This window comes from Cornus florida, unplaced genomic scaffold (genome assembly GCF_030987335.1).
Source record: "Cornus florida cultivar Cherokee Brave unplaced genomic scaffold, ASM3098733v1 CherokeeBrave_3.0.0_Hap2_Chr05, whole genome shotgun sequence".
NCBI classification, from domain to species: domain Eukaryota; kingdom Viridiplantae; phylum Streptophyta; class Magnoliopsida; order Cornales; family Cornaceae; genus Cornus; species Cornus florida.
This window is the reverse complement of record NW_026775575.1, coordinates 12,644,530-12,716,618: the sequence shown is the minus strand read 5'-3', so window position 1 is coordinate 12,716,618 and position 72,089 is coordinate 12,644,530. Positions and strand designations below refer to the sequence as shown.

General features: G+C 37.5%; 1 protein-coding gene across 1 annotated transcript; it reads right to left on the bottom strand.

Annotated features, from left to right (window-relative positions):
• Positions 1 to 16,970: 16,970 nt before the first annotated feature.
• LOC132306116 (AP-2 complex subunit alpha-1-like) lies at positions 16,971 to 61,029 on the bottom strand. Its single transcript, XM_059803357.1, has 27 exons — positions 60,586 to 61,029; positions 48,768 to 48,899; positions 44,211 to 44,336; positions 42,829 to 42,891; positions 42,656 to 42,753; positions 42,354 to 42,561; positions 40,902 to 40,973; positions 40,730 to 40,822; positions 39,069 to 39,170; positions 38,799 to 38,896; positions 38,156 to 38,237; positions 37,929 to 38,017; positions 30,938 to 31,043; positions 30,775 to 30,840; positions 29,982 to 30,088; positions 29,785 to 29,889; positions 29,559 to 29,679; positions 29,287 to 29,466; positions 28,935 to 29,177; positions 28,169 to 28,249; positions 27,859 to 28,023; positions 27,643 to 27,726; positions 27,415 to 27,540; positions 19,248 to 19,328; positions 19,096 to 19,167; positions 17,770 to 17,849; positions 16,971 to 17,687 (listed from the first exon to the last, which is right to left on the bottom strand). Exons 1-27 carry the CDS (start codon positions 60,715 to 60,717, stop codon positions 17,546 to 17,548), a joined length of 3,054 nt encoding a protein of 1,017 aa, XP_059659340.1. The 5' UTR covers positions 60,718 to 61,029; the 3' UTR covers positions 16,971 to 17,545.
• Positions 61,030 to 72,089: the final 11,060 nt, after the last annotated feature.

The following is a 72,089-nucleotide window of genomic DNA, read 5'->3' as shown; positions in this document are numbered from 1 at the left end:
TTTTCTTACCAAATATAGAAAGTTTTCTCTCTAGAACAAGGGTTTTAGGCAGAAAGTAAGGAAGAAGATGACGATGCCAACCTCCAAGCTAGCCCTTGAGGGTTCCATGACCACTATAATGAGTGGCTAAATCCTTCTCTTGGGGCTAGAGATAGCCCATAGGCTTGCTTCCTAAACCTAGCTTTTGTGTATTTTTGGGGATTTTAGTTGTAATTGATGTTTTGATCATAAATAAATATAGATCTTGTAATTTTTACATGATTTGTATGGATTAATACTTTCAATTGATCATTTAATTGTATCTATATGTCTATGTATGCTAGAATGAATGTTCATGTGTTTTTCTCTAGATTTAATGAAATTGATGCATGTCCATGTGTGTTGATTGGTGTGTCTCTAGTCATGTCGACCAACTAAAGTTGCAATAAAAGTGTGGCTAAGTTTAAATTTATAAAGTGCCACTACTACCTCTAACTACAAATATAGCTAGGGTGAGTAGGGATCGTCCCAAGGGATTGGGGGCTATGTTAATATGGAAACAAAGTCAGATTAGTAGGTCGAGTGATCAAAAGATTGTTTGTTGGTTAATTAAAATACGATGTGAATGAATTCAATACTAAACAACTAAAGTAAATAAAAAGGGTAGAGCAAGAGAGAGAGGTCTTGGGATCTAGAGGTCACCACTAAACATCACCATTCTAGACATTCAATGCGTAAACAATAAGGGGAAACATGTGTTGCAATTCAAAGAGGTGTAATTAATTGAATCAACATGCACGGATTGACTAATTAAGCATACATTGTCTAGACAACCTAGTGAATAGCACAATATATCAAACTAAGCCATTAATTCTTCCTTTAAGCTCACAATCAACAAACTAACAAGTTAGAGAATTATACTACTTGCATTCATAAGTATGGAACATAAAGCAACAAGCATGGATTGTCCTCACATCTAAGAAAGTAAAATAACTACACTACTTCTAAGCTAAGGAAATGAAAATTAAACTAATTAAACTAAGGTAGAGGCGCAATCCATTAAAAAATGAGTATGAACCATCAAACGAACCACAAGAGTATTCTATTTAAGCACTATGCCTTGACAATCTCTAGATTTATAGCATCAATACACATAAACATGCATCAATATCACAAAACCAAGAGATAAACACATGAACATTTACTCTAGCATACATAGACATATGGATAGAATAAAATGATCAATTGGAAGTATTAATTAACACAAATCATTGTAAGAACAAGATTTATATATAAATCAAGTGTCAAGACAACATTACAACACAAATCCCCTCAAAATACAAAGCATTAAGGTCTAGAAGGCATGCTTAGGGCTAACTCTAACCCCAAGAAGATGTTTAGCCACTTATTGATGTAGTTATCCAACCCTCAAGGGCCATCTCCATGGTAAAAATGCTCTTCTCTTTGATGAAAACCCTAGAAGAATGGAAGAACTCCCAAAATAGTATATGTCTCCCTAAGCTCTAGCCTCATCTCCAAGATATATGATTCTAAGTTATGTTCTATCAAGATATGAAGATATGATGTAAAAATGGTTCAAAATCCTTCTATAGGTAGCTCAAGTGTGACACCCAATGGTAAGGTCTCGTGCGCTGGGGTCCCTTCAATGATTGCACCACGTGCCATCTTTTAATGAGCTAGACTCTGTTTAATTCGGACTTGAGGAGGTTCGATCGATCGAGTTCAGATGAGATTGATCGAACTGTGGCCAGATCCATCGAAGTTAGGCTAGATCAATCAATCCTTAACGGCTCCTTTTTGGAATAAGACAAATCTCTGAGATATTTTGGGAAAAAGACAAAAGTGGTAGGTGGGGATAAAATCAAGGAAGTTCAATCGATCTGAAGAAAGTTGGATCGATTTCTTTGAGGGTAAGGACAATGGGTCTGATCCATCTTGGTGAGGTGAGATCGATCGAAAGTATTCCTGATCGATCGAAGATTGCTGATTTCCACCACTTTGCTTCTACTTTGCTCCATTCTTCTATTCAGCTTGAGATTGCTTCTTTTATGCTCTAATTTGGCTGAATTGACTTATTTTGGGGATAAGCACCTGAAAAGGGCAATAACATGAAATTAGTCTAAAACGAAAAAGTAAGATAGATAAAAGTCCTAGAATACTCGAGCTTAAGGGGTTTAAATGTGCATTTTTCAGCGCTCATCACACCCCCAAACTTAAATATTGCTAGTCCCTAGCAATGAACTACAAAATAAAGGAGTGAAATGAATAACTAATTAAGTATGAACTAGAAAACAATAAATAGATAACGCCATTTTCATAGGGAACGCGATTGCATCTAGCATATGCAACAAGCTTTTTAAACCCCTAGGTTACCCCTAGTGGACGAGTGAAGTCTCGTGAGGGTTTCCAGAAATAATACCCATAAACATTAAGCTCATTCTCACAAAAGAGGCACCAATATTGCAAACAAGATTTGGGAGAAAACTACCTTAAGTATGCTTTCAACCTTTTCCAAGCAATCTCCCAAAATCTCAATATCAAGTAAGCAAGTATGGTCCTCCACACATCAACAAAATGCTCATGCAAATCAAAACAAATCTGAAATTCTTTTTAAGTGAATCGGCATCAAGTATGTTGCTATCTAAGCCAACTAAAGAAATGATTACATCCTTACCCTCAAACTAGCACACAAATCTAATACCGATCATCAAAACAAAGAGTGAACCTTTTATTAAAGCTTTATTGATCTAGGTGCGCTTATTCTTTTCATTCATTTTTTTTTCCCCTAATCCTAAGGATCAAAGATGGAAGCATAGTGCAATGTGTTGATTTATTAAGCTTTCTTGCGATCCATGAGGTCGAGCGTTAAGTCAATGACTCCCAAACCAGACGGCTTTAGGGCATTAGGTGTTAAAACACCCCTAAGGACTTACAAGCTCAAATCAACTAGGCTACAAATCAAAACAATCTCTATCTAATCATTTTTCACTTCTCACCTTTTGGGAGAAGTCCTCACTTTTTATTGTTTTTATAACTTTTTTTTTTTTTTTTTTTTTTAGCATTTAATTATTAACCTAGAGTTTGGGCCCTCCACCTTTCGGCGCGAGAAATTCAGTGCTTGATGAGGCTAGAATCCCGGCTACTCAATGAAAAGGGTTTGTTATCCACCTTTATAAAAAATGAAAGCTTTTAATGCACTACTAGCTCAATTAGGATATAACCAATTCAATAATCAAAAAGCATGTACCCATAAATGAATGCTAGCGTACGCCTGTGCTAGTGTAGAATCCTAGAGTGAATTTCAAAACAATCACAAAATTAGGATGATGTGGACCATAAGTGCAAGCATGATATCAATCTTTCGAAAAATTTACTCCTAAATAGCATCCACAAAGCATACAAGGAGTATTAGACTCTCAAGTCAAACAATTTTTAAATTTTAAGCAATATAGTCCTTAAAAGATCAAAATCATAGCTAGTCATGGACCAATCATAGAAAATGCCTCAAATACATAAGTCATGCTCAAAATTTTGAATTGAAAGCAAACACTGCAAAGAACACCCATTACCCCCAAACTGAAACGGCACAGTATCCTCAATGTGCAAAGAGAACAAATGAAAGAGTATACCAGTGCAGCTAAGGCAAAGAAAGGCCGGCACACAAATATCCGAAGTGGGTGATATAACTCCCTCAAACTTGGAATTGACTGCGGTCCTGAAAAGTTGGCACTGGATAAAAGCTGATCAGATAACAAAGGGGATAATAACAGTGCACAGTGGACATGCAAGTGTAAATGGGATAATAACTGAACTAAGGAGAGAGGAAAAATGATGGTCTTGAAAAATTTTGGGCAGCACTCTCTCACTGAAGTCACTGGAATGCATCTGATAATGGAATAAAAAACAAATAGATCTATCAATATAAGAATCCGACATCCAAACATAGCATGCATAGAAAGAGAAAAATAATGTACAGTAGTACATCATAGTATCAGGGCCAACAGACTGGCTACAAAAATAGCAGTATCAAAATAACAGTAATGTATCACAGATATATAAAATGATGAGAGTAAAGAAATAGAGATCAGGAAGAGAAAGTCGGGCGAGCGGGGCGTGATCCCTAGATATCTCTGGATAAATCCTACAGTGCAGCCAAGACATCTGAGCGGAGAGTAGTCACGTCAGTGCTGAGAGAGGCCACATCTGACTGAAGAGAGATAACCGCGTCCTCCAAGGTCTGTATACTCTCTCCTAGGCTAGGTGTAGTAACTGGAGCGTCAGGGATAACTGGATCATGAACTGAAGGTATACCCTGACCCTGCTCTTGAGAATGCAATGGCGACCCTGCAGGAGAGTGACATGGTGACTGTGCTGGAGGCTCTCGCTCTAAATCTATGTTCATATGCATGTCCACAGCCGCCAGTGGGTCTGTTGGATCATGTTTTGCTGCTGCTGCTGCCTCTGCCTCCTCCAACTCTGCTGCCTCCTCAGCTGCCAAAATAGCCTCCTGCTCTAAGCTTCTGATGAGAGCATTATAACTCTTATTCCAATCCTTCTTGCCATATTAGCAAGCCCCTGACTCAGGATGCTCCTCTGGATGGAAAGGATAGTGCTGATCTCGGAGGATCTAAGTAATAAGATGTCCAAAGGGGAGGAAAGTGGCTCGCTTAGGCTTGGCCTTACTGATGTAGCTCACATATAATCTCATCATGACACTCCAGATGAGTGTAGGAACAGAGAACCAGTGTCCTGTATTGAAGGCGTAGAGGGTAGCCAAAAAGTCTGAACGCCGCTGGATCTTATGGCCCGCCATAAACACGTTTTGGTACAAGACTAAATCGAAGAACCAAAGATCATCGAGCAGATAAGTCCTCGTGGCGAATGTCTCGCCATCACTGTAGTGGCCAGTCAGAGCAATGGCCATATCTGCATCAGATAGTCTCTGAAGAATAGGATAATGAAGGTCGAGAGGGCAGATATACGGGCATCAAGAAGAAGTGGCCAATGACTCAACAGTGATGCAGATGAGGTGGCCATCAATAGTAGTCCGCAGCTCCGATAGGTCACTCGGGGCTGGCCGGAGGTTCTGGAAGAACAACCGGACGAGCCTTGGGTAAACTGGATAAGTGACTGGAGCAAAAATGGCTGATATGCCCCACCTGTCAATATCATCGAATGCCGTCTGGGTCAGAACCGACCGGGAAAAGAAGGCAATGTTGAATACTGACTCATGTGCCACCTGAAGGCGTGTATATCTCCTGCTAGGCCTGTCTCAGATCTGGCCTGGCAGTGCTGGTGGTGGTGAAGGAGGTGGTACATGTTCAGTCTTGTCAAAAGAAGATGATGCGGAAGCAGAAGACTGTAATCTGGTATCGGCTGATGAAGACTGAGCTGGAGCTGGGTTCTGAGCATAGGAAGGCTCTACGGGCTCCTCCATCCACCGTCTCACTCTGCCCTCATACTGCCTACGGGCGACAGTCTTTACTCGAGCCATGGCCTGCAAAAAGAAAAGAAAACTTGTAGATGAAGTCAATATAGGAATATATAGAAACATGTATGTCAAGTAAGATAGACAACTCAGAATGAATCAACATGAATCTGTGCAAGTGGTAATGCAGCCAGGCATGGATAGTGAATGAGTAAAACATGATAAATATGACAGAATAAAATGCACCCAATGTGGAAAACACAGGCATTGAGCAAATATAAGATAGCATGGAACACAAAAGATGGCATTTGAAGTGGATATGCAAATCTGTGATGTTCAATCAATCATGAAAAGATGAGATCGATCCAAGATGGATTGATCAGGAATTGAGTGAGATCGATCTTTCTCTGATTGATCAGAGAAGAACGTGATCGATCGAACTCTGCAAAAATACGAAAAGTCATAAATCTGTGACATGGACAACACGGGGGGCACCCAAGCAAGCTTGTGGGTCCCTCTACACTTTAACAAATCACAAATAGTCACTTATATAGGCACGTGACCCTCAAAATTGAAATCGGGCAAAATATATACATAGATATATACATATACATATACACATGCTTCAAAGATCAAAATCGGCAACAATGGAACATGGAAATCCTAGATCTAACATGGCATCATCAAGAATCATAAAGATTGAAGCTCAAAAATGGAAATAAAACTCAAAACTTACCAAAATGAAACAAAAGAAGTGGAAACCAAGAGAGAGAAGTGAAATCGGGGGCGAGAGATGGAGTTCGAAGGCTTGGGATGGTCGTCAGAGACTCGCCGGAGGTGGGAGAGATGATGAACAGCGATGGAAGAGAGTTGGGGGTCTTGGATCGATCTTTGGAATTGATCTAAAATAACCATTAGGTTCTATTTTTAAAAACTGTTTCCGACGAGTTCAATCGATCACTAAGAAATTAAATCGATCGAACAAAGATCGATCTGGAAAGGACTCAGATCGATCGAATCCACAAAACAACACAGTTTTTTGAAATTTTTTGAATTTTTGTAAATTTAAAAGAAAAATATTTTTGGAGTTTTTGGAAATTAAAACAAAATGTGTTTTGGATTTTTGGAAAATGAATAAATAAATAAAAATAAAAATAAAGAAATATATATATATATATATATATATATATTATTTTTTTATTTTTTTTTTAGAATGAAATGCAAAATTCAAAAAACAGTCAAAGTAAACAAAAGGGAACATGGATCAATCGATCAAAGATTGATCTGGAAGGAACTTCGATCGATCTAACAGGTGAAAACCTGCATATAAGTTCGAACGATGCACAGAGAGCCCTTTTTCTTGGGTTCCAAATTTTTTTTTTAAGTATGGACTGAAGATCGATTTGAGAAAATCTCGATCGATCTTGGAACACTCCAATTGATCGGAAATGAAGTTCGCACGATACATAGAGAGCTGAAGTATGCAGGAAAATTACGCTTGATGGGACAGAGAGATGATTGGATACAGGGATGACAGTTCAATCGATTGAACCTCTTTTGAGATCGATCGAACAGGCACAAAATGCCTAATTTGTAAAAGACAATGCCATTCCTAACCAAAGTCCTTATCAATGTGTATGAAAATATATCTAGACGACGCAAGAAATGAAAGTTAAAATAGAAATGAGGGAGGAATAGGGGTGGGTCTCACGGACCATGATAACAACTTTTAACATTATATATATACACACACACACACACACACACACATATTAAACATTTTACAACCACATAAATAAACATATAACCTTGCAAATGAGCACAAAATAATAATGTATGAAATGTAACAGTTCTAAAAAATAATCCTCGTGGCCAACAACTCCGGTGGCGGTTCCTACCTGGGAAGTCCCAGCCCGAAAAACAAAAAAAATACCAAAATAGCAACCAATGCATTTCCAAGAGTCCTAAACTCAAGGAAATGCCCCAACCAACTCTTGGGACCCATCCAGCACACCCCACGGTGTCTGGCACGCAAAACAAGGCAAAATGGAAATAACCCAGAAAAATAAAAAAAATAAAAATCCCAGAAAATGAAAAATAATAAAAATCGGAAACATTACAAACCACTTCTATATAGGGCCTAAATGTAAACTTTCATTCTGAGTCATTACATTGCATAAATGCACCCTTCACAATTGACCAGACCAGCGCCCACCCTTGGCCACACGTAGGATATCTGGTGTGTTTCTTTCTCAAGGTTGTATCAACACCCAAAGTTGCAATAAAAGTGTGGCCAAGTTTAAATTTATAAAGAGCCACTACTACCTCTAACTACTAATATAGCTAGGGTGAGTAGGGATCCTCCCAAGGGATTGGGGGCTATGTTGATATGGAAACAAGATCAGATTAGTAGGTCGAATGATCAAAAGGTGTTTTGTTGGTTAATTAAACTATAATGTAAATGAATTCAATACTAAACAACTAAAGTAAATAAAAGGGTAAGGAACAAGAGAGAGAGGTCTTGGGATCTAGAGGTTACCACTAAACATTACCATTCTAGATATTTAATGTGTAATGAATTAGGGAAAACATGTGTTGCAATACAAAGAGGTGTGATTGATTGAATCAACAAGCATGGATTGACTAATTAAGTATACATTGTCTAGACAACCTAGTGAATAGTACAATATATCAAACTAAGCCATTAATCCTTCTTTTAAGCTAAAAAAAAAAAAAAAAAAAAAAAAAAAAAAAAAAAACAATCAACACACTAACAAGTTAGAGAATTATACTACTTGCATTCATAAGTATGGAATATCAAACAACAAGCATGGATTGTTCTCACATCTAAGAAAGTAAAGCAACTACACTACTTCTAAGCTAAGGACATGAAAATTAAACTAATTAAACTAAGGTAGAGGCATAATCCATCAAGAAATGAGTATGAACCATTAAACAAACCACAAGAGTATTCTTTTTAAGCACTATGCCTTGATAATCTCTAAATTCATAGCATCAATACACATAAACATGCATCAATATCACAAAATCAAGAGATAATCACATAAACATCTACTCTAGCATACATAGATATATGGATAGAATGAAATGATAAATTGGAAGTATTAATCAACACAAATCATTGTAAGAACAAGATTTATATATAAATCAAGTGTCAAGACAACATTACAACACAAATCCCCTTAAAATACAAAGCATTATGGTCTAGAAGGCATGCTTAGGGCTAACTCTAGCCCCAAAAAGATGTTTAGTCACTCATTGATGTAGTCATCCAACCCTCAAGAGCCATCTCCATGGTAGAAATGCTCTTCTCTTTGATGGAAACCCTAGAAGAATGGAAGAACTCCCAAAATAGTGTATTTCTCCCTAAGCTCTAGCCTCCTCTCCAAGATATGTGATTCTAAGTTATGTTCTATCAAGATATGAAAATATGATGTAAAAATGGCTCAAAATCCTTTTATAGGTAGCTCAAGTATGACACCCAATGGTCAGGTCTCGTGCACTAGGGTCCCTTCAATGATTGCACCACGAGTCATCTTTTAATGAGCTGGACTCTGTTTTAATTCGGACTTAAGGAGGTTCGATCAATCGAGTTCAGATGAGATCGATCAAATTGTGGCCAGATCCATCGAAGTTAGGCCAGATCGATCAATCCTTGGCAGCGCTTTTTTGGAATAAGACAAATCTCTGAGATATTTTGGGAAAAAGACAAAAGTGGTAGGTGGGGATAAGATCAAAGAAGTTCGATCGATCTGAAGAAAGTTGGATCGATCGAAGATAAAAATTCTTTAAGGGTAAGGGCAAGGGGTCTGATCCATCTTGGTGAGGTGAGATCGATCAATATAAGATCGATCGAAAGTATTCCTGATCGATCGAAGATTGCTGATTTCCACCACTTTGCTTTTACTTTGCTCCATTCTTCCATTCAGCTTGAGATTGCTTCTTTTATGCTCTAATTTGGCTGAATTGACTTATTTTGGGGATAGGCACCTGAAAAGGGCAATAACATGAAATTAGTCTAAAACGGGAAAGTAAGATAGATAAAAGTCCTAGAATACTCAAGCTTAAGGGGTTTAAATGTGCACTTTTCAGCGTTCATCATTGATGTTGTTAATCTAGTGATGGTCAAGGCATGGTACTTAATTGATTATTCTTGTGATTTATTTGATGGTTTATACTTATTTCTTTATCGATTGTGCCACATCCTTAGTTTAATTAGCTTAATTTTCATGTCATTAGCTTAGTTGTAGTGTAATTGCTTTAATTTCTTAGGTAGGTGGACTATCCATTCTTGTTGTTTGATGTTCCACACTTATGTATGCAAGGAGTATATTTCTCTAGATATTTGTGTGTGCACTAATTATAGTTTAATTGAATGGTTAATGGTCTCATTTGATAGTTTTGCTACTCACTATATTGATTAGACAATCTATGTTTATTTGCCATCAATGTTTAGTTTTAAATTGGTGACACACACACTCACAAGTTACAACTTGAATTTCTCCATTAATTTACAATTGTTAGTGTTTGGTGAAGTGAATCTTAGTGGTGAACTCTAAGCCCCAATACCTTTCTCTCATATATCTTTCTCTAATTCTAGATTGTCATTTAATTTCATTACTTTAAGTGAATCATTAGTTTAATCAAATCAAACCATCTTTTGATCATTCGAACTGCTAATCCATCATTGATTCCAAAAAAATACCGCTCCTTTCCCTTGGGACGATCCCTACTCACTCAAGCTACATTAATAGTTAGTAGTGGTAGTAGCATTCTATAAATTCAAACTTGGCCACATTTCACACACCACACTTTTGTGCAACTAGGTCCGACGACACACCAGCTATGTTATGTAGACATGTTTAATGATCTATTTTTTTTATATATTCAGGCTGTCTGTTGGATACACTTTTTTTTTTTTTTTTTTTTTTTTTTTTTGTGTGATTGTCTGAGATGTGGATTCTATTGTTTCATGCTAGGACATGATTTGATCATTTATATATTCATCTCTGTGTCGGTTTATCAGGTCACCAGTCTTACCCATTCTTTCAGATTGTGATACTCCAGGGATTTTCTCTCTATCATTTTCCCTCTCATATGTTGTCAGTATCGTGCCTTTTGTTTTGATCATTGCTATTGTGGTGTTCAACCAAGTTGTGGAATCTAAGTTTGGGGGTAATTCTTCCTATCAATAGATCATTCAATTGCTGCAATTGGCTTTTCCATTCTGGTACACTCCTTTTATTTTTTCTTTTGTTCTCTTACCACATTGAGGATAATACACAGATTAAGTTTAGGGGTAAGTTGGCTTCGTTGTGCTCTCTATTCATATGCATATATGGGAGGTTAGAATGATTTGGGCCATGATTTTGATCTTTTGAAGAATAAGTGCCATTAAATTGCTAATTGTAAGAGTCTAATACTTCTTGTATGCCTTTAGATGCCATTTAGGGGTAAATTTTTGAAATTCTTGACATCATACTTGTTTTTGTGGTCCACATCTTCTTGCTTGTTGAACATGTTTCGAAGGATTGATTCTAGTATACTACATTTGCATAGGCACACACTAGCATTCATCTTGTGGGGAATACGCTTAGTTGATCATTGTTTTGGTTTTATCCCAAGTTGAGTTAGTAGACTTTGAAAAATCATCATACTTGACATAATGACCTTGCATAATTAATAAAAGCTCTTTCACCAAGTAACCGGGATTCTTGCCTCATTAAGCATTGAATTCTCGCGTTAAAAAGTAGAGAGTTAGGATATGAGAAGTGGGAGTTGTCTTAATTTGTAGCCTAGTTGACTTGAGCCATCAAGACCTTAGGGGTGTTTTAACACCTAATGCCCTAAAACAGTCCGATTTGGGAGCCATAGACCCAACGCTCGTTACACAAGTCTTCTAGAAAGTTTAAAAGATCTTTGCATTGCACTATGCTCTCATCTTCGATCCCATGACTAAAAAAAAATACTCTTATCTTTTCAAAATAAAAGGGTTCATTTATGTTCTTGATAGTTGATATTTGAGATATGTGCTAGTTGGAGGCCGAATTTTAATCTTGTCATTGATTATGCTAAGATAGCAACATATTTGAATGTCGGTTCACTCAAAGGATGCTAGATGTTGATTTTGATAAACATGGTTAGCTTGTGGATGTATGGGGACCATATTTGCTTATGTGATGTTGAAATGTTGAGAATAACTTAGATATGGCTGAAATTTGTATACTTGAGATTGTCTTCTATTGATGATTGTTGGAATGTGCTTTAATGCTTCATTAGTAATAAACAACCTGTAATGTTTGTGGATATCTTTCCTGAAAACCCTTACGAGACTTCACTCGTCCACTAAGGGTAACCTAAGGGTTTAAAAGACTTGTTGCATATGTTAAATGCATCCGTGATCCCTGCGAAAGTGGAGTTATCCAGTTATTGCTTTAATAGTTAGATATTACATTTTTTTTTTTTCTATTTTCTTCTATTTATTGCTAAGGGACTAGCAATATGTAAGTTTGGGGGTGTGATGAATGCCGAAATATGCACATTTTGGCATTTAATCTTACAATTGTTAGCATTTTAGTCCTATCTTTATTCATTATTTAGTACTTATTTGCTTTATTATCGTTTTCAGGTTGTTATATCGAAAAAGGGTTCATTCCAGTACAGTAAAGTCTTTTTGAACTGCAGCGAAGAAGAAAAGCACCAAAAGTCAGAGTAGAATGTACGATCGATCGCAGTCATACGATCAATCCTATGATTGATCTTATGATCGATCGTGGGAAAAGTACGATCGATCGTGCATTGGGCAGATTCATGTTAAAGTTCGCTATTCGAGTTCTAATTCAAGAGAGCCATGGTGCGAGAGACTTCCTGACTTGAGTGTATGGGGTCTGACTCATTTTTGGCTCTTAAGAGTCACTTATAAAAGGATTTTGGAAGACTCTTTGAGAGAGAGGATTGGTTAGAGATAAAGGGAGAGATATAAATTTTGGATCGAGAATTTTGGGGTTTTCTATACAGTTTTTCTCTCTAGGCTAGGTTTGATCTCGAGGTTGAAGGAAAAGATGAAGCTAAGCATGGAGATGGGAATTGAAGCCATAAAGATGACATCCATCACCTCTATGTCCAGCTAGATCTTTACTTAGGGCTTAGATAAGCGCTGAGCTTGTGTAAGTGTATCTCTCATCTTTCAATTTTGGGGGATTTATAAGTTGTATATATTTTGCTTGGTCTTGTGGATTCAAACTTGGTTGTACCAAGATTTTTATTAATAATTCTTTCAATTAATCTTCTAATTGACTATCTGTTGTCTTATATGTGGTTGATTGTTGATTGATCTCTACATTGAGTACTTTTTGTAATTGTGCTCAATGATGGCCACACATTGTTCGTATTGGATACAATTGTTCTTAATTTGATGGATTATGCTTATTCTCGATGGGTTGTTCTACACCTTAGAATAGTTGTAGTTAGGTAGACAATTCACACTTGAATTTGATAATTCATGCTTATTCATTGCAATTGTAGTATCTACTTAAGCATTGATATGTGCTTGTAGCCACATTTTCATTACAACTGGTTTTCCCCATTAATTGAAGGCATTTAATGCAATTACATGAGTTTAGTGGTGAAGTTCATGCCTTAAGCCCCTCTCACTAATACCTTAATCCAAATTCCTTTTTATATCATCTCATTTGAAATTTCTACATAGTCGACTCTCTGCATCTTCTAATCTAATTTCTAAATTTTTGTTTGCTGTAACCACTCTTTCTAGTTACAGCTTCTTGTAATTACAGTGTTTATTTTGTTTTTATCCAAGGGGATGCCCTTGTTGTTATTTGTTCATTCTTGATATATCTATAAAAAATTTCCACATTTACCTAAGAATTTTTTTTCCATTAATAGTTTAATCAAACCAATCATCATCTTTTCAATCTCACGCTCATTAATACTAAGTTTAATCCAAGTCTATAGTCCTCGTGTTCGATCCCTACTCACTATACTCCAATATAGTTGTGTAGTGGTTTTATAAATTTAAAATTGGTGTTTCTCAATTGTCATATTTTACACATCTATATTCATTGATCATGAGAATGCATCACTTGATACTAAAGATTTAGAGAGAGAAAGAAGTTGGTCTCGGCTGAAGGAGGAGCAAAGAAATGACCAAAATCTGGTCATTTAGTCTTTTTGGAAACCCTTGGTCAAAGTGGGTCCCATTTGACCTCAAAAATGATAAAATGACCCTTATATGCATATACACATAATATACATGCTACAAATATGTGATAAAACACACAATCACATAGATACCCTACCCTTCAAACAATAAAATATGAAATGTAATAAACCCGAAAAATAGCCCCGAGCACGAAAAAATCCGGACATGGGGTCCACACGGAACCTCCCGGACCAAAATACTAAAAAATAAGAAATGACTAAAAATATATTTCTAAGAGTTCTAAAAAAAATGCCCTAATCACTTCCAGAACCCTAGTGGCACACTAACTAGTGCGTGGTATACAAAACGAGGCACAAAAATAAAATAATCCGGAAATTGAAAAATACCGAAAAAATGGAAAATTGCAAAAAGTCAAAGGAACTTAAATTAATCATTTTTTGTTGAACTCTATGAATAGTTGACACATTTGGATCTATATTTAATTTGAATACTATGAATGAAGCTTGTGTTGGTTAAAAGTCTTTATTGATAATTTTGAAGTTTGAACTAAATAAATAGAGAGAGGGCGTGTGTGCGTGTTGGTTTTTTTACAAACAAAAAAAAATAAAAAAAATAAAAAAGAATTCATTGGCGGTTCTAGTCTGCCAGTAAAATGCCGGTATGCTGACATTTTTAACTTAACCGGTGATTTAAAAAAACTATTAGGAAAGCTCTCGACAGAGGCTTTCTTGGCAGCTTTTCCAAACCGCCAGTAATGATTTTCTCGGCGATTTTCTGGTAGTAAAAAACTGCTGGTGAAACCTACAAATCTTGTAGTGATCTTTAAAATACAATCCCAAATTCACTAAGTCCTCCATCATCTTCCTTTCCCATATGGCTATACTAGCCAAAACACCACGAAACTTTCTGCTTAAGGCATTTGCTACTACATTCGCCTTTCCGGGATGATACTGCAAATCAAAATTGTAGTCCTCCATGAACCCAACCTATTGCCTCTTTCTCAAATTCAAATCCTTCAAAAAGAAAAGTAGGTTTGGGTTTAGCTTAATCGTGTTCGGGTCATAATCTTGTCGACCCGTATTGACATGGTAATTAAATGTGTTGAGCTCGTGTTTGACCCACCAACCCGTTTATAACCCGATTAACCTATTTGACTAAATGTGTCAGATAAACATGTTGTGTTCGTGTTAAAAATGATCCGTTTAACTACATGTGTCGGATAAACATGTCGTATTCGTGTCAAAAATGACTTAAACGTGTCTTCTCGTGTCATTTTGTGTCATGTCACCTATTGACCCACTTATTAAATGGGTTACGCGTGTTGTGTTGTGTTACCCGTGTATAATTGTATCATGTTCGTGTTAGGATTTCTTGTTATGAATAATAATCGTGTTGTATTTGTGTTGACCCATTTATCAAGATACATATGTCTTGACATGACACAAGCACAACCCACCAACATGAATTGCCAACCCTCGGCAAAATGGTCAACTCTAAGTTTGACTTTTCAAACCAACAGTAAAGCTCTACCATAAACATCACCATTGTGCTTAAAAGATCCAAAAACTTTAAAAAGCATTATAATATTGCCTACCTTTCACTTTAGGCCCATCTTTGACCAAACCTTTGGCAGGGGTCAAGCGGTCAACTTCAACTTTGACTTTTCAAATGAATTGTCTAATGGACGAACATACATTGCCATTGCATTAAGAAGGTTTCAAAACTTTAAAAACCATTATAATATTGGTTATGCTTCTGTCTAAATCCTTCTTTGCCCAAAATTCCACTCTTATTGGCAAAACAATCAATTCATACCTGTGTTGAGTTTTCCAGGCCTCACTAGGGAATCAAATAGATGACATCATATGTGTGGTATCATCCTCACATCAAAATTTTTAAAAAATGGTAAAATTACAAATTTTAGAAGTTTAAGGGCACTTTTGTAATTCCACCAAACAAGAGGTTACAAGGGTGGCACTTATCTAGGCGTGCCACCCCCTACTTTATTGCTTCTCGAAATCTGAGCCCTACTTTTATATCCACTTTCAGAAATCATTTTGGGCCCCTGATCCTTGCTTATTCTCCTAAGAATTTCGAATTTGTCACTCCCTTTTCTATAAATAAGAGGCCATTTCTTCCAATTTTAACAAACACAACCCCTCCATAAGGAGACTCTCTCTCTCTCTCTCTCTCTGAAACCATCTCTCTCTATACATATATTCATATATATACACACCTCTTCATAAGTTCGTCCCCCTTTGTTGTGATTACTGGTTTCCCATATGATTTATTTCTAACAAGTTTGGTGACAGAATCATGCATATATCAAAGTTATCAAGGAATTCTGCGGTTAGGGCAATCATAAAGGACATACCAATGGTTCATTCCCAGTGCTCTCCACAGATTAAATACCATGCCTGATTTCTTGTCTGGCTCTTAACTCAGCTAAAAGCCTAATTCCCATTCATTTGACTGCCATATGGTTGTCATCTCCTTCCAGCACTCTCTGTGCTAAATCAGCATTTAAGTTGAATAATCCACATTGCTCTATATATCCGTTCAATGATGTTATTTGATCTCTTTAGGCAATCCATGGGTTACTTATCCTCTATGAAGTATTACTTCTACAATTTTCCACTGGAAGATCATAATCATTTGTTTTTCGAATGATACTTCTCTACTCAGATTTACGAACCAAATCGGTGCTTGAAAAATATTTAACACAAATTTTAAATAATTTTTCTAATTCCAAATCCAAACTTTCAATTCGGTTCTACCGAATATAAGCATAAAAGTAATACTTTTCTCTAGCCTATTTCTAGATTCTCTTAGTGGCTTGACATTCTTCATTGGAATGCCGTAAATTTTTAGAGCAATTCCTTCTAAAACATTACTTTTAAGCTAGATTTATCATCTAGAGTATACCATATATGGAGTGACGGACAATAAGCTAATGACACTTGGATCGAGCCTTGCTTCTATCTGCAGAGTCCCTATGAACAATACTCCAGCTTACCATCTTCTTGCTATTTGGCAGCTGCTAATTCCCTGATACAGATGGATTGAAGGTCTGGTTGGACATTCAGGGAAAAGTCACAAATTTTATTAGAGTAGTGATACTCAGGCCAAAGAGTAGAGTTACAGTAAATTGCCTAACCGAACAATTTTGATGGGTTATTTATATAGAACAAAAGCAAGTGGAGAATCCCACTCCCTTAGTTCTTGCATAGATGACTAATTAAAAACAATGCAACTACTCCGTGTAAAAATTATTTTCCATTTTATTACAGGGTTAAGGCAAGCAAAGCGGACCAATTGCAAGAAGTAAAATCTTTAAAAAAATGTAACAAGTAGCACCCCTTCCCTTCCTCCCATTTCTTTTGAACTACATTAATCCTTTCAACACCAAGGCAAAGAATACAAACAAATTGATGCTGCAGGACTTTCTTGTTTTTTTTGTTTTTGTCGTACACTTTCGTTTTTAAAAATATAAATACAGATTGACACAGGATTGTTACACAACTAGTTCTATTCAGTTGCTCGCATGCTGTTTGTATGACAGAAAACGATCCACTTAAACCTGGCTAGACAAGGACAAAAGCACAATGTAATTTTGAAAAGAAAAAGAAATAAACCCCTCACCCGAAAAAATAAAAGGAAAAAACAGACAAAAAATTCATAAAGCACAATGTAAATTTGAAAAAGAATCTCAAAATGCCGAACCAACCACCTCAGAAATCCAACTCAAACACTAAGCCGATGATCGCATATAAGGTCACCCTCAATTCTGCCAGCCGCTGCATTCTATTGTTCGTCATCCACCTCTAAGTCTTTGGGAATAGATGGGTGGGGCTGCTGTATAATCAGTTTTACAAGTGTAGTAATGCACAAATCTTGTATAAATTATATCCAACTTTTCAAAGCAAACCAGCAAGCATGGCCCCGGGATCTGATGATGCTGTCGCTACACTGATTGGTTGAGCTTGTGTAGGCACTGGTGCGGGTCCCTGCAAAGCTGTTGGGATGCTAATTAATTGTTCCTTGATGAACTCCTTGAACCTGCATTATAGGTGGCCAGATAAATTGTAGAGTTAAAATAAAGTTGGAAGTAGAGGAGGGAACTTGGAAGTTGATGACATACTCAAATGTTAGCATAGGGTCCCCTGAGGCGACTGTCATACGCAGCTGTGTTCTGTCTGCTGGATCAGTCTCCATTCTTATCTGAATACCACCAATAAGAAAGAAAATGAACAACTAGGAACCTTTCAAAAATATCCACAGAACCAATGAAATGAGAGATTATAGTTCAAGGCATTTATTATTTTTCTGACACATCGACCTTCCTAAGCTGATCATATCCATAAAGACCTAAAAAACATAATTTCAACAAAGAACAAAACAATTCAACAATATAAAGTAGCCTCCCCCAACACTTGTGATTCACAAACTTATGTTTCTCTGAATAGAAAAGGTAGTCCCCAAATTGTGTAAATGAGTTTAGCCTCATGCTTGGCTTAGTTAGATTGAAAGTAGATAGTTAAGGATATGGATTTTTATTTATTAATTAGTTTAAGAGTTCAGATAGCATGAAAAGAAAAAATATGAGAAAAGCAATTTTCCATAGCCACTTAACTTTCCAAAATACGTCTCCAAAAATTTTACTTGGGAAAGCCATGTACAATGGAGTCAATCTTATCATCGTACTTGCCTCAATCAGCGAACCAGTCTATTGGCTTGACACCTTTTGAACTTTGAGCTTTATAATTATGTTCTTTCTTTTTAACTCACTAAAGTAAAATAGGTTTACACATTCTTTTAAAATAATGGTACAATAGTCCTCTTTTTCTCTCCGAATGTCCTAGAAAATTATTTATTTAGATTTCACAATACTAGTTTCTAAGAAAGACCAAAGTATAGAATTGAGACAAATCCTTTCTTTGATTTAATTTTTCTTTTCTTTTTCTGTTTTTTTTTTTTTTTTTATCACACACACTTTGTCCACGCCCAGACTTGAACCCCTCCCCTCCTCTTTGAGGATTGGGAGGTTATACCGTTGGGCTATAGGCCCTTTGGTAATTGAGACAAATCCTTTGGAACTTCCTGTCCTATTTAACATGAATAAGGACAATTTGGTAAACAATAATATTTTCTTGCAACTTTCATGCTAACGAAACCACAAATTGAATTCTTCTACAATTTTCTTCCAAAATTTTCAGTCTAACCAAATACATGTTGAGACATTTCTTTTCCTTTCGTTTACTTCACTTTCTATTACTTTCACTTTTCAGTATTTTTTCCTTTGAACCAAATGAAGCTTTAAAGACACTTCATGAGGTCCCCAAATACTGTAACCTTTTCTATTATTTTTTATTTTTATTTTTAGTTTTATTTTTGGGCTTGAAATAACACCATCAGGGACAGATAATACCATTTATAAACTAGCTATAAAAGGGCAATTATTCCTTACCAAGCACAGCATGGCTTTTGTACTCTCTGAATAGAAGGTTGTACTTGCCACCAAATTATTTGGATTAGGATCCTGAAACAGAAAATGAAACAGTAAGATAATTTTGACATGCTGGGAAAAGAGAACACCCAGAGAGAGAATTAAAAACTTACAAGCCCTGGACAAACCATCAACCTGAAACTGTTAAATAAGTCTGCCATTTGCATGATTGACATTGGTCTTACACCTCTAACCTGAGAAGTTTCAAAGAGAAAATTGGTTATATAGATATGTGTCAACACGTTGGAAATACAGTGCAAACAGGGTACTTTACAGTGTTAAAGTAAATTCCCTCACCCCATTTTTGTCAACATGACAAAGGAACATGAGAACTCAACATAAGAGAATCAGGAAACTCAATTACTATATTTGTTAAGAAACTCAATTATTACATTTTAGTATATTCTGTAAAGGTACAGGGGTGTCAAAGTAATTTCACATCATAAATGGAGAGGGGAGGGGTGGGGGTACCTTCCTTTCCCTGTCCCCCGACTAAAACTCGTGCGGGTTTTTACTCCCTCACACTATACCCACCCTAGTCCTATTAAACATCCTCAAAATCATCCCAAATGGAGGGGCGGAGCAGTAACCTGACAGTGCAGGTAATTTTGCCGTCGTTGAGGATGGTTGAAGGTTGACTATCGACTGATCAGCATAATGAGCCCCTACACTCCCTTCCCCCCCACGCCCCTTTTCTCTCTTTTATTTTGGGACAGCTATAAATTTGATCCTTAACCTCACCCACCCTTGTAGATTTTCATGTATACTTGTAATTTTTGCTACAATTGGTTTGGCAGCATAACGACCTCAGTCAAAATCATTGTTGCAAAATCTATTCATTCAACTAGAGAATAGTTCTTACCTTTTGAAAAAAAAAAAAAAACAAAAAAAAAAAAAAAACTGAAGAATAATTCTTAAAAAGTTTTCATATATGTTATTAAGTTTGAAACTTAGACTATGTTGTGTTTGGTGTTTTTATGTTTACACAGCTGGTCCCAAGCTCAGAATAAGGAGGTTTGTGCTAGGCAACTTGACAGTCGAATGTAAAACTTTTGTCAAGACGATATGAAAATGAATCCCAAGAATATCTAAGCAAATGCTAGGGCATTCCCTTCAATCGTTGGGAAAAAGACAATACAGTTGAGTTGTATATCATGAAGCTTAGGAAAAATTTACCATGTCTCATATATTAGTTTTAACAAGTTATATATCCTCATGCCTAACATTTTTTTGAAATTTTACTTCTGAAAGAGGATAGGTTCTGGTGGTAAGGCATTTCCAGAGATGGCATAAGACAAAGAAGGGAAAAAGGAAGAATGGGAGGCACTGGTAATGAACTTACACAAGGGAATAAATGAAAGAACAGGGAGGGTGGCAGAATCTCTGAGGTAGGAAAAAAAACATATCACCTAGCATAGCTATTTAAAATATTGCGGGCAGGTGCCAGGATATGGGCTTCTTTATTTTATTTTATTTTATTTTTTATTTTTTTTGACAAGTAAAATTTCATTAAAGGCGCTCAAGAGGGGAGCACTCCCAAATGAATAAACCAAAAGCCGAAAGCAACTAGAAAAAAGAATACATGAGTCAGCTTATTCACGTGCCACGTGTCCCTCCATTATTCTGTGGTCAAGATGTGGGAGCCTCATCCCCCGAGTCATGGTTCAAGCAGCCCGTTCCGCCCTAACAGGCTCCTTGCCCAATCCTTCATGCCTCAACAATCCCTTTTCCACCCTGATCTTGTCATGATGCAAGTAGAGTTCCTGGGCAATGACAATTTGCGCGCAAGTGCCGATACTCTTTCAGATGGTATCTGGGGTGCACACTGCCCCAGAAAATTGCTGCCACAAGGGACCACTACATCCTGGGCACTGGTTCCTTGGGGGCAAAATGCCCAGGAGCGTCCCTTGTAGGCACCACTTGGTAGCTGTCTTGTTGTGGACGCCATTACCATGCACCCATTGTGGGCGCACCCCCCGCCCTGCCGAGTGGGCGTCCTCCAATCTTATCTCTTCCTCCAGCGTGTTGACCCGATCTCCCAACATGGCAAGTGCGTCTAGCTGATTAGTTGCAGTTCTAGGTGATTGTTCAAAGGGCACAGACTTGAATTCACCAAGGAGATTTTCCACTATTTTCCACTACTTCTCTATTGAGTGCGAGACTGGGTTCCTTTACAACCTAATCCTCATATGTTTGCTTGACCACAAGATTGGAGTAACCTTTAACTTTGATAGCCTTAGTTCCTCCTGACAGACAAGCCAATGGAGTAAGAAGGAATGCTTCTACTCCGCTTCATTGTTCGAGCAATTGAACTCCCACTTGTATTAAAGTTTGATTGCTCTCCCCGACAGCGACTTACGCAGTGAAACACCCACACATCCTTACTTTCTAGTTCACGATCATCGAAGGATGTGGTCCATTCCTCCACGCCAGCTGCCTTACATTCTTGCTCTAGCCCCTCTTCAACGTGCTCGCACTCTCCCAGGAACAATACCACTCGGTCTGCTAAGGATTGACTTTTTATAACTGTTAGAAATAAAGGAATCAAAATATTCTATTGTATTGGATAATTGAAGAATACAAAAGGGTCCTATATATGGGAGAACATTTGGGGGTAGGTGAGTGATGATCAAGTCATCTATACATGGTAACTAGATAGGTGTAGGTATATATGGTAACTGGGTAGGTGTAGGTGTGCTGGAAACCCTAGGTGGTAGGCAAGGGATATTATAGTACTTGTGTAATCTAACATTAACCTTTGATCGCGAACAAGTGATCTCAAACTCCTCTAGGGCGAAAAACCACTTGGTTCTTCTTCCAATGAGGCCCGAACAAGAGATACCTCACAAGGTCACCCATGGTTACTATCTCAAAAAGAATACGCCATTAAATGATGTCAGAACGTATTTGTGATGAACAAGAGTGCCAAGCAGTGTTGCTCAAGTGCGGTGTACCGTGACTCAGCGCCCCTCAGTACAGGTAGTACACCGCTCGCTCCTTGCCATATAGTTCTTGTTCAAGTAATGGCCCGATTGACTGCTTGGTGGATGTTAAGTATAGGATGAGAGGGATGGAGAACCAGACATGTCCAGGCCCAAATAAACAATTGTAAACTAATATTTTTACAAGTGTAAAGGTAAAACAAATTGGTAAGTTTAATTAAAAGAGCAGAATTATGAACTGACTGATGCATGACGGGTAAATAAACCTAGAGCGAACAACCATTTGGTTGTTCTTCCAATGAGGCCTGGACAAGAGATACCTCACAAGGTCGCACATGGTTACTTGCTCAAAAGAATATGCTACTACCTCCGTCTCATTTTATATGTCGGCTTTGGGAACCGTGACTCACAAATTTGTGAGTCACGGTTCCCGAAGCCGACGTTTAAAATGGGACGGAGGTAGTATTAGATAATGTCAGAACGTTTTCATGATGAAGAAGAGTACCAACTGCCAAGCAGTATTGCTCGAGTGCATAGGAAGTTTAATTTAAAGAGCAGAATTATGAACTGACTGATGCATGACGGGTAAATAAACCTACACACAACACCTTGCAGAGAATGATCAATCTCACACTTGCATATCAAGTTTGATGGAACAAATTATAACTACTGCATCAAGAGGCTCTCTGTATTGGGAGTTATTGTGGTTTTTGGTGATGACAAGACTGGCTTTATCTTTTCAAATGCTTTTTTTTTTTTTTTTTTCCTAGTTGGGACTCACACACACTGCCTCCACTAAGGTTCGAACCCCTGACCTCCTTTTGAGAAGTAGGAGCCTTGTACCGCTAGGCCACAGGCCTGTTGGTTTGGGTTCCACTTGAGCATGACCTTATTTTTTAAAAGAGAAAGAACAGCAGACTTAATTCTAGAGGCCTAAAATAAATCTCCCCAGCTACAAAAAAATTCCCAGAAGCCATGGCCAGCCCTTTTGGTAGTTGACAGACTCATGTCAATTATTGCTTTTGTTTTAGTTGGATCAGGATCTACACCTCGACGATGGACAACACATCCGAAGAACTTTCCAAAATGGTATGACGGTGTAGCAAAATTTCCCAATGGGGCCATTTTTATCTAATTATGGCAGCTAAAGCCATTCATAAATGAAAACATTTGGTGTCCCGCAGTAGCGTCTACTAGGGTATCCATATTAGGGAGAGGGAAGTCATCCTTTAGGGATTTTTCCTACAAATCGAGACTATATTTGCCAGCCCTAATGGGTGTTGAATAGATATTATGAATTCCGCATCCATTAGTTTTTGGACTTCTAACTTAATTTAGACTTCAAGTTCCGGATGGCATGTCATTTGTGGTTGTTTGCTCAGCACCACAGATAGCCTAACATTTAGATGGTGTGCCACAACATTCGGGTCGAGGAGAAACATTTCACTATAATGCCATGCTAATACATCCTTGTATGATTTGAATAATTCAACCAGCTGCTCCCTTATTGCCTAGTGAAGCCCCACACATATGAAAATTGGTCTGTCTGTTTCATTCTATGAAGCACGAACACGGGTACGACACGATACGGATACAGCGATATATCAAATTTAAAAAAAAAAAAATAGGACACAAATAGGGCAAGGATACGGCAATAAAATAATAAAATATATATTTTTATTATATATAAATTTTTATCTTTATTATTTTTTTTTATCCATATTTAAATTAGGCTAAGCAAATAATCCCTACTACTCTTAAAATAAAAATCAAAAGTTTAAATTTTATTAAAATATAAGTTTGTATCCAACAGTTGAATAAGCTATCTTTATAACCAAACATATATGCCTTTTAATTTATTTGGTTTTTTTACACACCTTTTAAGATGACACCGTAGCTATCTCCGATCCCATTTCTCTCTCCCACACGTGGTTCTCTGACTTCTCTCCTCACCATCTACTCCACCTCTCTCCCTTTCTCAGTCATTCAGTCAAGTCAAGAGTCCCAACATTACACCACAAAGAATCCTTGAGATTCAAAATCCAATAAGAGGAAAGTAAGAGGTTCATCTTTTTCGCCGGTAAAACCCAAGACCCACAGAAGATCTTGCTCTTTGTTCCTCTCTATTTCCAATGGTTGCCCTCTCATCCCCTCAATCTCTTCATTTATTTATTTTTAGATTTCTAGATTAGTCGTCACACTTAATAGATCTTCAGTGAATGAATACAAACTCGCATATATATATATATATATATGCACCTTCATTCTCTATTCTTTTTTTCTTTTTCTTTTTTTCCAAAAAAATCCGAACCGGTGTGTCCCTGGCATGTCGCCGACATGTCCGACATATCCTTTGACGTGTCCGAGCTTGAAACAAAAAAAAAAATTGGACACCTGTTCGACACGTGTCACGGCACCCCTTTTGGGCATGTCCATGCTTCATAGGTTTGATCCCTGTAGATGCTGACTTGTACCAATTCTTGATCATGCCCCTTTGGCTCATCATGCAAGTGTTTTTCACTTCGCACAAACCTTCATTTCTTCCATGGCAAGGGATTAGCCACACACGAGATCAGAAGCTTCTGATTTCCTCCCTGACAGAGTTGCTCTTCTTAGTTGGCTTGGAGCTTTCCTTCAATAGGTCGTCCCAATCGGGTAAAGGAGTTGCATAGAATTCGTTAGTCCCTCGTTCTTCATTGAACTCGCAGAAAAATACCGCATTCGTGTGGTGAGGTGAGCCTGGTGCAAACGGATTTGAAGTTCCTAAAACCGTCATGATTCCGCTTCCCAAATTTGCCTTCATGACCTGATGTTATGATGACGGGACAACTCCATTGGCATGTATCCATGGTCTTCCGAGTAGTAGCTGGTATGACGGCTCGCCTGTATTCACATTGAAGTGTATTAGGGCCCTACTTTTTCCCACCTTCAAATCAACCATAACAAACCAAAGCAAATTTTGCCGTTCGCTGGTGAAACCCTCAAATGCTTATAAGCTAAGTCATCATCCTCGATTCGGTTATATTTGCTATCTTCCTCGTAGAAACAGGTATGATGTTTACTCAAACTCCATTATCTAGGAAGGCCCTCTTGAAATTCACCCCATTGACCCTTGCGGGGTACACACAAGGGCCTTTTGTGCAAAAAGATCTGCCTCAAGAAAGAGACGTACATATTACCACTGCCTCACACACTGCAAAATAACAAACCAGATCTTTTAATCATGAGAATATTTTACCAAATCTAAGATTTTGTTCTTGAACCTATCCCTGGATTCCGGATGAACATATAAAACATTGCAAAACCGTGTGAACAAGTCCTCCAGAGTTTCATCTTCCACACCGATCGCTACTTCCTCGATGAGGGCTGTCATGACATTTCTCGCCATGTTTGCCTCATGTCACAGTTAAGGTTCCTATATGGGTGAGATTTCCAACTCCCCTGCAACAATATTTCCATGAACGAATTTGCAAAACACCCAACAAACTGTTATTGCGTGTCTGACAATGTGGTGAAAATGGCAGTTATTACCTCTCTCCTTTTCTTCTTTTGTGAGAGTTTTGGTTACAGCAGCAACGGTTATTACACCGTTGACAACCCATGCATTTAAGGGTAGGCTGCTCTGCTTAGGCTTCTGCCGATTAGAAGGGTACTAATTGTCCCTAATTGAGTCATTGTTGACAACAACCACCACTACTGCTATCTACCTCGTGTTCCTCCATTCGTAAGTAGGGACATAGATAGATTTCACAAAGGTGCGGGGCTTTCTCCATCAAACTAAACATGTCTTGGGTTCATGGTTAACCAAGTGCAACCTATACTCTCGACTCATTCCGCCTAAAAAATTTCACCAATTTTTCCTTGGCTACCGACTCATAACATTCAAGAGAAACTCCTTGAAAGCATTTGTCTTACTCGGTGATGTCGTTGCTGCCATGTTCGCCCTGTGAGAAAGAGAATGCTTACCTTCTCTTCAGCTTGGAAAACTTGGCATTGAACTTTGCTAGCATATCCAACCATGATTTTACTGACCAGACGAGATTCGTGAGCCAAGTCCAAGTGTGTGCCAGACTCCTAAGGGATTTGGAAAATTCATAAGACGTGAGTTTCCATTGCCTGGTGGGCACCAAGCATGTCAATAAACCTTGTAATGTGCTCCCTGGATTTTCCCTCTTTACCATCTTACTGTGTATTCCTAACTCACCAACCAAACTGGTTTCCTCTTTTCTTCTTCTGCTAGTGCCTGCAGCTAATCCAAAGTGGCATAAGCAATGGAATCCAGGGTTACCATGGCAATAGCTGGGTACTTAGCATTGTTGACTGCTTCTTCTGCATCACGTGTGGATTGATCATCACTCTGAGAACAACCCAGATGATCAACACACCGGCACATAGTTGTGACTCTCTAGAGTGGGCTAGATTAGTACATAATGCTTCCCAGTTTGCAGTCCAAATCAGATATAGTCAAAGGATCTTCCTGAAGTCGTCCTTGATAGCGATGCCTTTCTCAAAGTCTGCACGAGACGTCAAGTGAGCTACCTCGGACATAAGATCCTTAGGCACACCATATAAAAGGGTGGTGTTACCCAGGCATGCCACCTAGGCCGTACGCTGCCCCATGCATGGGCACACTACCCCTTGGGTACTTGACCGGGGCACCATGCCCAATCGCATCACTTGCAAACGGCCCTAGTGAGTGGCCCCCCTTGAGAGCACCATTATGGGCACTCACACAAGTGGGTGGGTGGCCCCCCCAACACCCCACACCCGTGGTGCATGCACCATCCTAGGTACCCTATTGTGGGCACCCCTTGGCGGGTGTCATTACCAGGCATGCCTATGTCAGGCCGGTGCCCCTTGTTGGTGTGCCCCATTCTGGACACCTCCAGTGGGCACCACTCCGACCAGCACCACCTTTATCTTCTATTCCCGACTTTCTTTAATTTATTCTATTCTTTTCCAGACTTCTACACCATGAATTAATTTTCTGAAGTAACAAGTGCACGACAATGAGATGGCAAAACAGTAGACCCTCTCCAATTAAGTAGGTTGCTGAATGATTTAGAAGCCAATGTCATGCCCAACATCTAATTATCTTCAAACAAAATGGATTATTATTTCTGAATAAGAAATCCATGCATCAAATCTATGTAAATTATGCATGAGTTGCAAGAGGATATGTATAATCTGTTGAAATTCAATTGATAAACATATTATAAATACTTATTGTCATTATTTTTGGAATGGTCAGAAGCAACAAATGATGTCATAGTAAGATATACCAACAAGCAACTTTAGACCACATTTTTAGGCTAAGCAGGAGGCAGAATGTGTGTACCACTTCTTGAAGTTTCAAAGGTGGTCCAGAAAGTGATCTCCATTGTGGGAAAAACTCTTCAGCGGACACCGTTATAGGCTGAATAAATTTGTTCAAGACAGCAGGAAGGCGAAGTTTGACATTGACCTATATGAGGGCAAAAAAGAATGCATAATGTTGATAACAGTTACTTGTATTCTTGTATTGTGAGGGCATAAATCAAAGAACTTCATTTATAAGTAGTATTACATAGGTTCCAAACTTATAGGAGAAGTCGAGAACTGCAACATCCCTACTTGGCCGGAGGTTCACGACTTCAAGTGGGCATTGCACCTAAATAAGCAACAAAAAAATAAATAAATAATATAGTCACAACTAAAACCAATATATGTATGCAAGACAAACGAGCAGCTAACTAATTTAGCAAAAAGCTACACAAATGAAAAGCGAAAGCAGTAGCCAGACCTGTGCCCGCGGGGGAATACTGTCAGGTACTAATGACTGCTCAATCTTCAAATGGGAGGGAGGTAATATCAAAGTTTGAACTGAAACAAGTGGGGAAGTATTCTTGTTTCCCAGGAAAAGGACGAGACGGCCATGATGGGCTCGCCACTCTGCTTTAACGCCAATCTGAAATGGTTGTCAAATGGAAATAAACAAGTTAGGATATTACTATCAATTTGTATCACCATTAAACCAGATTCCTTTACAGAACAAGTGATAATTAAGTTCCAATACATTACAGTCAGAGGGAACCCTGTAAAGGATTGCAGACCTGAATATTAGGATCCTCATACAGAACACCACTATCCTTCAGGCATAAAGCATGATATCTTTCAGCAATATTTCCTATTGGCTGAAAACACGCATGACAAAACCAGCAGTAAAGGCATAAATTAGCACAATAAAAACAAGATAACTATTTTCATATGCATTGCCACAGATATAATACTTAAAACTTTTACATGTTTGACAAAGAAATTAGGTACCCTACTGACTATACCGTTGAAAAAATTAACACAAAAAATCAATACCCAACTTAAAAGGCACTATGTTGAAATCTTAATAATTATCATTTGAGTGACCAAAACTAACCTGGGGCTCATTCTAGGCTCCTTCACTGAGTTGAGTTTTCAATAATTGAGCAGATATATACGTAAATATATATATATATACATATATATTTTGAAAAGTAAATGAGCAGCTATAATTTTTTTTTTTTTTGATAAGTAAAAATGTATTAGAAAGCATTTAAAAGGGGAACGCGTCCCAAGAGCAGCTCTAATTGAGTACATCATCAATAAATATTAACTTGCTTCAAGAGATTAATACTTCACAATTCGAGAGTTCAATTGGACACGAATACTAAAGGATTTTAATGAATTCGTTAAGTTTGGAATGTTCAAGAATTCAGGAAAGACAACAGATTGCAGCACCAGACTCTAATTTGGCATAACAATCGTGGGAATCCCATAGGAAAGGAACCAACAACATCCACCGTTGATCACTATATTATGCATTAAAGCAACCAAAAGCAGTACCTGGATAGTATTTGTTTGCTCTTCAACAGTTGCAATGGCTAGACTCTCTTCTGCATTTAAAACAACTTCTAATCCAGAAACCAAACTATGCTCAGACTGAACAGCAGCACCAGGAGGGCCTTCAATAGCGAGTGGACCTAAAAGATCACCAAGAACATCAGTTGGAGGGACAGGAGGCTGAGGATCCACTACACTCAAAGCCCCATTTTCCTGAGTCAACCCTTGGTCTGCTGAGTTATGATCCTGTCCAAACACTCAACCTCATATCAATACCCAAGTGAAATTAAAAACTATAAGATCTTCAAATTTCAACTCTGTAGTTCATGAAGCATCCAGCAGAGAGAGATCTCACCTTATTGCTCATGCTAGGCACCTTGACCAGACTAAGCTGGTTCACAGGTAGAGTTCCATTAGCAGGGGATTGGCCAGTCACTACCAAAGCATTAGAAGTCTGCTGCTGCGCCCTTAACTTCAAAGCACTTTGCTCCGCAGTATCCGCTTCAGTATCTTCAGCTTTTTTTAACAATGCAGACTAAACATATGGGAGATAATCCCATTTAATCAAATTTATTGATGAACTAATATGACAGCATATGGGAGATATTGCAGAGCCCATAAACATACCTTGCGCTCAGGGAACCTAGGCATTTCAGCCAATATATCCATTAAAGCTTCACCTTTCCTACTCAATGCAAAATATTCAGCAGCTCGCTGCTGAATCTCAACATCAATGCAACTCTCATATCTGAAACGATGCATGTTTGATAAATAAATTTTGAGGTATTTTGTGATAAAGTAAAACAACAACTTCAAAATTAAAAAATTAGGAATTTCTAAAGGTTTTTCACACTTGCTAAATATTGCCCAAATCTGATTTTGCAGCTCCGCGTCTGGGGGTTGAGTGTGCATCAAAATCTTAGCATATGTTGAAAGAAGAATAGGAATTGTTGAAGTCCTGAAGAAAAAATATGCTGATTAGAATACATAAAATGGACAGCAAATATTAACAAGAGACAATAAGAGCAGCAAAGATTTAAGTGCTCTTACGAAACAGTAGGAAGTTTCTCATGTATGATGCTAAAAATTTCCTTCGGACTACACCCAGGCCGCCTAGCCAGAAGGTGGCTGTATTCTCCAAGTAGATAAGCACTTAACTACTCCATAGAAACAAAATCGAAAATATATTAACAAAATGAAATTGATAATGATCCAATAGAAAGTTCAACAATTAATTGTCATTCGTGAAATCAAATTATAAAATGACTAAGAACAATGGAAAAGGAAGTCATGAAAGAAAGGGAAAAATCCCATTCTTCATGTCACTTGGTAATGCAAAAACTAGCAAAATACTCCTACACTGTAACATGTAACCATGTTACTCTCCATTGACCTACTACTGAAGTGACAAGTCCAAGACATAAGAGCGCAACTTAATGGGGTATTCTTCCAACAATCTTGGATGCCACCAAAATTCCCAGTCCTGGTTTTTCCTCTCACTTACAACAGTCATCTTGCTCAACAAACAGGCAACAACCTCTCAAACAAATCCATATAAATTGTTCCTTATATCGATAACATGTCATCCGAATAAAATGTTCATCCAGGAGGTGAAGCGAATAAAAGACAAACTAAAATTTAACTAAGCTCCGGAACTCTACTCAATAATGTATCACAACTTGGGGTTGGCTACACCAATGTTTTAGTCCGCAATAAAGCGCCATACAAATATTTAAATCTGATAAAGAATTTATTAGCACTGTGCCATCCAAATAAACTTTAAGGCATTCTTCTTTTACACATATTATGTGAAATGTAAAAAAATCATATGCAGAGCACACACCTTGACCATTGTCTCATGTATAGCAGGCTTATCAAGATACTCCCTGGCTTTCACAGCTGCGTAAGACTGATAAAATGATGTAAGCAAATATTAATCAAATGAACTTCACATGAAGACGTAGCCACTTATAGAATGGAGCATATGTAACAAAAGTTATAGTCACCTGTAGGTCCTCATTGTTTGTGACGAACTGTACGACACGAAACCAAATGTCATCACTGACAAAATCTCCTGCTTTGTCAATCAACTGAAGGATCACATCCACATACCTGAAAAAGTAACAGCAAAAAAAATGATATCACAATGAAGGACCACTGTTACAAAACAAATGTCCTTCAATCATTGCATCTACTTCAACAGTTTAAGTGAAGGCACCACATAAGATTAATAAAAATGCCCTCAAATCTCAACCCAAAATTAAAGAAAAACTAAAATAGCATAATTATTATTATTTTTGTACTCACTGTCCAAATAACTAATAACATTGTCAAAATTTCAGTGGTGTCAACCTGCTAGTGCAACCCAGCCCGAACTTTTTGATTAACTATCATAATCTTACACGAATATTTAGCTTTCTCCCATGTCACCATGTTTAGACAAAATTGAGGTTGAAAACCTTTACAGCTGTACTCAGCAATAAGTGATTTGGAATCTTCTATCAACTTTTTTTACTTGAGACTTCAACTTTTTTAATTGAAAACCAAAGTAATAAGCAGACTACCATTGGCTAGTATTGAGATTACTAGAATGAGCCTATTCAGCAAGTCTTCAGATATTTCAAAGGATAAAATAAGAAGATTTCAATGCATTAGTGACATTGAATTAATCCGCAGAACAAATGTTCTTCCGGTCTTCAGTACAGAATATCTATATGATTTTTTTACTTTGCACACTTTATGAAAATACTCTAGAATTGTAATCTGCAAAGGAGAGGTGTTCAACTTGCCTCAATTTGTGTCAACTGTTATCATAATATTACATAACTAATCATCTATTCTTCATGTGCCCTTTTGCCAAGGAGGTTTGGAATTGGCTTGCTGATATGCTCAATTTGAATCTTAGTCCTGCTCCTCTTTCCATGCTTTTGTGGAATGGTGCATCAGATCATTTGTCGTTGCAGCTACCGGGCTAAGATGACAGCTACCCTTCTATATGTTATCCAAATCCACCCCTCCCTCTTTCCATTCTAGCTCAACAATCTCCATCAAGAATCTATTCTTTATAAACTCCCTATTCCACTTCTTTATAACCTTTAATAATTTAAGCTTATTCACAAAAACAAAGCTCAAGTTGCCCTCCACACTAAAGCCCTCCCACAAATTCATAACTCTCTCCTTGAAAGCTCTCGCACAAAGCCGCAAATCAATCAAGTGTTGGGCACCAATGACCTGATGGCATCAAGCGTCTACCACTCAATAAGTTACCCACCCCAAGGACTCCTCACCACCCCATCGGAAGGAGATTCCATTTTGGACTCTTGCAAGCAACAAACCCCTTGGGCACCCCAGTTACGCAACGCCAATTTCACCAGTTTCCTCTTACCTGGGTCATTCAATCCCCAGACATTCCAAACACAATCCAGTGATTCATGTGCACATGATAGCTTTCCCCTCCCCGCTCCTTCCTTCTCTACCCTCCTCCCTCTCCACCCCATTCCCCCCATCATAGTTACATATAAGATTAAGTTACATAGTTCCCTTTCACCCCGCCAAGTTGAGTTTTCCTTTTCTCTCTAGTCACCTTCCACTCCTTGTCTATAAGCTGAAACAACTCCATGGCTAGTTCCGCAAAAACTATGGCTAGTCCCAAATGCCCTTCATAGGTCAATCCCAAACTCTTGCTCATCTCCCCTATCTTATCCATCAACCAATCCTCCTCCCTATCCTCCACTGACTGTACAATCATGTTTATCATCCTCCCAATAGGGATCCACCACTGCTAGAGTTTGAAACACGCCCAACCCATCACTTCTTTCATCCTCCCATACCACTACACCCTGCTCAAACTCCAAGGGATTAGCCTTTTTTTTTTTTTTTTTGAAGTCCTCTTCGTCCTCTCAGCAGTCAGCATAAAGAGGTATCCATCCTCCACTCCATAGAAGTGCTATAGCCACCATCGGAAGACTCCTCAGCTCTCGTGCAGGTTCCTTCCCATGAGTGACACAATCTTTCTAACCCACTATGCATTTTCAGCTCCGCCATTAGCACCGCTACCATTTCACTCCTTAGCCTCACCTAAATGCCTTTTCCGACACAGAGCAATTGCCCCTTCTTCCTTGTTATCTCCAACCGAAATGGCCAAGTTAATAGGAGATTTCCCCTATCGAACACTCCCCAGGTCGCTCCGGGCATCTGAATCCCCTTTCATCCCTTACCTTTCAAACTCAAGTCACTAAGCAACTCTGGTTTCTCTTTCCTCCAATCCGTATCCAACCTAGCAGCTTCACCTCGTTTATGCCACCATTCCTCCTCCGTGATCAGCCGCTTCTCATCTCTGGCAATGGGGAAGCTTCCATGGTAAGCAACTCTGGTAGATGTTCCTCCATCAAGGCCAACCGATAGCTTACCTTGTCGTCCTCCACCAATCCAAAATCCGAAATTTCCCCTCCATCTTTGACCGGGAAAACCACCTTCTCCGCATCCACACTCCTGTCAACTTCCACATTCTTATAACCCCAAAACATATCATTGATATCTTCAACCATTGCTTGACACCATGCATGCAGTGGTAAAGTCATATAATAATATTCGCCTTTCCTTCCTCTTTTGCCTAATCCCTAAGCAACCTGCTCTAAATTACCCACCTCTCTGTCAAACCTTCCAACCAGACAGCACTAAAGACCATACCTCATTTTCCAGACTACACTCTCATCAACCTTATGCTCTGTTTGTTTGAAGGGAAGGATTGAGAAGGGATGTATGAGAGGAGGGATGGGAGAGTCTTGGCTTGTTTGGTTGGAGGGAAGGGAAGGGAGGGAGGAAGCACCCCTCCTAACTGCTCATTTTTAGTTCGTCCAAAATTAGGCGTAAGAGACTGTCTTGGGATGTTTAGTTCCCACGGCTTTATAGGATTGCTTCTCATCGACAGGCCATGGTTGTTGACTGTTATCATCTTGATAACGGGAGACTGTCTTGGGATGTTCAGTTCAAGAGGCATTTTCAGGATTGGAAAATTGAGGATGTTTCTCGTTTTCTGGAGCTGTTGTATAGCCAGGTGATTTCTTTTGGGGAATCGGATTGGTGGTTCTGGATTCCTAACTCGCAAGGCCATTTTGAGGTTAGGTCCTTTTTCAGATGCCTTTCGGTTGGTCATGGAGATCCCTTCCCTTGGAAGTCTATTTGGTGGTCCAAGGCTCCCCACTAGGTCGCCTTTTTTGCTTGGACCTCTGTCCTGGGTAAGATTTTAACCCAGGATAATCTGAGGAGGAGGAATCAGGTGGTGGTCAATCACTGTTACATGTGTTTGTGTAATGAGGAGTCTGTTGATCACCTCCTTTTACATTGCAGCATGGCCAGAGATTGTTGGGGTTTCATGCTTAGATTATTTGGGGTCCATTGGGCCATGCCTTATTCCTCTAGAGGGTTGATTGAGGCTTGGAGAGGCGTCTCTATTGGGGCTGGTATTAAGGACACTTGGAAGGCTATGCCGCTTTGTATCTGATGGTATATTTGGCTTGAGAGAAATAGGAGATATTTTGACGGAAAAAAGAAGGCTATTTCTATGCTTAAGTTCTCTGTTATTTCTACTCTTTTTTGTTGGGTTTCAGGGAGAGATTATAGATCTATGGAGGAAATTATTGTTTTCTTGGCCTCTCTGAAGGTCTAAGGCGCCCTTTGGCCATTTTGTTTTCTTTTGTTTCTTTGGACTTCGCTCCCCTTTTGAACGTTTTTAATAAAATCTTACTTATCAAAAATTTAAAAAAATAAAAGAAAAAAAAATTAGGCGTAAGAGAGGGAAAAAAGAAACAGAGATTAACTTATAAATTTGTATTACCTATTATAACCTTTATTTATTTACAAAATGACAGACAGTGTTTTATCCTTCATCAATTCTAACTCTACTACAATTCTTTCGCATAAACAATCTCACTTCCTATATCTAGTTTAATTTAACTAGGTAAAAGAAAAAAGAGGAGCTTTCGACCAAGGACCTGGGATCACCGTCAAGCTATGGTAGAATGCCCTAACCTCAAACATCCCTCTCGGCGCACCCACCCACACCATCTCATCCATCCCCACACCCTCCACCACATGACTGTAGAGCAAGGCTAAAAAATCAGCAACCTCCATAAGCTCCCAATCATGGAACTCTCTACGAAACTACACATCCCAAGTTAACCTTCCGTTATCGAGACGATAACAGTCGGCAACCAGGGCATGAGGATACAAGGAAATCCTAAATAGCTGCGGGAATCTACGAGCTAGGACAAAATCCCCTCACCAACGGTCCTCCCAAAACCTGACATGACTCACGCTCCGAACCCTAAATTGGATACAATTAGACAACTCGTCCCACCCCTTCCGGATAAAGCTTCCAAACGCCCATGCCCGTTGGAAATCTCACTTCCCTGGACAACCACCCACCATCACCCTCCCCACACCGGCAAACAATAACACTCCTCGAAAGACGGGACCTCTCTCTCCCAAATCTCCTAGGCCACCTGCCCAACAGAGCCTTGTTGAACAAATCCAATCTCCAAATGCCCAATCAAACACCCCCCCACTCCCCCTCCCCCCCCCCCCCCCCCCCCCCCTGAATAGTGGAGCACACCTTCTCCAATTCACCAAGTGGTACTTGAGCTCATCTCCAATACCACCGCATAAAAAGTTCCTCTGAATCTCATCCAACCTTCGAATAACAGTCTTTGGCATAGGGAAAAGAGACACGAAGTAGGTTGGGAGGTTTGATAGAATACTTTTCAAAAGGGTAATCTTTCCCCCTTTTTAGAGATCATTCAACTCAGTGATTGATGACTGTGGCCTTAATCATCTTTCTGTTGTTAATGGGGATGGACTTGAGTGAATAATAATAGAGGATTAGTGAATGCAGATTGGCTCAATTCTTCTTCAAATTCTAAGTTTGTCATATCTGCAGCTTCATTGTCTGGTCACTTTGCTGTGGTAGTCCATTCCTCTATGCCTTGTTCTGAAGGCACTAAACCATACAAATTTTTAAAGGTGTGGTGCATGATGGACAAAGTTGAAGGTATTGTAGCTTGGGATTGGCAAAGTTCAGTGCAGGTTAATCCCATTCATAGACTAATGAAGAAATTAAGATTTTTGAAAAAGGAGATAAAATTGTGTAAAAAGAGGAAAGGCTTCTAAACAGAGAGGGTTAATGATAACGGAAACAAATTGCATGAAATTCAGTTTCGGCTGCAAAGTAATCCATTCAATGAACAAATGATTAAGAAGGAGCAGACTGCTAAAGAAAACCTTGAAATGGTCTTACAGTATGAAGAAATCTTATGGGCTCCAAAGGTCTAGAACCCTGATGAAGGACAATAACAAATGTACTAATTTCTTTCACCAACAGGTTGGTGAAGCATGAGTATTCCCTGATTCCACGGTTGATTTGTTGAAGGCTTGGAAAGGGTGTATAGTGGAGAGCCAAGTTAGAGATGCTTGGAGGGCCACTCCCCTTTGTCTTTGGCGGGGCTTGCGAGAGAAATAGGAGATCCTTTGATGGGGAGGAATCTCCTATTTGGACTCTCAAATACAATATACTGTCTTCTTTATTCTTTTGGGTTAATGGGCGAAATTGTATATCTACCAATAGTCTTTAGGATTTAGTGGATGGCTTAAAGTAGTAATGCCGCTGTAGGCAGCTTTTTGTTCTCTTGGGAGCGCTCCCCTTTTGAGTGCCTTTTATGAATTTTACTTATAAAAAAATAAAAAATAAAAAAGTGAAGAAGAGCACGCAAGTCGATCACTATATTGCAGAATGAGGACGATGAGAGCTCTATAGATCAGAAAACCATTAGAGGATGGATAGCTGACTTTTATAACAAATTATAGATTTTTTTTTTTCTTTTTTGATGGGTCAAATTATCCTCAGAGATTCCCACATCAGATCCCCATTTGGCTTCTCCTAGAGTGCCTTTGGTGCAATACTAGAAATTACTACTGCAAAATGCCTACCTTCTCTTTGTAATTGAGAAAGAAGGGGTAAATTAAACTTCAGTACGTCCCAATTATTTAAGCAAGGAGGGTTCTATTGATCATCTCTTTTGGTTATGCCTTTTGTTCAGATAAGTTTGGTTGTGGTTTACTCCGCTCTGTTGGTGGGAAGGGATGAGTCAGCAGGGCTGCAATTGCTGACTTTTACAATGGTTTGTGGATAAACATTCATCAAATCAGCTGAGAACAAAACTTTGCAGGTGTTTCTTTTCATTGGTGTTATGGAAGATTTGGAAGGAGAGAAATGATAGGTGGCATGAGGGGCAAAAGTAGGACGGCTAACCAGACTGCTCTAGATGCTTGTTTGGAGGGGATTCAACGTCTGGGCCTTAATCTACAGGACTTAGATGATGTTCTTGGTCTCACTCTTTGCTCTTTTTGGTTGTTTGATTTGTTCGATATTGTTCCTTTCCAATCTTTTTATGGAGTGAAGATCCTCTAGTGCTTTCATTCTCTCTTTTGTACTATATTATTCATTTTGCAATAATAATATATAGTTTTAGTAACAGTACAAAATTGATAGAATCCCACCAGAATTATTTTTTTCCTACCATCATGTGTACAAGTTTAAGGAACTAGACCCAAAAAAAAGTAAAAAGAAAGATTTTGAATACCAATATACAAAAATTTCACATCCTCAAGCTTCTGCTGTCTATAGCTAATTGGACTGTTCATCTGACATCAAAGGTAAGAAATCAAAACCACCAGCTGTAGTTTAGATTATGCTCAGGTTCAAACACGTCAATCATTTCTCTCACTTCCTCCCACAAATAGCACATTTGCAAACAACAGAAATAAACTTCTGCAATGATACATTGTACAGATTGAATGACTTTATCTTACACCAGCTAACATGGTATACCGTATGGTTCTTTGTTTTAACTGAAAATCTTGCATTCAACATAATCAATGTAATAATAAAACTCCATCTAGATTAGATATGTATGCTCTATTGTATGGGAATACCATAATTACCATGATAGATCAGGAGCAAACTTCTCTGCAAGAATAGCAGCCTTTAAGGACAATTCTTCACGCATTGCAAAGTCTGCTGCACTGAGATACTGAAAACAATTGAGTATCAGTGGCATGCTTCTCTTGTTCTTTTGCAAGAAACATTCTTACTCTATCATTGCAGACTCCAAAGAAACTACCGACTGAAATCTAATGAAGTTACTGTATTCTGTCCTGTGGGTTTTTACCTGCAACAATTCTTCAACTATGTCTTTTGCATTTGATACATCACACATGCCATATAGCAGATCCAGAGCACGTCTCCGGATACTGCAAGGTTAAAAACATCTATCACTAAGAGAAGGTGAATTTCAAAACTACAACTCAAACTACATACTTTACAGACCATAGATATAAAAATAAATATGCTAGCATTATATTAAACTGCAACTCTGACTATCACTTATGCTTTGACTGGAAGAAGAATTTGTTTCAAGAATATAGTAATAGAATCAACGATGTTCTAATATGCTTTGACTGGAACAGTCAGTTCAAACATCCTTTATAACTGACAAAGTTGAATTGACCAGTCAATGGATCAATCTTGCTGAAACAAGCATGTCAGACCACTGGAGCAGCATTGTACAGCATACATAACCAGGTAAAGAGATCCAGGCAAAAAGTAACCATATCAGCATCTAAGATACACATCAAGATGATTTTTTCACATCCAACAGGTTACTTCACAAGTACAGGCAGATGACATGGCATGTGTATAGGTATAGTATAGGATTCAAGTTAATGAAGTTGTTCCCTTACATGTGTCAAGTAATATGTGTAGTGCTAAAGCAAAGAACATCTTTAAGAAGATACATAGAACATGAGTTTAACCTGATGTCAGGATCCTTCAAGGATGTGATGATCTGGGCCTGGTGTCTTTTGATAATGTCTTGAACATCTGTAACCATCAACATTCGAGTCATGTTCTCCTGCATCGGAGCAGTACATATGATGCAATCAGAAAGTAGAAAAAAGATCAACCTTCTAATTCTAAAATTTAGCACTCCAATTTGGAATGCTTCTAACATAGGTCGTATCAATGAAATAAGAAAGAAGATGCAAAGAGATAACAGATGAGACAACTGTATTCAAACGACTTACCAAACCAAGATACCGAATATTTGGCTCACGCACAGCAATAAATTTCCCAAGCAAGGCAACACACTGAGACATCATTTCTTTTTCAGCATCAAGATGCATGACCTGTGGTAAGGTGATTAAAACACAAAAAACCTTAAAAGAACAGCTCCACCCCACCAAATAACTCAGTAAGCGGAAAATAATTCAAAAGAACACACATAAAATCAGGAAAAAATATTAATTAATGCCAATTATATCTCTCTTGCGCTTCTCTCTCCCTCTTACTCTTCTCTCTTCATCCTCGTCAATCGACAACCTCCCCGGCCAAACACTTCAAGCACTCGGTGACGATCTTGCCTGCGACGCTCACCACCGGCGATAACCATTGCCAATCATTGATTATTTTGGACTAGCCCCTTCTTGGCAAACTTATGGTCATTTGGAAATGTTTCTATTTCCTGTTTCTTGTTTCCAAAATGCCAAAACACATAAATAGGTCGCTTAAATAAGTTTGGTAATCTTATTTCTATTTCTAAATTTTGGGAACATGTTTTCAAAAGGCCTAATTTTTAGGAACAAAAAAAGAATGTTTCGACTTGTTTATCACCAAAACATGGGGAATATGTTCCCTACTTATTTCCAACTTATACGCATCCCTAAGCATGCTCATATATTTTGCTCCCCTTTTGAGAGCTTTTTATACATTTTACTTATCAATATATATATATATATCTCCCCTCGCCCTTTCTAACTCACTCCATTCTCTATCTTCTTCTTTTTAACGATCTATACGAGACCCCCATTTTCTGTCTCTGGGTCTCCCGTCTCTCTCACTCATGATCTCCTGCAAGGGAGGACCACCCATAGATAAGAATCATAAGAGAGTACAGGTCTCTATGCAGTTGCCAAACATCACAGCACGTAGTCTGATTTTAGATGCTTCGCTGAGGGGTCAAACGGACTCAAAACTAGGCATATAACATATCATTGGAAAGCTTATGGAGGTTAGTTTCTGGATACATAAAATTTATTACAAGATTCCAAAAGCTTGTTTTTTAATGATTTTTTGAAGACACATACATCAACTGACTAGATTTTTGAGCTATAATTAAACTAATTATTAATTAGTTTTCAGTTCAACTCCAAATGAGTTCAAGTTTCTTAGTTGATACCAGTACAATTTTAACCAAACTTTCAAGGTAATTTTGGAACTTTTTTAATCAACTTAAATATTAGTCAATCACTTCAAATCCAATAGTCTTTTAGGTCACTTGACTTTCTAAATTGTGCCTGATGGAGCTTGGAGCAAGACGTCAATGCGATCTTTTGCTCAATCTTCAATCAAAAATTGAGGCTTCAATGTCGATGCAAGCAATCTGATGAGGTGAAAACACATGGAATATGACCACACATGACACCTTTTCCAAACAACTTGCATTACTATTATGCCATACACGTGCAACAATTACATGTGTACATGCACGCTATTTTAAAAATATATATATTTCAAAATTCACTGGTGTCAATGAGGCACTAGGAAACTTTAAAAGGCATGCAAACTAGCTTAAAATTTGCATTATACAAGCATTTATAAATCTAAAGACCATAAACATATCTATTTGCAATATATGTCAAACTGCAGATTTCAGACACCAAGCAGATTACTAAGGATGCAAACTTACAAGAGCAAGGGCTTCAAAGAGAACAGCATGTGACGCATTGTTTTTGTTCACATTTTTCACAACATCAGTTCCCATTAGTATCCGTTGTAAAACCTGAAATCACCAGAATAGAGTTCATTAGAATTATACAATTTAATGATAAATAAAATATATTCCTTGAAAAGATGAGAACCTCAAACAATGATCTTTTAGTATTTGGATCCTCAATGCTTGGAAAATATTGAAGTGCCCTCATTGTCTTAACCTGCATTGTCCAAATATTGGCAAGTGTCAAATAAATTTTTTAAGTGCATCAGTAATCTGATAGTCTGTCCAATTCATAGAGCTACACAAGAAGGGTGGCCACACCCCTCTATTCAACAAAAGAAGAAATTCAAACACTCATTTTGCATAAAACCAAAAGGAAGATAAAAATGAGGAAAATTTAATTTAGAGAAATACTATAAGAAGGGTTCTCTGCAACACTATATAATCTTTCTGTATTGCTTGGGCATTCTAGAACTCCTCTGATCACTAACTTTTTAATATTTGAATCCATCATCATAGATAAATTCTTCTGGGGGATGGGGAGATATTGTACATCTTTAGACGAGATTGTTGATCTTTTGGGCTCCTTGGGTCCTTAATCCCTCTTTTTTCATTTTTCTAGCCTTTGGCCTTTGTGTATTCTTGGGATGCGTTCCCATTTTTAACACTTTCTAATACATTCTCACTTTCAAAAAAAAAAATCATCATAGATAAATGAAATCTTTTGATCAATACCTTTAATGCATCTAACTTGATTCATGTCTCCAGTCAACCTATCTTTCCTCTTTGCTAACTTATAAATCTCTTTTTCACCTTCTTTTATACCTAATTTTTCACAAACTATTGAATGCATTTCCTTTACCTTTATTCACCACCTTCTTAGCTTCATTCTTTATTTTTTATATTTTTCCAAATTCTCATGTTTTGCTGTTTTCTTTAAAAAAAATTCTCTTACTAATGTATTACTTCTTGTACTTTCCTTTTCACCCTTCGGTTCAACCATCCCCTAGCATCAAAAAATATACATCTCTGTGTTCTTGGAATTTCTTAGCCCTCAATAGTCAGATTCCTTCATTACTTCCTTAATGTAGAACTTCTGTGACGAGGGGTATTCATCAATTTTATTTAACTCATAGAGAAGAAGTACAATTTTTCTTGGTTTCCTTTTATCTTCCCCTGAAAGTTTAAAATGAATACATATTAAAATCTATTATCCATCTTTTGCTGAAATTGAACATAGATATGCTTGTTAAATTCAAAAGCCAGTTTTATTTTTATCATTCAATGTGTTTTATGCTTACAATTCTTTAACTCTGAGTCCCTTCATAAATATATTGATCCAAAACAATATACCGCTAAATGGATGGATTCGAAATTTTTGGATTCCAAATTTGCCAAGAATAAATATTCAAGTTCCAAATCCATTACCATGTACCCTAATGCACGCTGAATAGGTAACTAATATATTTAGGGTTATGTTGTACTTGATTCGTCTTGCTGAACAAATGATTTAGATCAGAGCCAAACGGGCCAGTCTGACAATGATTATCTTCTGGCCCTTATGTAAGGGAAAACTTCTAAAAAGGGGTACACAAACCTGAAGCCAAGGAGATGGGATACCATAGTAAGTGTATTCTTGTGGAACATCCTGGTTCCTAGCAAGCCTTTCCAATACTTTGACACACTTTGGAAGACAACTCCAATATGAATCGTGGTTATTTGACACTAAAGAAACAAGAAGGCTCATAGAAGATGTCAAAACACCCACATCACGTTCATCTAACAGCTGCGCCATCCGATCTGCCCTGAAAAATGAGCCGAAGAAGAATTAATCATAGCAACGTAAGAAAGTTACCCCAGGAAAACTTCCTTTCATGAAGAATCTAAATTCCAGCATACCAGCCATCTACATTAACAACATCGGGATTTTTCCTATACAGGCGCAGGAGACAAAGTGCCGCCTTCTTTCTCACAAGTGGTCTGCAACTACTGGAAATCTGAAGCAAAAGAAACAGTTACCATCAATTGCATTTTACTAATGCAGACTGAAGTCTACAGATATTTCATCTTACAAGTAACTTCTGAACGTCAGGTGCTAAAGATTCAGAAAACTCTCTCCCACCAATATTTCCAACCTGCACATAGATAAATATATATTTATATATGTAAAACATTAGAAACTGTAGGTACCCAAGATGTGAACAAATATCTACAAACCCTAGAGAGAGATTGCTAATAAGTATTTCCAAAATACAATAATTTTGCATAGGAGAAATGATTCAAAGTGTTATATTGTTATTTTAACCAAAAAGTAGCAAATAGAAATGGAATACAATCTAAGGGGAATTTTATTTCACTTCACTATCGGCATGCAGCTAGAAAAGGTTCCACCTGTCTTAACAATTTAACAGGCTTTCATGTCAATTCTTTATTTTATTTTATTTCATTTTTACTTTTTGTGTGCGCGTCAGTGTGTGTGTGTAGAGGTAAGAAATTTTTTTTTTTGATAAGTAGAGTTAAGAAATATCTGATTATTAAAGATAAAAGGAGAAATGTTGATGCAAACAGAAATAACACGTCTTTTTACAGTAGTAAGGAAGACTAGAAATACTCCAATCACCATTGGAGCCTGGATTTCTAAAGGGAAAACTGGGAAATCCTTGGAGAAGTTTAAAATCTGATAATATCTCAAAGTATATTGATAAAGACTAGGTAACAGCAGAAATAGAGGACTGTCCCTTTTATTAGACAACTATTAATGACACCTTCTTTCCCTAGATAAAAAGGGGGAAAAAAACTGACAATTATAATTTAATGTTATATTTTAGAAGAGAATAAATGTTAGGTGATGTGAGTTTATAGACTTCTGATTAATGGTTAATCCTTTTAATGGTAACTTCATTTCGTCTTTGACAAAGGAACAGGTGGCAATCTATCCGTCCAATTTTGATGTCGAACCAAACTCAATACAGAGATCCAACATAGCATCGCTTTCAAGTGTATGGTCCAGAAACTGAACCAGAATTCACCACCCAGGAGGCATACCAAGTCACTTAAAGGATTATCAGACATCCAAAAAAACACAAACAGAATGCTTCCATGATTACTTATGTATCTAACATAAAAGGATTACAATTACAACAGAAGAAAGAACTGTTAAGACGAAAAAAGAATAGCAAAAGTCAGGTTTATAAATGATCAATGCTAAAAATCCTGTTACCGCTTCAGCTATTTTAACATTCAAGGAAACAATGTCTTTAAAACATAAATAAAATTTGTGTATAAGAATGAAAAAAAAAAAGAAAAAAATGCAAGATAGCACACAACAAAGTTTACACAGGACCCAAAATAACGTGAAAAATATTGGACTAGGCTTCAGTCTCGAGCATACTTGCATATATTTTAACAAGAAAATAATAAATCTAAAAATAAAACAGGTTTTTCGTAGCTATACCAGAGTCAATGCCAGGCACTGAAAAGTTTCATTGCGACCTATTATATCGTTGCGGACAGTGTTAATTGCTAGTCTCAAAAAATCATGATTCTCGTTGAGCAAACACGAAGTCACTATGTACCCAACCTGCAGCCATTTATAGCATGATAAATATTAATTAACCAATACAGTCACACACCTTTATTTCTGAACATAGAAAAATCTAACACATAAAAATAGAAAGAAAAAAAAATAAATAAAAATAAAAAATAAAAAATAAAAATAAAAAAGTTAGCACACATGCCTGGCCATATAGAAAGGACTATGTATGTCATTCAAGAATAAAATGTAATTAAATTTTATTCTAGAGAGATGATGATACTAGCCAGAAAGAATTTTAAGATATCTGATTTTACTTTTACCATATATTGCTTCGTATATCATCCACTATTCTTAAGGAGGCATAAAAAAAAACACACTAGCTAGTGAGAGATAAGTGAGAAAAATAATAAACAACAACTGATACCAGTGGATAACCAGAATCACAAAAACATTATGTGCCTATAGGAAACTTGACCAGAAAGAAGATACTTTTTAGTGCTTAACTTCAGCAAGCATTGAAATCAGAGGTATGGCATGGGAAGATGAGCAGTGCAAATAAGAGTACCACTAGGCACAGGCCTTGGTATATGTTTCGTATATAATGAATATACATTTTTATATATATTAGTGGTAATGCATCATATAATGTTCAAACGGGGATGATTTCTACAGATCAATAAATAAAAAATAAAAAAGCAAACAAGTTGAACAACTTAAAGTAACATTTACAATAAATAATTGACTGGTGGAAGAGATTTATATTGCTTTTAAATTTTAAAACTCTAAAAGAATTCAAAACCAAAAGAAAATGATAAAAGAGTAATAGTAAAAATATACATTTAAAAGCAATATAAATCATCTCCAAACTTATGGCTAACAGACTGGGTTCAGTGCTTGACAAGATTGTGGGACATGCACAAAATGCTTTCATTAAAGGTAGGAAGATACAAGACAACATCATTCTTGCTCATGAACTCCTAAGAGGGTTTGGTGCTAAACATACTCAACCTACTCTAGCTTGGAAAGTGGATATTAGGAAGGCCTATGATTCAGTTCAATGTCCTTTTCTGCTACAGCTTCTTCAGTTTTTTGGATTTGGTACCAGATGGATTAACCGGGTGAAGGACTGTATCACCTCAGTATGGTTTTCTGTTCTGGTGAATCATGAATGGTAGCCCCTGTGGTTTCTTTCAGCCCTCTAGAGGGTTGAGACAGGGTTGCCCATTGTCTCCTATGCTTTTCACCTTGGTTACTGAGTATCTCTCTGGGATGTTTGAAAATGAGGTTAAGCGAGGGACTCTGGTTTTGTCAGCTGCTGCTAGATGAGCTGATGTGCCCATTTCTCATCAATTTTTTGCAGATGATTTGCTGGTTGTTGTGAGGGCTAATATGGCTTCAGTTTTTACCCTCAAGAGGACTATGGAAAATTTTGAACAGGTCACTGGTTTGGCTGTAAGTAGGGACAAATCAGAAGTGTTTTTCACTAGGTCTGTCAAGAGAAAGCAGACTATTCTCAGAACTCTGGGTTGCAGACTTGGTAAGCTCCCATTCACCTATTTAGGCCTGCCATCTCTGACAAGAGTTTGAGGAAGGTGGACTGTAAGTCTCTCATTGATAAGGTGGTGGCTTCCACTACTACATGGTCTGGTCTGCATCTCTCTATGGCTGGCAGGATTAAGTTGGTTAGGGCTGCTGTCACACCTCTAGTCCATTACTGGTCTGCTGTTTACCCTCTTCCAGCTGCCGTCATTAACATTACTGAAAGGAGGATGATAATTTTGTGTGGCGTCATGATGAATCTTCTAGAAAACTCCATGATCTTTGCTGGAAGAAACTAGATTCTCCTAAGGAGGAAGGTCCAAAGGTTGTCTTGGCTTGAGAAGGCTAGTGGACATTGATAGGGTTGCAAAATGTGTTCTAGCCTGGGATCTCCTTGCCTCTAAGGATAGAATTTGGGTGGCCTGGCATAAGAAATGTTAAGCTAAAAAGTCTTCTTTCTGGCATATGGTGGTGAGGGATTCTTATTCCACTATTTGGAAGAGCATTGTGCAAGTCAGAGAGACTGTGCTGCAGCACTGTAGATACAGAATTGGGGATGGGACTACAATTAATCTATTTCTTGATCCATGGTGTTTCACCATAGAGTTTTAAGAAGTGTGTGTTCACACAAATCTGCTCTCTTAAGCAATTTCATTGTTGATACTCACTGGAATAGCTCCAAATTCGGTCCAGAATCTCAAGAGTTACTGCATTTTATTTAGAAGTTTAGCATCTTTGGGGGATCAGATCAGTTATTGTGGAAGTCCAAACAGTTTTCTTTTTAAGAAGCCTGGGAGGCATGTAGGGTGATTAGACCGGTTGTTCCATGGGCTTTGTTGTGCTGGAATGCTGGTAGACCTAGATGTTCAGTCCACTCTGCTCTGGTTCAGAACTCTATCTTGGTTACTACAAATCTGCAGAGAGGTGTCTCTCTTGCCTCAGTTTGTTGTGTTTCAACCATATAGAAAGTGTGAACCATCTATTTTGTGAGTGCAGCTATGCTTGGAAGGTGTGGTCTGGTCTTGATGATATCTTCAAGTGGAATGTGCAGAGACCAAGTTCCATTGTGGATTTGGCCATTGTATTGTCTCAACAGCATGCTGCTAAGACACTCTCTCAAACCTTCCCACTTATTTCCTATCTATGTTCCAGATTCCGTGTTCTGTTGCTGAAAGGATCGAAAAAATTCAAAGGGATTTCTTGTGGGGTGGAAGGGGCGAAGAGATCAAGTACCATCTCGTCAAGTGGGAGCAAATTTGCAAGCCCGTTAAGTTGGGTGGCCTGGGCATTAGGAGGTTGATCCCCTTTAATAGAGCTCTCCTAGGCAAGTGGTTGTGGAGATTTGGTAGGGAACGACACTGCCCGTGGAGGAGGATTGTCGCATGTGGTTATGGGGAAGAGAGAGGTGGGTGGTCTTCATGCCCAGTCCCTGACGCAGGAGGAATTGGCGTGTGGAAATTTATTCGGAAAGGCTGGGATGTCTTCTCCTCTCATATCAGATTCAAAGTTCGGGATGGTAGATGTGTTCGGTTTTGGGAGAATTTATGGTGCAGAGACCAGCCGTTGTCTTGCTCTTTTCCCAGACTTTTTAGAATCGCTAATGATAGACATGCCTTTGTAGTTGATTGCTATCGGGTGGCATTCTTTGTTTGGAATGTCGTTTGGGGTAAGATCTTGACATTGGATAACCTGAGGAAGAGAGGCATTATTATTGTCAACCGGTACTGCCCATGCAAAAATGATGGTGAGTCTACGGATCATCTACTCTTACACTACCCTGTGGTGCACGATTGTTGGAATCTTATCTTCGGATTGTTCGGCATTTCTTGGGTGATGCCCAGGTCCACAAGGGTCATGATTGAAGCGTGGAGGGGATGTTATGTGGGGGTCATGCTCGTGATTGTTGGAGGACCATTCCACATTGCGTACAGTGGTGCATACGGAAAGAGAGGAATAACAGGTGTTTTGAAGGAATGGAGGCGTCTACGGCAACTTTGAAACTTCATATCATTCGCTCCACTTTCAGTTGGGTGAAGGGGAGACACTGTTCTTCTGATGATGATGTTGTTGATCTCTTGGACTCATTGGGTCCATAGGTTCCTGTTTTGCTTTTGTACACGGGACGCGTTCCCCTTTTGAACGCTTTTTTTAATGATTTTTTACTTATAAAAAAAAACAGTTTGCTGCTAAGAGCTTTAGAAATAAAATGCACAGAATTTTATTCACAGCTACTCTATACTACATTTGGAATGAGAGGAACGGCAGGGGTCATGATTCTATGCATAGGGATCCACTTGTTCCGGTTAGGGGCATTGTTTGGGATGTTTTGGGGGAATGCCTCCAAGACATCATCTCTTAATTTGTTTTTCTTAGGACTTGAATTGTTCGGCAAGGCTTAGTCCTTGCTTTTTATGGTGTCCTACTTTAGGACCCTGAGTTTGGTGAGGGTATGCCCTCTATTGTACTTGAACTATATTGTTTTATTGATATATTTTTTTCATCATTTAGGAAAAAAATATATACATTTAAATTGCAATTCAACCGATTCATATATAATGGACTTAATAGTCTATATAATTAATCAGCACATATAGGTTTTGCAACTGTTTTGAGCAACAACAAATTTCCAAGAATCTTCATCTTTTGATAGGAATCTCAGTACAAATCAACTCTATGGATCAGCATCAGAAGAGGTATTGTGACCACCCTTGTGATATAAACCTCATACACAATGGCTCAAGTCATTAAGCTGATAACATGTCAGTAACAATTCTACGGAAGAAACCAATTATCCATGTGATAAAATGAGAATGCATATCATATAATCAGGAATTTGAGAAATGAATGCATATATGGAAGAAACCAATTATCCATGTGATAAAATGAGAATGCGTATCACATGGTCAGGAATTTGGGAAATGAATGCATACACATTACCTGCTTTTCTGGATATTTTGGCGCGGATATTAAAGAAACTGCTTCCATGTGACCAAAATCTACATCGTAACCCAGCATATAAATGTAAAGCATTTTCCAAACATATTTTTTCTTTTCATAATGTGTCAAACCCTGTCAAAAAAACAAGAAAAAAATATTCAATAACCAGCTGTCAAATCTCCATCCAACAATCCAAATTGACATTATATATGTTTAGTATGACGAAGAGTGAGAATCCACAAGAGCAGGCATGCATACATGGACAGCTAACAGATTCAACATGATTATAAAAATTGGAAAAACTATTACTCAAAAATTAGCAAGAAAAGCAAAAATCTACATGCTGAAGGGCATAATATAGACTAATTCTCAGCATGGGGAGAAACCTTTCCATAGTAAAAGCAATTAACGTTGAATTCCTTTTATTTCTGAAATCCAAGACATTCTTGGATAGACTTTCATATACTGTTTAGGAGATGTAGATGTACAAAGGCAGCTCATCCAAGAAACTAAGGATAGTAACTCTGGGCAGTGATATTACAGTATGTGCAAAGCTTGATCTAGACGTAGAGGGGTGGTGAATAGATCTTATAGACAAATTAAACACCTATAACAGAAATTTAAATGTAATACTGTTATGAACTAAATTTCAGCCTAAACTAATCAAATTTTTTTTTTTTTGGTTCTAAGGTTCGACTCCTCTTGGGAGCAAAAAAATTCCTTGAGGTGGGGTGTGTGAGTATCAACTAGGAAAAAAAAAAAAAAAATTACGTAAATTTTGTATTAAGAGCATTCAAAAGGGGACCGCTCCCTCAAAAGCTACACAAGGCCAAATAAGGCCTCTAAACCCTCAACAAACCCAAAAAATCTAGAAACTCCTCTATGAATTTACAATTTCTCCCTAAAACCCAACAAAAAAGGGGTGCTAATAATGAAGAACTTCAAAAGACCCAATAGGATTCTCATTTCCTTCGAAAGATCTCTTGTTTCTCTCAAGCCATATACACCAGCAAACGCCTAAAGGCGTAACCCTCCAGAAATCACAGACTTGAGCCCCCACTGTACAACGTCTCCAATCCTCAATCAAGACTCTAGAAGACTTGGGCATAACCCACTGAAACCCAAACAAACCCAGCAGCCATTGGCAATGCAAAAGAAGGGGATCAACCGTTTTCTCATTATTCTTGCATAAATAGCACCAATTGACCACAATCTGTCTCCTCCTCCTAAGGTAACCTTGGGTCAAGATCGTCCCCAAGATGGACATCCAAGCAAAAAACGCCACTTTGCGAGGAGCCTTTGAACGCCAAATAGCCCTCCACGGAAAAAGAGGGGGTTGGGGTATCTGAAAGACACCTATAAAGAGACCTAACATCAAAGCGACCCCCTAGGAATAGGGAAGCCACACCCAAGGGTCATAACATCTCCCACAATCTCCAAGTGATACAAAAGCTCCAAAAAAAAAAAAAAACAACAACATCCTCAATCTTCCAGTCCTGAAAATCCACGAGAAGTGAACATCCCATACCGTTCTCCCACTATCGAGACGAAAGCAGTCAACCACAGAGGCAATCCGGAAGAGTGTAGAGAAAGTAAGCGCAAGAGGACCGTTACCACACCAAATGTCCTCCCAAAAGCAGATTCCCCTACCATCCCTAACTCGAAACCTAACATTTTACAAAATTTATCCCCCCCCCCCCCCCCCCTCTCCCTTCTCTCTCCTCTGGGGATAAATTTCCAGGCCCCAACTCCGCTCAGAAGTCTCACCCCTGAAGAGCACCAGCCCCCTCTCATCACCCTAAATCTCCAAAAGCAACTTCCCATCAAAGCCCTATTAAAAGGCATCAATCTTTTGATACCCAAACCTCCCTTCCGGATCAAAGTACATACGCACTCCCATCTAACCAGATGAAACTTGAACTCCTCCCCCTTACCTCCCCACAAAAAGTTCCATTGTAACCTCACAATTCTCTCAGCCACAAAAGAGGGAATCTGGAAAATGGAAAGGAAATAAATAAGAAGACTTGAGAGAGTGCTTTTCATCAAAGTTACTCTCCCACCTTTAAAAAGATACAACTTCTTCTATCCGGTCAGTCTCTTCTCAAATCTCTCAACCACAGGGTCCCAAGTTCCCACTCCCCTAGATGGAGCCCCTAGAAGCAAGCCCAAATAAGAAATGGGAAAAAGAGCCAATACTGGAACCCAAAATATTAGCTAAAGTGGAAATCTCAGGTACTTCCCCATCCGGCACCAACACACTCTTACCCACATTCAGCTTTAAACCAGAGACCACTTGAAACCAAATCAAAACACATCTCAAGAATCTCATCTAAGGCGCATTTGCATCTCAGAAAACCAACGTGTCATTAGCAAACATCAAATGAGAAATCTCCAGCTGACTGGCATCATCTCTGCCCACCCTAAAACCTCTCATAAAACCCAAACCCACTGCCCTTGTCTTCATTCTCCTGAGAGCCTCCATCAAAAGAAAGGGAGAAAGCAGGTCCCCCTGCCTCAACCCGCTCAAGCTGCCAAAAAAGCCCATCGAGGCACCATTCACAAGGACCGAAAACCTAGCACTAGAAATGCATAACTCAGTCCATCTTCTCCATCTCTCCCCAAAACCTATTCTCTCGAGTAGAAAGAGAAGAAAGCTCCAACTGACATGATCATACCCCCCTTCTCAATGTCTGGCTTGCATAAGACCCCTAGGACCCCACTACTCAATCTGTAGTCCACACATTCACAAGCTATAAAAACTGAATCCAGAATCTGACGACCACCAACAAACTGAGTTATGAAAATCCAAAACGATCCCATCCAAAACCTCCCTCAATCTCAGAGCCAAGACCTTAGCCATTATTTGTAGATGCATCCCACCAAACTAATCGATGTAAAGTCATTCACATCGGACGCTCCCCCCATCTTAGGAATAAGGGCAATGAATGTTGTGTTCATGCTCTTCTTGAAATGCTCCTAGGAATGAAAAGCAAGAAAAGTGTCCATCACCTCCTACCCAACCGCCTCCCAGCACTCGAGGAGGAATCTCAGAGAGAGACCATCAGCATGGTTATCAAAATCGCGATTCTAGGTCATCCTAGGTACCCAAAATGATTGGAATTGCACAAAAATCATTCCTGGAGCAAAATCGCTGTAGAATCGAAGGAATCGTAGAATCTTACTGATTCTACCGATTCTTTTCTAACCCCTTGCTTGGGCCTTCTCTTGGGCTGGTACACCTTGTTTGAGCTTTATTCAAGGGTTGGGCTCTTTTTAATAAGAAAGCCCAACCATTTCTAGGCTCAAACACAGAGAATACAGTAAAATATAAAGCTGGAAAAAAAATGCACAAAGAAGCCCTAAATCATGCAATTAGACAGCCTCTTCTCTCTGACGAGTAGGCTCTTCCCTTTGACGAGCAACAAAGTTACAAACTCAAGGTCCTAAATCGTGAAATCAGACAGCATCCTCTCTCTGAGACACTGACGAGCAGCCTTTTCCCTTTGACGAGCAACAAAATTACAAACTCAAGGTTTTTTTTTTTTTTTTTTTCTGCTTTTATTCTAACTTCTGTGCAAAGTGAATGTGAGAGATATGAGGTGCCTATTTGCTTTGATGCAACTTTTTTTCCCCAGTAATTGCATAGATGTGATCAGAAGACATGAAAGAAAAAGTATGACAACATGATTGTATTAAAGATTTGTAATTACAGTTAAGTACACATATACTTATGATTTGTTGAAGTTGAAGTCCTTGAACTTTGTACCGTTGATTTAGAGCAAACTTAGTAGAATAATATGACTGAACATTTTGTGCTTTATTATTGCATTATTTTTGGATTAATTTGTTCACGCCATTGTTATGAATACTGGTGAAACAATTATTACACATTATTGTTCAATTGTCTTGCCATTGTCATGCTCCCAGTGCTTGAAAATTATAAACAAATTTTGCTGTTCCATTAACCACTTATCAAAATTAATAGGCAGCCACACAATTTGAGGATTTCTGTTTTGTGTTATTTTATGTTCTGTTTAGGAAGACTAGAGCGTTTTGATGGCCTGAAGGCGGTCTTGGTGCTTCGCCAGAGGAGCAGATTGGTGATTTTCACGGTGGTCTAACCCAAGGACAGGGATGTAGGGGGATACACGCGCCAAAGGAGAGTTGGGTGAGCAGAGTTGGGTGTGATACACGTGGTTGGTCTTCATGCGCCTCCCGTTGTTGGTGCAAGACAGCTGTTGGTGCACGTGCTTCTGCATGTGAGCGTGTGGGACATTTGAATTCTGATAAGGATGGGCCTGGATCTGGGCCACACTATGGGCATCATGGACTAAGTGATACAGCTGGGCCTCATCAGGTTAAATCCAAGCCCAAGCCTGTTGGGGATCTTCCTCCTTAGCTGGTCCGCACCAGACCAAGCCCAACTCAATTGGGTTAAGATCGTCGACTGGGCTACCTCATTCTAAGCCCACATCCAGATTGGGTATGTCAAGAGGGGATAGGGTGGTGGTTTGGGGTTCGAATAAGGGGCTTGTTGTTTCTATTAAGGGGAAGCAGTCCAGCCCACTGTTTGCTAAGGAGTCCAACTTTTCAGCAGGCCCAATCCACAGCTTCATCTTCTTCGAAAATCAAAGCTCCTTCAACGACGAAGTCGGTGGCTAAGCAATGGTCTAGGGTGGAGAAAGATAACCGGGTAAAGGTGAGTGATGTTTTTCATGGTGATAGGTCGCTGACTAAGAGATTCCGTCACGGTGAGTGCTGCAAAAATTTGATGTCTGGGAACAGATTTGGTCCGTTGCATACCAGAAGTTGCAGTTGGGAGGTGGTGAGACATGAGGTGATGGGTACCTTTTATGAGTTTCATTCTAATGGGAGGTTCGAAAAGTCGTTGAATGCTTCTTTCATTGCTCTTATCCCTAAGAAAAGAGTTGTGTCCGATGTTAAGGACTTTAGACCAATAAGTCTATTAGGTTGCATTTATACGCTTATTACAAACGTTCTCGCCTTAAGATTGAGGGAGGTTCTGGACGGGAAATTCTGGACTCCACTCTCATTGCCAGCGTATGTGTGGATTTTAGGTTGAGGAGCAGTGTTCCAGGAGTCTGTGCAAGCTTGATATTGAGAAAGCATATGATCACATAGTTGGAATTTCTTGTTATATCTTCTGGGGAGGATGGTTTGGGGAGAGATGGAGGAAGTGGATCGAGACTTGTACTTCTTCTGTTAGATTCTCTATACTGGTGAATGGGTCCCCATCAAGCTTTTTTGGAAGCTCTCGAGGTTTGAGACAAGGGAATCCCCTTTCTCCCTTTCTATTTATTATTGTTATGGAGGCCTTTAGCAGATTGATGAGGAGAGGACAGCGGAGTTGGGCTTTATCAGGGGATGGGCCCAGATTCAGGGCAGCAGATGGATATCTCTCATTTACTTTTTGCGGATGATACTTTGGTTTTTTTGTAATGCGAATGTATCCCAACTTAGATATTTAAGGAGTGTGTTGGTCTGTTTTCAGGCAGGGTCAGGGTTGAAAGTTAACGTGGGTAAAAGTGTGCTTGTCCCTGTAAGGGAGGTTCAGGAGATGACTTCGCTTGTTATGGTTCTAGGATGTGGGACAAGTTACTTTCCGATTGTTTATCTGGGTTTGCCTTTGGGTACTTCGGCCAAGATGGTGGATGTTTGGGATCCAATGATTCAGGCCGATTAGATCTGCTGCTGGCGTGGAAGTTTATTCGAAAGGGATGGGACGAGTTTTCTAAGCATATTAGATGCAAAGTTCAGGAGGGCAGGGATGTTTGGTTCTGGGAGGATTATTGGTGTGGTGATTGCCCATTGTCTTGTTTGTTTCCAAGACTCTTTAGGTTTGTTGCGGATAGACATGCTATGGTAGCGGACTGTTATTGGCTTGATAGTGGAAGGCTTACGTGGGATGTACGTTTTCAACGTTCTTTTCAGGATTGGGAACTTGATGATGTCCTTGGCATGTTGAATCTTTTGTATAGACAGAATTTAGACGGTGAGGGTCTAATTCCTGGGTTTGGATGCCTTCTCCTCGAGAGAGGTTTGATGTTCGTTCTTTTTTCCTTCACCTTGCCGGCTTTCATGGTTCAAATTTTCCATGGAAAATGGTTTGCGTTCGAAGGCCCCTCTCAGGGTGGCCTTTTTTGTTTGGACTGTGGTGGCTTGGGGTAAGATTCTCAGTCTGGAAAATTTGAGAAAGACTAGACATATCACAGTCAACTAGTGTTGCAGTGTAAAAATGATGGAGAGTCTGTGAATCACCTTCTTTTGCATTGGTCTGTGGTTTATGATTGTTGGAGTCTTATTTTTGGTCTTTTTGGCATCCATTAGGTTACGCCTCGGTCTTCAAGGGAGTTGATTGACGTTTAGAGGGACCAGAGGGTGGGGGTCCATGCTCGTGTCTGTTGGAGGGTGACCCCCCTTTGTGTTTGGTGGAGCATTTGGAATGAGCGAAATAAAAGATTTTTGATGGGGAGGAAACCTCCATTAGGGCGCTAAAATTTTCTATTATTAGTTCTCTTTTTTGTTGGGTGATGTGGAGATATTGTATACATTTAGATGGGATTGTGGACTTTTGGGGTTCTTTGGGTCCATAGGGTTTTATTTTGGTTTGGTTCCTTGTATATCTCTTGGGATGTGTTCCCCTTTCTAATACATTTTATTTATCAAATAAATAAATAAATAAATGTTCTGTTTATGTCGGTATTGCAATTGCATAACTAGAATTATTGGTTGAATAACTAGAAGTGTTTTAGCCTTATTCTTCATAAATTTTACACACTTACTATTTTAGAAATTATTTTGAATTTTTTTTTACAAGTTAGTAGAATCTTACAATTTACGATTCGATTCCGATTCTACGGAACCCAAAACGATCGTACGTAAAATCCTGATTTTAACAACCTTACCCATCAGGACCCGAGGCTTTGTCCCCGTTACTGTTCTTCAGCACCTTCAAAACTCTCTCTTCTGAAAAGGGCTTTCCAACCCCTCACTATCCGTTATAGAGATTAAATCAAACTGAATACCCCCAAAAAGAGGCTACCAACTCAAAGTTTCTGTGAACACCTTCTGATGAAGAAAATTTTCCTTTGGTGCCTAGTGGATCACTGTTGTCATTACCGTTGATGAGATGATTATTTTTACTTTTTCAGTATTGCAAAGCAGAAGAAATTCATAGTGAGAAAGAAACTAGGGCTACAATACTCCAATCTGGGTTTTCCTAAATTGCTTTGCATTGTAGCCAGATTCTTATTTTATTTTATTTTTTAAAATTTTTGTTCTTGTAATATATTAGGAGGGAAAGAGCCAGTTTATAGTGTAGAGTTCTCCATCAGAATTGGAGAGGAGTGGGGTGGTTGGACAATCAATGGAGGGGAACATGCCGATAGGGGTGGGAGTTTGGAAATTCATTCGGAAGGGGTGTAATGAGTGTTCAAAGCATATTAGATTCAGGATCTGGTGTCGGAGGACGGTTTGGTTCTGGATGGGTGTTTGGTGTGGAGATGAGTCCCTTGTTTGCTTTTTCCGAGGCTCTTCAGGATTGCAATGGTTAGGCACGGTTCAGATGCTAACTATTATCAGCTTGATATCAATAGAGTGACTTGGGATGTTGATGTAGGACAAAAGAGAATCCTTGAATAGCTAAGAACTCAAACATTTCAGAGTCTGAGAGTTCTAACAACTAGGGCTGAAATTTGGAGGTGTGATAGCAGAAATGTAGAAAATCAAGGAGAATAGAATAAGAGCTGCCTCTTGGCATCACACCAACAGGGTCAGAGAAACATATTATGGTTCAAGAGAGAGAAAGGATTTGAAAATAAGAAAAAGCCTATTGGCATTACACTAATAGAAAACAAAAACTTATTGAAATCACTCCACCAGAGCTTAGGTAGCACACCTAGAGAAGGCCTCACACCCTCAGAATTTGTGGATCACTCACAAAGAAATCTCAAAGATATTTTTATTCATTCATTGACTGCCTCACAAAGTTTACATCATACCCTTCTTATAGCTATTTATGACCCTGATATTACCCTTAATTAAGGCAATCAATATTTGACTCTAACATGATAAAAGTAATCACCCCATAATTGAGGTAATCAATATTTGACTCTAGGATTACCCCATAATTGAGGCAATTAATTGACCCTTGGATTACCCCATAATTCAGGTAATCAATACTTACTTAATAGCATAATTAAAGTAATTAAAAGTTGACAAAATCTCCAAATTATTCAAACTCCATGTGGACCCACATTATCTAGCCTATCGAATCTTCGAATCCTCTTTTTGGCGCCTTTTATACACCTTTAAAGATTTCTGCCATTAATCTCCATCGGATGTGTTTTTTGAGAGGCAATTCCAGAATTAGGAGTTGGCGGATGTTGGCAATCTCTTGGCCTTGTTGTAAATTCAAAGAGTGGGAGAGGAAGGCTCTGATGAGTTGAGCTATGTGGGTACTTGTCATGGGATGTTTGAGGTAAGATCATTTTGTAAGAGATTGGTGAATGTCAGGGAAACCGTGCTTTGGATTGCCTCAGATTCCACGAAGAGCATGCTTAAGGCGTGGCGTGGGTGTATAGTAGGTTCGCATGCCCGAGATGCTTAAATTACCACTCTCGGGAGCAAAATAGGTGATCATTTGATGGAGTGGAATCTCTTATTTGCGCGTTGAAGCATTCAATGTTAATTCTATATTCTTTTGGGATAAGAAGAAAATTTGTAAATCAATAGATGATTATATGGATTTTGTGGATAATTTTGACTTATTGATGGGCTTTTTGAGCTTTTTGTGTAGTTCTTAGACGCGCTCTCCTTTTGAGCACTTATTAATGAAACTTTACTCCAAAAAAAATGAGGAGGAATGTCTTGCAAATTTTATTTTTATTTTTTTTTTTTTTCTTTTTTTTGACAAGTAAAATTTCATAAAACACGCTCAAAAGGGGAGTGCTACCAACAAAACAAAAGCCATTCAGGATGCCCCTATAGCTTTAAGCTATCAACAAAATCCAAAAGACAATCCATAGAACTACAATCCCGCCCATTAACCCAAAAGAATAAAGAAGTAAGAATATTGTATTTAAGAGCCCAAATGGGAGACTCCTCTCCCTCAAAAGATAACCTATTCCTTTTACAACACAAACCCCACCAAATACAAAGGGGAGTGGCCCTCCAAGCATCTCTGACTCGGCTTTCCACTATACACCCTTTCCAAGTCTCTAAAAAGTCAACCATGGATTTTGGGAAAACCCATGGAAGACCAAACGCAACCAAAAACATAGACCAAACATCCCTTGCCACTAAGCAATGAATAATGTCTGCTGCAAATATAAAGAAGCTATGGGTGTTCTTGGAGGTGAAGTCACCGTTAAGGATTGGTGTTTGGAAGTTTATCCAAAAGGATTGGGATGAATTTTCAAAACATATTTGGTTCAATGTAACGAGTGGGAGGCATTTTTAATCTTGGGTGGATGCTTGGTTCGGGGATAGACCGTTAATGTGTGCTTTCTTGAGACTTTTTCAGATTGTTGTGGAAAAGCAGGTCTTGGTTGCCTACTGTTATCGGCTTGGTAGCGGGAAGTTTTTTTTAATATATAAGTAAGATATTATCAACGAGCGCTCAATAGGGAGCGCGTGCGAGACCAAGAAGGTCTGCTACACAGACAAAGAATCTACAAAATTAACTATTTCACTCACTGATTTATAATTCCCTCCCTCAACCCAAAAGAATAGAGTATAAAGAATAGAAAACTTGAGCACCCAAACCTCAACACCATCAAAAGAGTGTCTATTCCATTCACGCCACAACCCCCACCATAAACAAAGGGCACCACCCTCCAAGCATCACGGGCTTGCCTTCTCAATACACACCCTCTCCAAGCCTCTAGCATGCTCTGTGGGGACTCTAGCATAACCCAATGGACAAAAAAAAGAGCAAAAAGCATAGCCCAACTGTCTCGAGCAACTAGACCATGCAAGAGACTAACAGACTCTTCATCCTTCTAACACATACAACATCAATTGATGATGCCTCCTTCTCAAATTGCCAATTGTCAAAATCCTCCCTAGAACCACTGTCCATCCAAAAAAAGGTCACCTTGAGTGAATCTTTAGATCGTTACACTGCCTTCCGCAGGAAGATGACTGGGGATGTACAATACTACAATTTGGGAGGCATTTTCAAGATTGGGAGTTTGAGGGGCTTGATGAGTTTATGGTGGTGTTGAATCACCTGAATGTGGTTCGACAGGGGCTTGATGAGTTGTTTTGGGTGGCTCCATTCATGGGAGATTTGAGGTGCATTCTTTCTATCGGTGGCTGTTGGATACTAGAGGAAACTCTTATCCTTGGAAGGTAGTTTGGCACACCAAAGCCCCTCCAAAAGTGGTTTTTCTTGGATGGGAAGTAGCTTTGGGAAGTTCTTGACAATAGATAATCAAGGAGGCGCCAGCAAATTATAGTTAACTGGTGCTATATGGTGCAAAAGAAATGCAGAGTTAGACAATCATCTTCTTTTGCATTGCCTGTGGCTGTGATCGATGGGATATGCTCTTGGCTATTTTTTGGTGTTCATTGGGTCATATGGGATTCCACAAAGAGCATAATTGAGGCTTGGATAGATTTAGTGGGAAATTAAGCTTGAGATGTTTAGAAGGCAGCTCCCCTTTGCTTTTTGGTGGGGCGTTTGGCAGTAGATAAATAGGAAGCTCCTAGTTGGGTGCTAAAATACTCCAATCTTAATTCTTTATTCTTTCAGGTTCATGGGTGGAGTTGTAAATTTGTGGAGGAATTTGTTAGATTTTATCGATAGTTTGAGAGTAGAGTTGGCCATTTTTGGTTTTTGTGCAATTCTATCTCCCCTCTTGACCGCTGTTAATTGAAATTTTATTTGTAAAAAGAAAAGGAAAAAAAAAAAACATTGTTCTTCAGTCCCTACATTATCTCTTTACACCTCATCAATTTCAGACGTTCCTTCATGATTTTATTTTAGTGTTGGACGATCATTGTACCTTACTTCTTCTTTCAAGCTTACTTCTTCTTTCAAGCTTGTTGCATGCTTTCAAAATGTTTGATGATTTACCTCATATACTCGTCCCTACTCCAAACTGAGTGGAGAACAGAGGTTATGCTCAAATTCTTTCAAGCTTAGGAGGCAAATACATAATACACCTTAGGTCACTAAGGTAAAATCATTTAGGCAAGCAATGAAAAAGAACCGTTTACAACATTGCCAGTGAGCTACAAAATTCCAGATAATGAAATGTCCATAATAAAAAATAAAAATAAAAATAAATAAATAACTTTTTGATATGCTTTTCCTGGCACATCAAATTTCTTCTTCTAAACCAGTAATTAAAACATCAATCCAATATGACTCTCAACTTATCCATTAATTAATCCACAATCCAAGGTGTTTGCTGAATTAGCTCTATCACCAAAAAGAACCAAATATTGCTGCAACTAAATGTACTAAATTTTGAAAATTCCCATTCAAAATTTGCGCCCATTGCCTACTTCCAGCTATAGTTTCTATGTAAATGAACTGCAAACACACCGAAAATGGAAACCCAACATTGGCCGATGCCCAGAAAACACTATCGACATTTAATTTACAGAGCTTCGCACTATTGAGCTGAAGAGTCTTATATTCAAATGAAGATTATTTGAAGTTGTCATTAATATTCAACTGCAGCAGATATGAGCTGGTAGATCAAAATCGTTATGTGACGAATGTTAAGCAAAACAACAGTATAGAAATTTAGAACTATATATATGTGTGTATATGAGAAAACCTAACCTTTTCGTTTTTGAAACGTGTGCGGATGTTGCCGAGCTCTTTATCAACCCGAAGGCGTTCCTGTTCTTTGTTCTGGGAATTTCGAACGTCGCTGATGAAGACGGAGAGACCTCTCATGCCAGACAACGCCATCTTCGATCAGATCCAGCCGAGAGAGAACGTCTCAGCTGGTCCGAATCGTTCGATTCTCCCTCTCTTTCTCTAGATCCTGACCTTCCGTTTGAGGACTGAAGGGAAGACAACGGCGAGATCTTGAAGAAGATCGAAACAAATTTCAGAAGAAATGTCCCTCTAATGAAAGAAAGAAAAGAGAATGAATGTGATCTAGAGAGAGAAAATGTTTTCAGAGAGAAGATGGAGGGTACAGGAGGTGGACTAAGGAAGTTTGGAAAAGTCGTCCGCCAGTGCAGAAGAGCATGACTTCCACTCGCTCGGGGTATGCCGCGCGGTAAATACAGTAAGACAATATATTAAGAGTACAAATAAATATAAATGAAGGTGAAAAAAAAAAAAATATATATATATATATATATATATATATATATATTTGGAGCATGAAGTAATCTTCTTAAATTATTCACTAACCCCTATTTAGTAACATTTTCAATTTTGGTTTTTTTTAATTAAAAAAAAAGGTAATAAAATCCATTTGGTAACTTTATTTTGACTTTTCATATTTTAAAACTTTTGAAAATTTATTGCCATTTCCTTCACAAATCAGTTTTGGTTTCCAAATACTGTTATTTATTATTTTTCACAATTAGAGAAATATTATTTTATTATATTTCAATTATAATCAAATAGTAAATGGAATTTAAAAAATATTTTATTATACTATAATAGTAAAATTAAAAATAAAATTTTATTATTTTTCAATTATACTCGAATAATATATAACATATTATTTTATTATTTTTCAATTATACTCGAATAATATATAACATATTATTTTATTATTTTTCAATTATATCCAAATAGTAAATAAAATTTTAAAAATTATTTTTTTATACTCAAATAGTAAAATTAAAAAATTTATTTTATTAATTTTCAATTATACTCAAATAGTATATAAAATATTATTTTATTTTTCAATTGTACTCAAATAGTAAATAAAATTTTTAAAAAAATTATTATACTCTAATAGTAAAATTAAAAAAAAATTAATTTTATTAATTTTTAATTATACTCTAATAGTATATACATTTTTTTTCAATTATAGTACATAAAATTTAAAAAAAAAAATTTATTATACTCAAATAATAAAATAAATAAAAAAGTTATTTTATTATTTTTCAACTTAAAAAGTAAATAAAAGAGTCAATTTTAAAATAAAAAAAATATACCAAACATATATTCTCTTTTATCTTTTCAAATATTCAACAGATGTGCATTACCAAACTATTTTTGTATTAAAATAAATAACAACACAACTTTTTAAAAGTTGTTATTTTCACATAAATTAAAGCTTGGCCAAAAATAAAAATTACAGTGTTACCAAACAGGCCCTAACTGAAAATAAATTATAAGCTCGTGTGTCGAATTACGGATGTTAACCGGGGATAAAAGGGCTATAATCCTCTCAATGGCACCTCTCACTGGAGGGTGTCCATGGCAGATCCAAGGGTTGGGATGAAGACACGTCAACCCATCTTGCCATGTCATTGCCTTGTCAACGATGACGAAGCGCCATGTCAGCTTTAAGTTTTTAACCTTACTTTTTTTACCATGTACGAATACTGCAGGCAAAATACATACTTACCATATACGAATACAATATACCAAATTTATACGTGGGCCTAAATATACTTTTTACTTTGACGGTTTCTCTTCTCTTCGTATTCTTCTTCTTCTTCGAGCTTTTGTTCTTCTTCCTCGTCCTCTGGTTTCCCGTCCGAACCGTGCGCCGGCGGCTTCCCTTTGGTCATTCATTTTTTACTTTACTTCCTTAGCTTCTGTTATCTTCTTCTTGGTTCACCTTGTCTTCCCTCCTTCATCCTCCCTCCCTCCTCTGGGTCGTATCGTTTTCTCTTCAAGGCGGTATCGTATTTTCATTTGTCCGTCTTCCCTTTCATTTATTTAATAGCAGTTGTTGTTGTTCAGTTGGTGTTGTTATTGCATCTTATTTCGTCAAAGAAGAAATCATGTGTTTTTGCGAGGTTTTATACTGTGATTTTGCGAGGGTTTTAAGCATTTGGGGAAATACAATGGCGAGGAAAAAAACTATAACGAAGAATAAATTGGAAAAGAAATCGGTATCTAAAACAATGAACAAAGAAGATATTGCAGGTGGGGAGCAGACATTGGTGAAACAGCCTACCACAGTCTTCGTGATGTATAGGTAAATATTCCTTAAGCTGTTGAATTAAATTTATATCCACAATTGCATTTATTTTAGTATTTAGGTTTTACAAAAATTGATTGTTTTGTATAAAAATTGATTGATTAAATTAGTGTTTTTTATTGTATTTGTAGAACTGGAAATTCACATTGTGTTAATTTTAGTTGTATAACTGTAAATACACATGTTAGTATGGTATGCAATTCATGATACATTGATGTTCAAATAATTTGTGATTGTTATTTTTATAGAAATATGAAATAAAAAATGAAGTGTATCTTATTTATTGCAATAAGAAGTATGCTGCACATACACATGTTAGGAAGGTTTGTTGATGTACTATGTAATTCATAATACATTGATGTTAAAAGAATTTGTGATTGTTATTTTTTTAGAAATATGAAATGAAAAATGAAGCTGTCAAATGAAAAGTAAAATAGTAAACCAATGAATCCAAAAATAACAACTCAAAAAACAGAAAATGCAAACCCTTGTAATCAGTTCATGATAACAAAACATCAGAAATGTCAACGGTTTAATAAATAAAACATCACATCTTTAACATAATATATTCACCTGATTTTAACAGATAAAGTAATATAATACATATCCACACATTCATACATTTTTCCAACATGTGGCGCCACTAATACGAACATGTCATACAAAATATATCAAAACATACTTCAACTGAAAAGCATAACTTTTCAAAAACAAGTGTAAACATCTTTATTAATAAACCATCACAACTTTTTACTAATATTCTCACAAATTTTACTTATAAAGCCTTGTAATCAGTTCATGGTAACAAAACAGCAGCAAAAAATAGGGTCTCCTACAATGTCCACCTCAGCAAAGCACAAACAAAAGACAGTAACAAAAAACCACAATTTATATAGTAATATCTTGTTAACTAGCATTATGTACTATGACAACATGAAAAAACTTGTGTGTGGCCATTAAATTAGAAAGAGTGCAAACATCCAAATGTAATCTAGCATTTGTTTCCTTCCAAATAGCCCACAAAGATGCTGCAAATAAAATTTTCAAAGCCATTGAACTCTGATACTGAGAATTAAACCAGAGAAAAAGCTCCCAAACTGTGTTAACAGCTGCAAACAATTCCATATTCCAATGGAGGACTTTAGTAATCTATATCAGTTTATGTGGTTTAGACTGAATACTGATAGAGTCAAGATAAGCCCTGAAAGGAACAAGCAAATCATCTTCTAACAGAGCAAAATTCTAGCCTCCATTCAGTATAATACTCTGCATTAAAACATCCTTGTGTAAACATAACCTTCTAGGCAGCGTATGATCAAATTTTTGTGCAATTGTTAACCCCTCACTCCAAGGGTCAAGAAACAATATAATTTCCTGGCCACTTCCAACTTGATAAGAAACAAATGTCAACATAGTTGCTTTAGCCTCCACAATAGCCTTCCAAATAACAGACTTAGAACTTGTCGGTACCACATTCCAGATAATTGAGTTAGCACAATATTTATGACGAAACCAAGACACCCATAACCTATCCTTATTGAGTAAAAAGTCCCAAGCCAACACAATTCTAGACACTCTTTTAAGATCAGACAGCTTCCTAAGGCCAAAACCTCATTTAGTTTTTGTATTTGTAACAATATCCCACTTCAGCAGATGTATTTTATTAGCATGAGCAGTACTCCCCCACAAAAAATGTCTACATAATTATTGAATTTGATTTGTCACAGCGACAGGGACATTAAAACTGTTACACCAGTAAAGAAAGACAGGATTCACCATTGTTTTAATCAACTCTAACTTACCAGCAAGAGACAACAGCTTAGTATTCCAATGAGAAATCTGTTTAATAACCTTATCAACAAGATCTTTACAATTATCTCCTTTAAGAGCTGAAGAACACATAGGTAGGCCTAAAACATAATTAATAGATAATTTGTATTGCATATTATCATCTGTTGTTGGACATGGTAGGAAAGTTAGTTTGTTGATGCAATATACATTCATTTAATAACTATTGAGTCGTCTAAAAAGTTGATAATAAAATATTTATTATGATTATAAGTCTGATTATATAGCCAAGTATCGGAAAGCTAATAACAAACTTGGAAGGATATCGAAGGCTCTGATGAATTCAATGCACAATGCTTGCAAAATGGCATGGAATGGAATGTCATCTAATGAGAAAGAACCGTGGGTAAGGGGAAAAAAAAAAGATTAATGGAAGAGTATAAGAAGCTTGCTTTGGAAAAAAGAGCTCCAATTAAAGAGAATGTAATTATATTTTGTTGGACTGATTTAATTTTATGGTTAAATTCTCTGAAAATATTATATGCATGATGTTTGTTTTTTAATGGTATGGCTTTGAAGCAGAAGAGAAAGGCCAAGAAAATTGCTCATCCAGGGGCGTGGCACAGATGCACCGTTTCCAAGTTTGTTCAAACTATTGCACAGCTTGATGACGATAAGAGAAAAGCTATGGAGGACATTGGATTCGGAAATTTATTGAAGCCAAAATGTACATATATGTCTCGGGACTTATGCATGTACTTACTAAAGAATTATGACCCTGATAATTCTTGCATAAGATTTGAGGACGGAGGCTTTATATCAATACATTCAGCCAATGCGCACTCGAATCTTGGGATTCCATTTGGAGTTCCAAATGTTCCCATAAATGTCCACTTCTACGATGCGGAGTGGATAGACGAAGGTGGTTACTTCAACACTGGCGGAATCCATGAGGAATTGTTGTTTGACCAGGTTTTAAAGTTAAAGGCAAGTGATGAATTCAAGAAAGCATTTGTCTTTTTTGCTTGCTCTACTTTACTAAGTCCTATTGGCAGAAATACATGCCACTGGGGCTTGTTGAAAAGTGTTGATGATGTTAATGATATCAGTACTTACAACTGGTGCGGTTATGTCTGCGATTGTTTGTTAAGAACAATGAAACCACGTACAAATAGGAAGGTGAAAAAGTCATATGGTGGTTGTTTGATGTTTTTGCAGGTATCATTACTTTCAACATTTGCTTTTCTTTTCTTCAGATTTCCTTTTTATTTACTTTGTTTGTTGTAATTAAAAACAGCTGCTTTATATGATGCGCTGTGAGACACAATATGGAGGTTACCCAGAGAGAGATATGAAAGCCCTCGATTTTTGGACCACATAAATTTTTCGGTCTCGCGTAAGATGGGAATTGGGTAACGGAGGTTTTGGTCGTGGATAGGTAATTGAAGTGTGTGTTATGAACAGGTAATTTATTTTGTTATATAATAATGTAACGACTAACTTATGTATTTTCATATTGAATTTGAATAGTTTTGTGCCTCTTAAGGCGAAGACATGTAGATGAGGCGGAGGGAATGATGGTGCATCCAAAGATAGCTCGGCCCCTTCTCCGTTTGATTCATTGAGCTTTGCATATAATGATTATGAATGTTCTGACTCAGAGGTGGAGGTAATCATTTAGTTAGTGAAATGCATTTTCTATATGTAGAATATTTGTTTTAAATTTTACAGATGTCATTGAACTGTATATACGCAGGTTTGCATTAAAAAAGTGAAGATGGACATTGCATTAGCTGAATATAATATAAGAAATTCGAAGAGGAGTTTAGGAAAATTGTTGACTTCATTGAAGAAGCATGGAGTTCGGAAAAAAAGGAAAAGTGTTTGGGGACAACAATGGCAACGCCAGCAGTGTAGGTGGGGAATGTGAAGATGATAACAGAGGTGGTAAGGATGGGGATGTTGAACCGGTTGAGAAAGCAGGTGAAGATGATAGCAGAGTTGGTGAGGATTGTGAAATGAATGATGATGAAGATTTTAGTGGTGATGATGAAATAGTGGGCAAGGGAAGTGGTTTAGATAATAGTGAAAATGAATCGCATAAGAGTGAGGAAAGTAATGAAAGAAGTAACCATGAGTGCAGTGATGCGGAGGGTGGACAAAAATGAGGGTCGTTCTAGTCTTAGGCAGGAGGTGTTGGTAATTGGGGAGGAAAAAAATAATTTAAATGAGGTTATTGATTTAAGAAATGTTGAAGAGGGAACCAGTGATGTAAAAGGAAAAAAAGGAAAGGGAAGAGTAAATTGAAAGTGAAGAAATATTTTTTCTGTCCATATGTATACAAAGGTGGCAAAATGGTTAGTCTGATTACGGAGCAAAACATGTTGTTGACATATGTGGCAAATGCTGAGGCAGATAAATTGTAAGTTTTCCAATGCACCGACTTTTATTAGGCTGGTTATTTAATTTGAATGCTTAGTATATATGAAAGGTACATTGAGTTATAATTGAGCTCATATTGCCTTAATATATGTAAATTTGTGGATCATATATATAGGAAAATATTTATTCAAAATGGATTGCATGAGTATGATACTGAATTGTGAAGCTTTGTTATGGTTGGTGGCAAATTGGTCTGGTTATAACTTTTTTCTTCTTTTGACTTAAGTAGAAACTGAGCTGAGAAGGATATATATTGCCAGTTAAACAAACCACATGAACACAAGATCTACAAAGCCTCACTACCATTTACAATGAGGTGTCACAACACCAAGTTGAAAACACCTAAACCTTGAGCAACTATAGGTTGTCACACCTTCAAATTATTATAATAAACTTGCACTAATAATGTTGTCAATAAGAACTGCAAGATAATCACACTTTAGCACAAAATTAGTAACAAAACAACTAGGATCAGGTCAGTTTTGTAGCTACTGTGATCCCTGTCAACCGAGGCTAGAAAAGGTATGCTGCAAGGTGTTAGGTCTAGAAAATATTCTCTTATACTTGGTTTATGTTTTGAAACAAAACATAGAGGTGGAACACTTGTTTATGAATTAAATTTGAGCCCCAAAATGTGTTCCAAACCAATTTCTGCAAAAACTCTGCAACTAGGGACTGAAATGTAAATTCACAGGTGCATTATCTTGTACTGGGCACCCTTAGTCATATTTCATGTTAATACACATGGTCAAACACAAATCTCATCAATCATACCAAGGTATAATGTTTTCTCAGTTCAAATCACAGTAAACTGGCCTAAAACCCTGTCTAATGTGAGGTTTAATAGGTCAACCACGAAGATAATAGTTTTTCTGGTAAATCTTGAATTTCAATAGCCTTTAATCAGTAATAGAAACTTGGTAGGATGAATAAATGCAGCTCATAGCAAGATACAAACAACATAAGCTCAGATTAAGTGACAAAACCAGAAAAATAGCTGTAATGGTGTGAGATGTAGAATCTTACTTTAGCTCACTTTGGTACAAGAGAGCACCTTCTGCAGATGTAAAAACCACAACCACACATGCTTGAACCTTGTTTTAACACCAGAGGTAGGCACAACTTGATTTCACCTTCAGCAGCCTCAGATTTACACCAGAAAATTAACTTCACAGGTTCATTTTATAGTTTAGTGGATCAGTGCACTCTTCATGCTAAGTTCAGAGATTAAAAGCAGGATTGTTCATGAACTTCCAAAAATGCCCTTTAATTGTCACTTATTGTACATACAGGAGAACAGACAGAGATTTTTAAATATTCAGACTCTTGTTGTGCTTGACTGTGGATATCTGAACCACCACTTTTCTATCACCTAGTTAACTTGTTGAGACAACAGATAAAGAGTTTTGAATATTCTCCACTACTTGTCCTTCCTTTCAATACTATTTGTATCTTCTTGCCTAGACAGCATTGACAAAAGCTCTTCATTCTTGTGAAGTAGTCTCTCCACTTCCTTTTGTAGCTCTTCCTTCTTGTGAAACAGTCTCTCCACTTCTTGCCTAGACAGTGTTTGTGGAATGCTTAATTTTTTATGCAACAAAACATGAACACCATATATGAATAAACTATATATATATATATATATATATATATATATATATATATATCTGTGTAATGTATTGTTTATTGTACAAAAAATGTTTGAGACCAATACTAGCTTAATATATTTACATTTCTAGATCATAAATATAGCACAATATTTGTTCAAAATGAAACTGAATTCTTAAGCTTTGTTGTTAATTGTGTCAGTGAACCAATTCTTTCCATGTACGGTACTATCGTATCTCGCCATGAGATTCAAAGTGTCTTCGCTGATAACTGGGTGTCCGACGATGTGAGTTAAATTATCTTTGTACATTATTTATATATATGTGTACAAATATTAATTGAATTACTTTAGCATGTATGTAAAAAATCTGTAATTTTTTCAGGTAATAAATTGGGAATATGTTAAATAACAAGCAAGGATCGAAGGGGGACAGGTACTACTTTAGTAGTAGAGCCATGCAGTTAATCAGTGAATTCAAGGTAAAAGAATTAAAGAAAAAACCTGAATGCATCAGTTGCCTTAAAGAAGTGTGGGAAAAATTCAAGAAGAATGGTGAGTATTGTACTCTACTTGATGCGGACACAGCAAAACTGGTTAGTGTGTTTTTTTCTTTTCTTTACTCCATAATCTTGTAACCCTTACTTTTACTATTCATTAACTCTGTATAATTACCTTGCTGCAGTTATATTTCCCTGCATGCATACAAGGACATTGGTTTCTATTGGTTGTCAACCGTCCGAGGAAGAAGGTTGATTACCTTTGTTCATTAGGAAGGACCCATAAATATATGGATTATGTTAAAGTGTTGGTATGTTTATTTAGTTTGTCTTGATGTAATTGATTAGGAGTGAACATTTATCATTTACAAAATATTGGTATGTACAACAGAAAGAGTTTATTAGGATCGTGTGTGAGGAAGATTTCACATAATTTCTGCCCAACACACCAAGGGCAATACCCAGACAATCATATAGGTAAGAATAAGTTATTATGTATTGAATTAGAAAACTGCCCTATACATTTATATAGGTAATTACTTTCACTTAAAAACCGTTGCCATTGCAGTGAATCATGTGGAATATTTGTCATGAGGTTTATGGAGCTGTGGAATGGGAACTTTGAAACATGTAAGTAAAAAATACATTGAGAGATTATTCGTACAATATAATGCATGTAATTACATTAATTGTTAGATTTCACATTTACTTTATCATGAATTAACTAAAAGTGTTATACTTTTCATAATGTTGCAGACAGGTGCGAAGGCAATGTGTTCTGAAATACTGTTCCAGCTCTTGGACGATGATCGGAATGAAAAAAAAGTTGAGTTGTACACCCTGTCATGTATTCGTGGATCCTAAACGAACAATTAATTTGTATTAATTTCGTACAATTAATTTGTATTAATGTGGTAAAATTGATGGTTGACAATTTTTCTGAAATGTTGTAGGATTGTTATACAAATTTCATTTATTAGACATCAGAATGTTTGAGTACTATGTGTTACAACATATTTGTGTATAATATAACAGTTATCTTAACATACATCATAGCTTTTACGAGCAATGTAAAGCAAAGCAAGTTGAAGGGAGCGTAGAAGGAATCATTAAATACGCATCATAATTATTTACTAATATGACATATGAATTATTTGTTAACATGCATTACAACTTTTAATTGCGAAGTTGAAGGTAACTGTGAAATACGCATCATAATTTTTTATTAATATGTGTTACAATGTTATTCTATATGATATATGAATTCTTTCTTAACATGCATCACAACTTTAATTACGAAGTTGAAGGTAACTGTGAAATACCCATCACACTTTTTTACTAATATGTGTTACAATGTTATTTTATATTATATATGAATTCTTTCTTAACATGCATCACAACTTTTAATTATGAAGTTGAAGGTAACTGTGAAATACCCATCACATTTTTTTACTAATATATGTTACAATGTTATTCTATATTATATATGAATTATTTGTTAACGTGCATCACAATTTTTAATTACGAAGTTGGAGGTAACTAAGAAATACGTATTATAATTTTTGACTAATATGTGTTGCAATGTTATTCTATATTATATATGAATTCTTTGTTAACATGCATCACAACTTTGAATTACGAAGTTGAAGGTAACTATGAAATACGCATCATAATTTTTGACTAATATGTGTTACAATGTTATTTTATATTATATATGAATTCTTTGTTAACATGCATCACAACTTTTAATTACGAAGTTGAAGGTAACTTGTAAATACCCATCACACTTTTTTACTAATATGTATTACAAAAGAATTGGGATTAACATATGAATTACTTCTTCTTGACATTAATTTGAATAGTTCATTTACGCAACAACACCTGTATGAGTAGAATCACTACCAATCCAAAAAAAACAGGCCTATAAGGAAAAAAATAAACAAATCTTTTACGATTGACAAATGTAATTTTAGAAGATCGGCATCTGCAGTAGTTGTTGTTGCACAACCAAAATCATTTTCAACCGCCGTGGATGGTGGATCGATCCACATAAAAAAAGAACAACGCCTTTGTGCACAATTGAAGAATCGCCTCTTAGGATTCTTTTGGTCTTTGAAACATGCAAACGAGTCCTTTCTCCACATAAACAAATTGGATGGTCAACAGCACCTCTATGATGTACTCCAGTGCTGCTCGATGATGCCATTGAAGACGGTAAAAGTACGCAGTAAACAAAGTACTCCAGTGGTGCTCTGTTACTGGTTCTTTGTATATATATATATATATATATATATATATACATGTACCTGTGTGTGTGTCTGTATGTTTATAACGGCTCTCTAACGGTTCTTTTATAACGGTTCAAATTCAAGGGTCAGTCATCAGTTTCAAAGTGGTTTAAATAATTAGTTTTAATTACAATAAAATAATGTTTGTATTCAATGTAATATATGTTGTCAAAGTGGGTTTGTATTTCGGGAAATCAATGAACAGAAAGAAAAAAAAACAGAGGGCTTTAGTTAAAATGAAATTAAATGGGGCTGCCAGAACTACAAAATAGGTACAAAGGAGTTGGGAAGAAGAAAACGGTTGTTACATTCACATCAGCCCTTTTTCATATTTACGTACACTCACATTGTACTTCCTTCCCTTCATATTTACAACGAGGTGCTGCCGGACCCGTTGGGGGCTTAATCGCCATCATTTTCCAAAACGCTGAGATTTCATATTTCATATTTCATGCAGTACGCATGAAAGTAAGTACATTATAGGAACTACAAAAGGCTCGCAAAATACATGGATCTATATATCACATAACAACAGAGTT

Excerpts from the sequence above, each read along its gene's own strand:
- LOC132306116 (XM_059803357.1), bottom strand. The coding sequence starts at position 60,717 with ATGGCGTTGTCTGGCATGAGAGGTCTCTCCGTCTTCATCAGCGACGTT. Across the intron at positions 29,890-29,981 it reads GAGAAACTTCCTACTGTTTC|GACTTCAACAATTCCTATTC; the intron begins GTAAGAGCACTT and ends TTTTTTCTTCAG. Across the intron at positions 27,541-27,642 it reads CCTATAAGTTTGGAACCTAT|GTCAATGTCAAACTTCGCCT; the intron begins GTAATACTACTT and ends GCCCTCATATAG.